The following is a 71,537-nucleotide window of genomic DNA, read 5'->3' as shown; positions in this document are numbered from 1 at the left end:
TTTAGAGAAGAATGAAGAAATTCTTGCAATACCGTAACCAGAAACGCCATCAGGTGATCTAGCAGCTTTAAGTTTTTGGTGAACAGGTAAAGAAAAAAGACTTCTGCTAGCTTTCTCAATGTTATTGAGAAGGCTAGCAGGAATACCATGATTAATAACTTGAAAAGCACCCCAAGTTTTGCATGCATGGCCTATGTATTTAAGGGCATTGGGGTCTAAAAGATCGATAACCGGAACCGATTCTGGGCCGCCACCACCACCACCACCGGAGCAAGGGCGGTGTTGGGGGTGGTCATCAAGTTGACTCCATTTGTAAGAGTCGGGTAGTTCTTGAAGAGAAGTAAAGTCAAGAAGTTTGTGGTGGAGATGGACAGGGTGGGCTCTAAAGGCATCTGTCAATCTTGAAGGCATATAGTGTTTTAAAGTAAAGAAGAATAAGAGAGTGGAGAGATTTTTGTATTAGAAAAGAAAGAGAGAGAAACAAGTGTTAAGAAGAAAAGAGAGTTTGGGATTGAATGTTTAGAAGTCAGTAGTTGTAGCAGTGTAAGGAATATGTTTGGCAAATAGAGAAAGTACCCTTCAATGGAGAAAACATAGGATGGCAATATAGGGAGAGAGGTGGATTTTTGAGACGAGAGATATGATAGTTTGGAGTTGGCATATATATAGGGAGAAATGGGGCCAATCCAAATGTTTTATTGATATATTTACATACTATATTATTATTTTATTATTCATTTAAGGAAAGTGTCGAGGAGGATATACAAAAGCGGTAGAATTATTTAGTAAACAAAATATTAAAAGAATACTCTACTTTGTATACTCTAGACTCATCTTAGAATCTCTAAAAAAAAAAGTAAAAAATATTACTAAACTATCATGTGTTTCAATATATTTTCAGAATTGATAATTTACTTTTTATAAATATGATTGTTATTAAATAATGATTAAGTTGTATGATATTATCAATGGGTACTGTTATGTTATGACAATTGAAAAAATAATAGCTATTGCGTGCTGCGTCAGAATCTCTCAACGATATTGTGCAATTTAGTTGTTATTTACTAATAACGAAATTCACAAAATATCAAAGAAACCACGTACTTTAAAAATAAAAATACATTAAATCATAAAATAATTTAATTAAATTTTCTAAAAAAAATATGTAGAAAAATATTCGAGTTTTTAATTTATATATTTACTAGTTTGATAATTTTAAATGTTAATAGTTTAATAATATTGGCTATGTATATATACCGTTGTAAGCAGAGTTTCTACAAGAATTTTTTTTAAAGGGTAATTTAAAAATTAGCAATAAAATTCTCTTTAAATCTCAATCAAAATTTTGTGTTACCATCTCAAATTTTCAAATTATTATTTGTTTAATTAATTGGCTCAGTTGGACTTCAAAATTCGAAATTTGACAACTTAAAAACAACTCACTACTACTAAATTAAGATGTCCTAGTTTCTCGTACGGTAGATATCATATTCAATGGCCAATTAAGTTAGTGGATTTCATATAAAAATAGTAAGCGAAAATGTTAATGGCAGAATCTGCAAATGAATATATAAATATGATCATGTATGCATATATACTTGATAGAAAACAATAAATAGTCATTAAATTTTACGTTTAATTTATTTTGGTCATAAAATTTTAATTATTTTAATTATTTTATTTCAATTATTTAATTTTTATTTTTATTCAATTTAATCACCTTTTCAATAAAAAATTGACATGTTTCTTTTTTAATTATTCTTTTCTTATTAGTTATTTTTATCACATGTTAATATTCCATTTGTAAAGTGACTAAATTAAAATATAATTAAAATTAGATGACTAAAGCAAGATAGATTAAAATTTTTATGATCAAAATAAAACTAAATATAAAATTAAATCATTATTTATATTATTTTCTAAAAGAAAAGCTAACCCATGTTGTTAAAGAGAAGAGAATCTGGAAATAATATAATAGGAAGGAAGATGTGAATATTTGATGATGTATACAAAAACTAACAAATGGTTAAGTGTATACAACTAAATGGTGATCATTAGAAAAGTTATTACATTTCTTATTAGGCTTAATACATAATTTTACTCTTGTATTTTTTTACGTTTGACTTCTGATACTCTTATATTTTTATTTTAACTGATTTTACCTTCTGATTAGGATTTCATAAGCGTGTATAAAACAAACACAATGATATGAATAAAATTTGCTAAGCTTGACAAATAACGCACATATATTAATAAAAAAATGGTAAAAAAACTCAATCCCTAAATCAGTGAATTGAATTTTAAATTAAAATTACAAATCAAACTAAAAATTCTCAGTTCATCATTTTATCGATTGATTACGGAGATTAAAGCGATTGAATTTCTATGGCGAAAATTCAGTGAAAAATCAAAGTTTTGAAATTCCTACTAGAAAGCTAGTAAAGTGTACGGATGGTAAGTGCGATTCGGTGAAGAATCTAAAGCTTCAAAAAAGTAAGTTAAGCTTTATAAATCATTTTCATTGCTTATTTTGATATTTACGGATGTAATGTAGAGTTTTTAAAGGTAATAGATTATTAAAGTGAGTTTTTCACTTTTTTGTAAATACATATAGTGGTTTTTTGGTGAATAAAAATTTATTTATTTATTTATTTAATAAATTAGTGAAAAATCTTTTAAGTATTTATATTAGCTAAGATAAATCAACTCATATATTGGACATTGTTTATAATTATGTTTTTTTCTTTTTACACTGACACCAAATAAATGAAATAGTATGACTTAGTTAAGGTTCGGGGCGAAATTAATTAAAAATAAAAATAAAAATAAAAATATGCTATTGATTAAAATAAAAAATTAGAGGTGTCAAAAGTCAAATGTGAAAAGTATAAAGGTAAAATCATAATTTAAGATTATCGTATTATACCACATACAAATTAAGAAAGATGATGATAATGATAACGATGATGACGGTGAATAAGATGCCAGGGTGGGGTGACAGTAGTGTGTGGGAGAGAGTAGTGTTTAGGGTTTTTTTCTATACTTTAAAAAAAAAAAAAGAAAAAAAAAAAAAGAAAAGAAAAGTTAATTGAAGTTGTTTGAGTGGTGTTGGGTGTAGTGTTGATGGAAGGAGACAAGAAATGAAAGGAAAGACTAGTTGTTTTTTTGCATCGGACAATAGAAAGAACAAACTTTGAAAGGACCATCTTGTCCTCTACAAACAATATAAACCGAAAGAAAGATAATCTAAAGGCCTTCCCTCTCTCTCTCTCTCTCTCTCTTTCTGACTTCAAACAAAAATAAAAATGCCTTTCCTTCCATCAAAGGGGATCTAAGAAGAGAGCTCTTTCTCTCCATGTGCCTTTGTCTTGTCCTCGAGTTGAAAAAACATCCACATCAACAACCCCCCCAATCTTTAGCCTAATCCCTCCTCCCACTACAAGACAATTGCAACCTTCATTGATATTTATTTTAAAATTTTTCTTTATATGTAACCAAATTAACCTTTCCACTTGGCTCTTTGATATTGCTGATAATTCTCTCCATTCCGTGGTGCCTGTGGCTCAACAACTTGTTTAAGGGTCCTTTCATAGTCAAAATAAACAACAAATTAGATTAGTAGATGTCTTTGGGAACATATGGAAGGGTATAATTGTCCATCAGAAACCAAAACTATAAGTGGGATAGAGGCCTCTTTTGCCTATGCCTTTCACTTTGTATATATAAATTTGGTCCTTTCCAAGTAAAGTAGTAAAGTCTCTTTTGGTATTTTGCGGTTAGATTTGCTTTCTCTTGTCCTACTTCACCTGTAAGTGGGCTCCCGGTATCCATCACCTCCTTAACACTTCACTATTTTCTAAGGTGTCCCCTAAATTGCTCGATGGTTTTTGTTTTTCTCTTTTCATTTCTTTTCCTTATGCTTGAGGAAATTTCTTGTCTCTTCAGTTTGTTCCGACATAAGATATGTTTATGAGTTTACTCTTATTTGACCCTCTACAAATTTATGAAGCAATATTGTGCTACATTCAAATTTGGCTTGATCAAACTTTGAGAATCTTAAATTTAATATGAGTTCCTTCTCAACTTAATTATTACGGTCTAATAATTTAACCAAATTAAACTTATCATTAAAAATATATAGTCCTTTTATATATGATTTTTCAACAAATTCGATTTTGTAATGAGTCTAAATCACTTGCATATCCATTAGATGTATTATATTTAAAGTAAATAAATAATTTTTGTGACCATTAATAGTTCTTAAAAGCATTATATTGCATTAAATGATGACTAAGAATATTTAAAAGTTTTATAATTTATATTTAATATAGCCACTTAAAATCAAGTTTAAATAAGAATTTTTCGTAATTATTCATCAATAGTAGTTTGGTTAAATACTTTATCCAAAAGCCACGACTAGAATTTTTAAAATTGCATCTATCAAAAGGGTTTACCATTTACAGTACTACAAACGAAGAAGATATAAATTAGTAGCATCATCTAGTGAGCAATTAAGGACACTAGTAGTCGACATTGATTTTACAATCTCTTCCCCTACTAGCAAAACCACAGAGAGGAATCACTAAAATTTCATTTTTGTTTCGTCCCTTTTGGGTTTGCAAATTATTTTTATGTGGTTGCTGGGGTCGCACAACAGAAAAGAAACAAAGGATTATGAGCCATCCCCTCATGTAATGACCAGGACATATGGGACATAAGCTTGTGAGCAAACCACACCTCAGACATAATGCATAATACTAGTCCTATCCTACATGCATATGCAGTTCACGTGGCTTCTATATGGTGGTCGGGTAATTTCTTCTTAGGGTCCCAACAATTTTGATTGTTGTTTATGGTTAAGTTTTGTTTAGTTGCTTTCTACTTATCTCTCACCCCTCTGCTGCTAAAATAGAAAAAAGAAAAAGAAAAATCAAGTATTTTTTTGCATAATAATTCATCTCTTTATTCTAACTTCTTGACATGTAGGTCCATTTTCAGATATCTCTCATGTGTATGCATGTGTCATATAAGTCATTTCTTGTTTTTTCTTTAATTTGTATTTTTACTACTCGAATCTCTACTTACAAAACACGTAGTATGCAATACTAAAATCGTATATTCTTTATTAATTAAAATGTTACTCACTATGAAAAGCTTACTATCTTTATCATATAGCACACGCTCATTGTACAATGAATCAAAAGAAAAATTATTCTTAATTTCTTTTCTATAAACTAATAATTGGAAATAATTGTAATATATATATATATATATATATAAAGAATAAATCATAAAACAATTTAACAGAAGAACAATCCCTATATCAATTTAAAACAAACATATATATATATATATACACTAGTTGAATCTAAACTCACTCGGTAAATCAAAACTTTCACTTATAAATGAACTAGTATTATTAGTATATATAATATATTTATTATAATTTATATTAATTTTTATTAGAATTTATGAATTTAGAATTCTATTATATATTAAAAATTCTAATTGAATTCTAATTTAGAATAATAATATTCCATGTTTGGTCTTATAATTGAGGTTAGATAGATGCTTTTTAAGAAATATCTTTTATTAAAGGTATAAGAAAATCAGCTGAATTAATTCATTCTTTTTATAAATGAATAATTGATGGAATCACCAATGGAGTTGGTGTTACCGGTTTCTTTATAGGAGAGAATATAAAATACGCAAGAAACGGTCGCATCTCTTCTTATCTCTTATTATATTTATTTTATGTATTAATTTTTTATTAATTTATTTTTTTACAATTTATAAAGAAATTTAATTTTATTACACATTTTAAAAATTTATTTTAAATTTTATTAATTTATTAATTTTAATATTTAATTTTAATATAATATTTAATTGAATATAATATTTTAATATTAAATTATATTAAAATAAAAATTAAATTTTATAATTATAATTTTTTAGAATTATTTAATTTAGTAATTACGAATTATTATTTTTAAAATTATTTAATTTAGAATCTAAAATTATCTAATATTTAATTTGGAATTATTTAATATATAATATAATTCTAATTTTAATTATTAAAAATAATTTTTATTTTTTATTATCTATTATATATATATATATATATATAATATTACTTATGCTAAATGCGAATATCCACTCTTAATTAAAGTTGTTCTTTTTTTTTATGTGTATCTAGAATTAATCTAGAGCATATTGGGCAGGATTTTTACGAATGATAAAACATTACCTCAAGAGTTTTAAAGCAGTCATATAATAAAATTTAAATTGAAAATCTTAATTTAAGCCCTTAGTTAAGCTTGAAGAGACTTATACTTTTATTTTCTTTTTAACCAATAAGAAAAAGTAATTTTCTAAAACACCCTAGTCAATATTTTTATCATTTGAATTCTAATTTATTTATACAAATCTTATAATAAAAATTCCGTGGACGAGTTCTAAAAATATTTGTGCTTCTATACCACGCCAAGAGCTAGCAATCTTAATTATATAATGCATGAAATTAGGAAAGAATTTAGATAAACTCAACTTAACAATCACATTTTCAATTTCAAAAACAATTGTCATGCATCAACAACAGGGACCCCTTTCTTTTAAAATAAAAAGCATCTTTAACTTAGAAAGTTTGAATTCAAGCCCTTAGTTAAGCTAGAAGAGACTTGCATTTTTATATTCTTTTTGACCAGCAAGAAAGAGTAATTTTTTAAAACATCCTAGTCAATATTTTATTGATTAAATTTTAATTTATTTGTATAAATCTTATAATAAAAATTTCGTGGACGAATTCTATGAATATTTGAACTCCTATGCGATGAGAATGAGAAGAGCTAAAAATCTTAATTATAATGCATAGAATTAGGAAAGAGTTTAGATGAACTCAACTCAACTATCACATTTTCGATTTCAGAAACAATCATCATGCATCAACAATAGGAGTGCATTCTTTTTTCGAACAAAAAGCAGTTGAATACTAAAATTTGAATTCAAACTCTTAATTAATCTAAAAAAGACTTGTACTCCTATTTATTTTAACCAGCAAGAAAAAGTAATTTTTCAAAACATTCTAATTAATATTTTTATTGATTAAATTTTAATTTATTTATACAAATCGTATAATAAAGATTTCATGTATGAATTCTAAGAATATTTGTATTCCTATACGATGCGAAGAACTAGCAATCTTAATTATATAATGCATAGAATTAGAAAAGAATTTAGATGAGCTCAACTCAACAATTACATTTTCGATTTCTGAAACAATCATCATGCATAGGGACGCCTTTTCTTAAATAAAAAGAAACAAAAGAAAAAGGAAGCAATTTCCATGAGGATACTAGCTTAATGAAATTACAAAAGTCTAATACTCTCATCAAATGCTCTCCCTTGAATGTGGCAAACTCATATCTGAATTTGGATGGTCTCTTTTCTTTTTTTTTTTCGTTTGTTTATACTTAGAGCTAATGGTTCTTATAAAGAACGGCAGATAAAAGCAAGATGCTTTTGGTTTCAACCTTATTGGATAACATCATTTTCAATCAGAAGCTGCCCATGTTATATATTCTTAGGCTAAATCGATACCGACGGTTTTGTTTTGTATTTTCCAACTTTTGCTATGTCTGTATTGGCAAATATTAATTATTAGAAGGTAGGATTTCAAAATCTTCGGGATAAGGAATATTACTTGCTGCACTAACCCCATGAACATGTAAATTAAGCAATGAGACAAATCCATGGATTGAAACACAATGCATAACATGCATGTATGGTCAAATATTTATTTATTTTGGCTCAGATCGTTTATAGACAAATTATTATTTAAAAAGTTGAAGTATACTTCAATACATTTTGTATCTTATCATACATATATAATCTGAATTGAGTTACTAAGTAATTAGTTGAAAACGACTTGTAACTAAAGAAAGTGACCCTTAAACAGCTGACAAGAGTTTGTTTGTATTTTTCCACGTACCATGCATGAATTTGAAGCTGAAAATGCCTAACCTGTAATCAATATTGAACACAAAGAGAAAAAAAAAAAAAAAAAAGGAAAAGATTCAATCGAACACAGATGACATCTGAAAAGACAAGAGTAACAAAGTATTATGTATATGCATTATAAGCAATCAGGTTATAGACATGTTGCAGAATAGATGCAGTGAATAAAATGATATTATAACATAATATATTTAATTAAATGATTAACTTTTCTTTTCAAAGAAATTAAAGTAAAATTAACTCAAAGTATACATTGAAACCAGTAAAGTGAATTGCACCGACCAATGCCTATTAAATTTGGCATTGACTTGTGTGTCAAACAAGTATTTCATTCAAAAGTTCAAGTTATTAGGTAAGACTGCAAGAACAATTTTATATCTCTAACAGACTTTTGTATGAGAATATTAATTGTGCTTGAAGTATGAAAATTATAAATTTATTTTACCTTAAAATATTAAACTGAAAAAACATATACATTTTATCTTGTAATGAAATATTTAATTAATTATATACGAGTGTTCAAGGAATAAATTTTATATTTTTTGACGACAGAGACATTGATACCATGTCAAATAACTATTTCATCTAAAAATATACACCGTTAGATGAAATCTCAATAAAATTATATAAAATTATATAAAATTCATCCAAAATTATATAAAACCCATCTAATTGTTGAGTGTTACACCAAGCTAAAACCTGTTAATTTCTAAATACAGTTATTGAAAATTATTTCAAACATCGCCTGTAAATTTTATATAGCTAAAAGTGTATATTTCAATTTAAATATCTCAAAAACTATATATTTCAACTTGAATTGTTTTAAAATTTGCATTTTTCTTTGTTTGTAAACCAAGAAAAGGAAAAAAAAAAAAAAGAAGAAAAAAAAGGAAGAGATTGTATTCAAACAGCTAACGTGATAAGGATAAATTTCAAATATATATGTGTGTATGTACATCAAGCCAAAAGCTTAATGCAGAGTTCCAGTAATCTTAGGGTTCTGTGGAGTTTGGTTACAATATATATGAGTTTGAGATGATAATAATAATGCAATTGAGAGGCATTGAAGAAGACAATGTAATACCATGTCCTGCCACAATGTAAGATCAAACAATTGTAAAAAACCAATCAATCGGGAAGAAAGATGGAAGAACCCATGAATGCAGTCCAGAATGTTGACTAAATAAGACTTGAGTAGTCAGCTTTTGTTTCTATATAAGAGGTTGAGATTGGTCATTTGATCGATCGTGTACTATTATCTTTTTGTCATGCTCTAGTTTGTATAGTATTTGTATGCTCTGATGTCAGCTCATAGCTACAAGACAAGTATTTCTGAGAACGACAAGAGAAGGGAAAGAGAAACAGACTAGAAATTTTTGAGGCATAAACAGACTATAGTTTAGTGTTTAGTGATGTATTTTTTTTAGTATTCGCAAGTGCACGAACCGTTCCTATAGTAAAGGTAAGTTCATCGTGAAGTTGTTCTCTCAAGGAACTATGAGGCCACTTATTATAAAAACTAATTATCAACACAAAACAACAAAAGTAAATCTAAACATTCTAAATCAGTATGTTAAGAGAGTAATATTCATAAAGTAAAGTAATTAAACAATAAATAAATATACAATACAAATGCAAATGCTTATGATCTAAAACTATATGCTAAAAACTGTATTTAATCTAGTTATTTACTTAGTAATCTCTTTGTTTTACTTTAAGCCTAGATTTAATGAATAAGATAGTGATGTGTCTTTTTTTCTAAGTCACTCAAACTAATGATGCAACCTAGGTTTCTTATACCAACATTGATTAAAGTAAAGATGATGTTTCTAATACTTTTAACCTAAAGATTTTTATAACAATTACTATTGCTAAATTAATATGATGGTTAACTAACAATAATAACTGAAATTAATAAATATATGAAGGTAAAGAAATCATTCATTAAATAAATAAATAACAAGATTCATATAAAAGTAAAAAGATTAAACTAAACACTTATGAAAACTAGCCTAATATATTTAACTCAATGATCCTAGTATTAAATAGAAAGATATAAAAAAGTAAAAATTCCCTCTAGATCAAGAATTTCTTCAAGTAGAAAGAAGATTGGTCATCACTTTCCACTTCTTGAAAGCTCCTTAGATCCTAAAAATAATAATGAAAACTAAAACTAAATGTTTATGAAGAACATTAGAGAATTATGGAGAGAATAATGGTGGCAGGTGTAGAGAGCATGTAGGAGAAAACTCTCATCTCCTTCCTTCTTTTCTAATTAGGTTTTTTGTAGAGATATATAGAGCAGAGTCATCCTCTATATAAATCTCTCTATAGATGTATACCTAATATAATTCTATCTAATGGATAAGACTTTAAGTATCTTAATCTCTACCAAATACTGTCCCATAAATAACTCTTAATATAAATCCTAATAATTATATAAAATGACTAAAATGTCCCTTATGCCTTATAATTAGCAGCCCATGCTTCTTAATCTTGGGCCTTGATACGAACATTAAGTTCATTTTAGCTCCATATTTTTCTATTTTTGCTAATATTTCTGAAAATAGACAATTAAGCTTAAGTGAGGTAAAATCACATATTTTCATAATTTTATATATAGAAATATATTATCAAAGCTTTAAAATACCCTTAAATATCTATATATAATTTGGACCGATCATTTAGATTATTGATAAAATGTCCCTTAGGCCTTATAATTAGAAGTCAATGCTTCTTAATCTTGGGCCTTGACACGAACCTGTCCCATTAAGCTCCTTTTAGCTCCATATTTTCTTCTTTTTGCTAATATTTCTAAAAATAGACAATTAAACTTAAGTGAGGTAAAATCACATATTTTCACTATTTTATATATAATACAATTTTTAGAATTAAAATTATTTTTTAATTAAAAAAATCTAATAGATTAGTTAACAAATTAATTATACAAAAATTAACTCTGCACTACACCTGTGTGTCAAAATCATTAACACATATCAGAAGTATTGTATAGCTCAATTTATATATATATATATATATATATGAGATTTTGTGAAATAGACTTATACTGAGCCCTGTTATTTTATTTGCGTGATTATTAAATTGTGTGGCTCACTCTAACATACATTATATTAATTTTTATATGTCCCAACAATCTTTACCTTATTATTATTAGACATAATTATCAATTAAATTCTAAATTTTATACCTTTTTTATAATTTATCTAATTATTTTAAAATTTGAAAATAAATATCATACTTCTAATTTACGTCTAAAAACAAAAAGTTTTTTTAATGTTGTTGCTCTTTTTCTCTGGTGTGCTCACCCACATTAGGAGGAGCTAACCTGCTATTGCTCTCTTTGTTTTTATTCATTTCTCATAAAAGGGAAAGAACTAAAGAAAATCTCAATAATTTTCAAATGATTGAAGAATATTAATGAATAATTACTGCAATATCGGACACACAAATATCTATTGTTGAAAAGAAACAAATTTTCTACATTTTGTTTATAGTATCCTGCCAATGCAACATGATACACAAAGTATATTCATAATAGTGCAATAATTGATGTTTGATGTTAAATTTGCATTACTATAAGACAAGAGAGAGCGGAGATGGTGCCCAGAGGTGTACTGGCAGGCAATGCCACTCCTGTGTACATGATTAAGTCAGCTCCTTGGATAATGAAAGTAGAGAGAATTAAAGAAGAGAAGCTGGACAAATTAACCATGTCTGTAATAATGAAATATGTTGGAACGTTGCTCTATTTCAGTTTTGTTAGAGCGGTGAATGATTCTACTTGGCTACAACTATTAAATCAGGATTTTGAGATTCTAGCGATAGAGAAGGAGAAGCGTATATAGGAGTGATGTGGTATGCAATAAGGAGAGGAAGTAACTTCCTGAAGAAAGCCAACACTGGAGGAAGGCTAATTTTATGTCTATTAGTAGGATTGAATTCTCCCCTAGAACAAAAGCCTACCTCCATTTCTTTCAAATACAATTAGGAATGAGCAAGAACCTTTCGTCAATAGTGATTGTTGGAATGGACGTAATACATGCATGTCATTTCACTAATATTTGGATGTGTATTTGATAACCAAATATTTTTTGAAGGTGTAACAATTTATTGGTTTAAATTCTGCCACTCTATTCTTTTGAAAAAGAAAAAAAAAAACTGAAAACAATATATGTTTGTTTCATTACCCCAAGGAGTCTCTCTGGAGTAACCTCATGTTCCATGGATTAAAGATAGGCAACACTATGCCCCCACTTGTTATTTTAAATATAAACCCACGAAGGCAGAAGCTGAAGATTGAGAAAATTGTATGAAAAGATGGGCAAACTTTTAGAGACATGCCAAATTCTTAACTGCCCAATCACATGATCTTTTAGCAATGTTCAAGCGAAACTCCAAGAAACATATATTATTTAAATAAGATGGATAGAGAATAGCGTATTTCGACAACAATCACTCAGTTGGACTGTCACTTCCTTATCCACGAAAAATTATTAGGTAAAGACTTACCATTGAAATAATTGCATTTTTTTATCAGACATTGTAATTGAATTGGTTGGTTTATTTATTACCATTAACTACCAAATGATTAAAAACCAACCAATGCAATTACAATATCTAATAAGAATGCCATGTGTCACTATATAATTGGTTTAGTCTATAGATAATATGGTAAACTGAGTCCATCTAATAATCTCTCATTATCCACCAATATTTTATTGTATAATTTACAGTATTTTGACACATCAAACTTCATCAGTTTTCACCACTTTCAACAGCAAATAAAAAAACTAATTATTAATTAAAAGTTCTGATTCTTCACAATTTTAATAAATTTATTCTATTATTTTAAGACTTTTTAAAAATAAAACCAATGTTTTTAGTTTTTTAACAAAACTACTTGTGAGCTAATCTTGTTTCGAAAAAAAGACGTAAGAATAACTATGTGGCAGCTACTGTATAGAAAATAAATGAGTTAGTAAAAGAATTGCTGGCTCATCTAATAAATTAATAATAAATATTAAATAATTTAATTAGGAATAAAAGAAATCCCTAAATTTTTCAAAGTTGTCCTCTCTTATTTCCTTCTTCCTCTCATGAAATTAGGGTTCGGGGTTCTAAAAGAAATTTGTGTTTTAGGGTTCATAACATGAAGTAAATAAAATGAATGGATTCAAAATCGAAAGTAAAAGAATTTTAATGTCAAATCATAGTGTTACTTTATTGCATAGAGCTAACATATATTCCTTGTATCAATATCTTCATTTTTTTTTTCTTATTCATGAATGGGAGGCGGACTACATATACAAGAGGATAATCATCCTCTCTTATACTAGCAAAAATTCGCTTAATATAAAGGAGATGAATCAAATTAAAAATATTTTACTCTAAAAAATAAACATTTTTACCACTTAAGCTAATATTTAAGTATTTAACATCATTAGTTCTAGAAACAATTAATCTTAATTGGTTCTTATGAGAATGTTTGGTTCTTATGAGGATATTTGATTTAAAGGTTTTATACGTAGTTATTTCTCATTGAACAATTATATCAAATTATTTGGTAAGACTTAAAAATTAGCAGTTGATAGTTGATTTAGTCTCAATTTGTTGTTGATTGTATTAACTCTATTTTAGAATTTTTAGTTAATTTGATTATTTATTTATTTAGATAATATTATCCTAAGTAAAATTTATTAATAATAGCTTATTTTGAATTCATGATAAATAATTATTATTTTAAAATTATACTTAATAGTTAAATACTTATTATTTTTATAATTATGAAATTTGAAATTAGAAATAAAATTTAGATTTTAATCGCTATTTTTAAAATAATGTTTAATAGCAAATATAATTGAGCTAGACAAAATTAATTGTAGTATTTTAATTATTATAAATTATTTTTATTAATTTATATTATTAAAAATAATATATAATAAAATAAATTATATTTAAAAATAAATTATATTTCAATAATTATTTAATATCAAATAATTTAATTTATCAATAATCAGTGATATGACAATATTGCTCAATAAAAAGAAAAACAAGCCCTCGTTGAAACTTGCAAAGTGTAAGGCGTAATTTGGCAGGCTATTTGTAATTTTCAACAAAGAAGCTGAAATTGTGCTGCAATGGACTTTTCCAAGAGTCCTAAAAGCTGAGACGGTTGCATTCATTTCAAAGAATGTTCAGTTTGGTCACGATAATAAATGATATTGTCGAACAGAAAGAATATAAAATAGGATAATTTAAGGGACCTCTTTTTTCATGAGAATTTGTACCATAAACTCTAGAAGCAAAGGAAAATGCATGAATGTCGTAAGGTGGCAGCAATTTAGCAAATCAGACATTATCTTCTATTATGCTCTGTTTGCTCTTTATCAATCATCTCGCTCCACTCCAAATACAAAGTTTGCTTGCATGGCTGGACTCGGTGAGGATTGGACATTACTTCCTCACTAATTAATATTGCACCTTTTTGAGACTGAATTCACCTGCAAAAACAATCTATTGCCCGTATTGCACCTTCTTCAGCCTGAATGTCAAGTGCAAAACAAGCTATTGTCTATAATTTCGGCTAGCCTCTAAAACTTTATTTTAATATTTTAATTCGCTAATTATTTACTTATACATTACGGAATGATTATTATAATAATTTAATTTTTTAATATTTTTTAATAATTTAATTAATAGTAATAAATTAAATATTTTTAAAATTAATATTTTAAAATTAATTGGTTCAATAATATAAAAAAATATTTATTAGTTTATCTTTAGTCTTATCTAAATTAATGCTATAAAATATAATTGATATTACCATTTTTAAAATTAAATATTATCATTTACTAGTTAATATGATATTAAAAATATTAGTTTTTAAAATTAAATATATTGTCTAATTAAAAATTAATTTTTGACTAAAATGAGATTAAATTAAAATATTATTTTTTAAAATTAAAATTATTATTTAATTAGAAATATAATTTATTAATCAATAAATTAATAATATGTCAAAATTAAATTCTTATGTGTTAAAACATAATAATATTATACATATATATACTATAAAAATTCTTCCTATCATTTTTTATCAGAAATAATACTGAAATAATAAAAGAGTATATCATATATAAAAAAATTTAATTCATAATTTTAACAGATATATATTATTAAATATATTAAAAGTAAATAAGTTAAAATATATAAATTTTTTATTTATTCACTAATAAACTAAAAATTATAAAAGAAAAGCCCTAACTTTCCTTCATCTTCTCAGTAACCAATCATTAATCACATATGAAAAATTAAATGTTTTCTCACTCAACGTCTTTTTTCTTTATTTTCCCACTAATCGATCATGAAACCGAGTCCCTTTCAACTAAAACCACATCACCGTAGGATCGCTCCAGTTGAACATAAAGAGCTTCAAAGAGTAAGGCAATACAGCATAAAAAGCATAATGGATTCAAGAGGTCCGTAAGCAACGCTGGTCTCTTTTATTTTTTATTTTCTAATTTTCAAAAAGGATAAAATTGGAATAAGTACAAAGTAAATACAGTATGGTTTCACTATCTGACAATTTTTAATAGGTATTTTTATTTCAAATAAAAATAAATATATGGTTAAAAATTGTGACAAAAAAAAATTTCACTATTAAAAAGTAGTGACTCGTAAAACTTCAACCATTATTATTATATTGTCCGTATTTAATTATATGAGTTTAGATTCTGACAACTCAAAACATCGTTATTTAATCATTAAATCAATCTCATTAGACCAGTAACTTTTTAAACTGTTATTTAATAATTAAACAATAAAATTAAGAGTTGTTAAATTTTAATGATGGCTGTTCGGAGTAAAAATGATTAAATAATTATGAATCAAAACTTTTTAAAAATGAAATATTTTTTTTTTGTCGTGATTTATAACACATAACTCTCTTTGTCTAAAAGAACACATAGTAAAACAATGAAACACATGGTACTTTTTTGTACTTATCACTATAAAATTTGACTTTGTAAGTTAATCATTTGACACAAGAGGTTATGTAGTTTTTTTGTGACATTTTAATATTTTAAAAATTACAATGCTAACAATTTGTATTCAAATTCATTAGTACGGTTAATATTGGTTCTTAAATTTTAAATGAAATTCGATCATTGTGAAAAATGATCTTATTGGATAGATGGTAAAATATAGAATATTTTAGTCTTATCAGATCATTCAAAATTTATTAAAATTGACTAGAACTAAAGAAATATCAAATTGTGAAACTATGTTCTTTCTATTTAAATTTTCTCTTGAAACTCAATGAAATTTGACATGGCTGGCTTTGGACAAAAATTAAGTTAATAAGAGTTAAATAATAATGAAATTATAAGCAATTGAAAAAAAAAAACTATAACTATTGAATTAATAGTATAAACGAATTTGAAAGTAAATTATTAATAATTTAACTCTCAAAATACTAAAATATCAAAAAATAAATTATAAAATTCTTCGTATTAAAAAATATTAAATTATGGATTAAATTTTATATTTTCTTATGGTTTGATTTGGAAGCTTAAAATTAAGAGGATTATTTGCATTATATTTTATTTCAGTTTAGTTATAATAATCAATTCGATTATACATACAATTAGAAATAATTCAGTTCTAAAATTATTTATCATATACATGGAACCAAACAAATAGTAGTATTACTATTTTTCAATTTTTTAGTGATTCCATTGTATACAAGTTGTTGAATTCAGAATGCCATTTTGTGAATTGAGAATAAATAGTAATTCCCCAAGTTCATAATATCTGTTGTTTAAAGTTTTCTACAAGATTTAATCTTATCAATAGCCTCGATTACAATAACAGACATTTTAATATGATTAAAATATTCATCTATTAAAATAGGCAGAATCACCATAAATTTTATTTGTTATTTTATTACCTTCCTTTCGTTCTTCTACTACATTAATAGGTTGACTCATAATTTTCAAAAAGAATTCATTTATAAAAGATAAAATTAGAAAAAATAACAATAATAATTTATTAAAAATTTAAAACAACGTATAATTTAAAATATTTTTTTTTTCAAATATTTTTAGATTAATCACTTATTCTGGATATCATAATAAAATATTTTGAAAAAAAAAATCTTGTGGTTATGTACTTTTTCATTTAAGGTTATGTGATTGTTTTTTTCTTTTTTTGGGTTATTTTTGAGTCTGTGGTTTTATTTATTCTCACTTCAATACCTCCTAACTGATATTGTTATTTTTTTTTATGTTATGATATTAATAAATACTAATTTTTAATAGTAGAGTTATTTTTAAATGATAAACTATCAAACCTACTAATGCAATATTCTTAAAAATATAATAAATATATATAGTTTTGATGTGTTTTATTAATTAACTATATCAAAACAGTACATACATTACTTTATACTACTTGTAATAAAGACAATTTAAAATCAAAGTAAAAACTATAACCTACTCGTACTAATAAAATGATACGACTATAAAAAGGTTTTATGGTAGCTATAAGTATGATTCGGTATTGCGTGCTCCTGCATGTATGTACTTCGAATGATTTGAGCGGTTGGAACCTCTTCTACGAATCTAGACCGTTTATTTGAGTAACCAGTTACTTGTAGTTCCAGTTGCTTTAATGAGAGAGGGAAACTGGAAACCTGAGCATAAAGGTAACGTGGGAACCAGCAAGCGTGGGATTAAATCTCCTTTTTATTAAGGGAAAGGTGCATTTTTGCCCCTAACGTTTAGTTCAAGAAGTACATTTGCCCTTAAACTATTTTTAGGTGTAATTACACACCGAATGAGTAAAAAAAACTGCCATGCATGCCCCTCAATGTAACAGAGATATAAATAGCGTTAGTTAGAATTATTCCGGCAATTTTTGTTGATTTATTTTAGAAGTGGAATCTAACACAAGGGCCACATCAGCACATACTTCTCCTTTTCCATCTTTTTTTTTCTTTTTTCTTTTATGTATTTTACTCACCACCAACAATTGCCATATCTCCATCACCAAACAAAAAACTACTAAAAGCTCGGTAACCACAATACATCTTAGATCCTTACATCCCATCAAGAAATACATGTTGGACAATGCAATGTAAATATAAAACTGAATCAAAGACAAAGATTTCCAAATGCAACATAATCAGATTACCTCTAAAAGCAACCCTTATAAGCAGAAGCCTACTTTTGTCATGTTAATGTACTCTCAAAGTCGCAACCATGATCAAGCCCATGTGACTCCCCCCACCCCATATACTCCCTTTACTCAGACAGGCACCCCTCTAATAGACTTTCATAGTCTCAACAGCACACAGCCTAAGTTGCTATCCTCGTACTCCTTCAGCTTTTTTTTAAGCCTCTCTCTCTCTCTCTCTATATATATATATATATATATATATATATATATATATATATATATATACTGGGTTGTAATTTAGAAATTAAGAATATGAGTCTTTCTGTGTAGGAAGAGAAAGTTCATGAGCTTGTTTTGGAGGGTTAGAGCTGAGATTAGAAGACAAATGAAGAGCCTATTCAAGGAGAAAAAAGGTTTAGCTTCCAATATGATCCCTTCAGTTATGCTCTTAACTTCGATAATGGCAACTTTAGCTTTCTCTGTTGATATCGGACTAAAAATGGATTTTCATCTTTTAAGTTTTAGCAAACAATAAATCTAGAGAGGTAGTAGAGGAATCAAATATTGTATGTGTATGGTATGTAATGTTGCGGAGAAGTAGAAAAAGCATGGGTTTTAGTTAGCTGCTCTTTTTTTTTTTTTTTTAAATGTGTTAATGGATATGGTGGTTGGTGGTGGTGGTGATATGGTGGCTGTTGGTGGTGGTAGTGGTGAGTAAAATACATAAAAGAAAAGAAAAAGATGGGAAGGGAGAAGTATGTGATGATGTGTCCCTTGTGGCAGGTTCCACTTGAAAATAAGTCAACAAAAATTGTCATATCAATTTTAGCTAACGTTATTTATATTTCTGTTACATTGAGAGGCCTGAATGACAATTTTATGCTAACTTTGTGTATAATTACGTGTAAAAATAGTTTAATGATAAATGTGCTCGTCGCGCTAAACATTAGGGGCGAAAATGTACATTTTTCCTTTTAGAGGCTGATTTGAGGTATGGACTAAAAAAAGGCTGATTTAAGCTGGGCTTTCTATTCTGTAGATTGGCCTAGCTTATGGGCCTTTTGTACATTTACCAAAAGAATACCAAATGGCTTGTCCATTTTGCAACTTGTTTTAATTCTTCAAGAGGTGATTACAATTTGTTGTAGTTTTGACCCATTTCAATTAAAATGCCTCTCCCATTTCAGTCCATATATTTTTTATATTTTTAATTTATAATATAATTTCTCGAATATAATATCTCTCATGAATATTTTTTTAATAAAATTATTAGCTTATTATATTCATTAAATTTTATTGTTTAGTTGAATTTCTAGAAATTATAGAAATAATTGAAACAAAGTATATTGATAATTATCAAATAAATATGTCTAAAAATATAGATTCTTAAGTAATTATTAAAAATACTAGTAATTACTAAAATTCTTAAAATCATTACTAAAAATTTATCTTAAATATAATAAATTTAAATATGTAATTATTTCAGTAATTACTTCTAACATTCATATTTTTTAATATATTAATATAATAATAAATTATTTGTATTATTTTAGTTAATTTTATAAATTCGAGATTCAATTAAATTTATAGAATTTATGAAGCTAATATAATTAGCTAAGTATTTTATTGAATCAAGTTAATTATAGTTATTAAAATTTAAAGAATTTACATAATAAATTAGTAATACAAGTAGTAAAATATAGAAAGGAAAAGAAAAAGAAATAATCTTTTAACCAAAAGAATAATGAAGGTGAGGGGAAGGGGTAGATGACCCGTTTGATTTTGGGAAATGATTTTTCTGCGCAGGATCCACCTTAGATGGCTTCTGAGCCGGAAATTTAGTAAACGATTTACTGCTGTAATATGGCAAATCTCAAAAAGAAAAACGATAATTACTTTTTTATTTTTTATTCAGTTAATTAATAGCATTTTAGTTTTATAGTTTAACTTAATAATAAAACTGATAAAAAGGTTAATAAAATAGAGAATTATTATGTTATTGTAAACTAGAAAGGGAATTAATACAATATTGTAAAAAGCAGGATTTAAATAACTTAAATTCAAGTTCCACAAGTTATCCATGTAGAATTTAAAGAAGGAAAAAATAACGACTTTTTTGGGCAATAGGAGCTCTAACATATAGATTACGAGTTTCACACAAATATATATTAACGAGATAACATATAAATGCACTAAAAGCCATTCAAGAAGTGATTATTTTCTATTTAGGAAGTCTGAAGTTCGAATTTTCACCTGTTATAATCACTTATATATAAGGTCTATCTATGAGCTATTAGAAATTTAGTATAAATACTTATTTTTCAAATCTAGATATTGAGAGAATTACAGAAAATCCGATGATGAAAGTTGCTGTTTCTCTCAAGTCTCACGAAATTGAAGAAAGTCAAAATCCAATTAGGGTTATGAGAAATTAAGCTAAAATATTACTTTTTAAAATTAAATGGACTAAATTGATAAAAAAAATTAAATTTTAAAATTAAAATAAAAAAATTTACCAAGTATAGAGACTAAATCGTAAGAATCCCAAAAGTTAGCCAACTTAGAGCCATCAGACTCTACGTACAACTGATTGGTTGTATACAGAACCGACTAGTTCTACACAGTAACAATTGGTCCAAAACTCGGATGTTCACGTCGTTTTTCAGTGTTTTTGATTTTAAATGTTGATATTATTAAAATATACTTTCTAGAAGGTTTTTATAGATAATTATTTAATTTTTAATTACTTTTTATATTTAAATAGATATTTATCGATAATTATCTTATTTATTTAAAAATCTATATTTATCAATCAATAAAGAATTTTGATAAATTTTTTAAATTATCAATAATTTTTTAAAATTATTGATAATTATAGGAATGATTATTTTAGCCTGTAGAGTTTCCTCCACTTCCTCTATAAATAGAAAAGGAAACCCTGGGCTAGAAAAACGATTGATAAGATTCTTTGGCAAAGTACTCAAATTTTAAAAAAGCAAATACAAACCCTAAAACACTTTGGATTTTCGCCCCATCTTTAAATCAACCTCATCCTCTACTTAATACGGTGACAACCTGAGGATTCTTAAAAAAAAACTCAAACATATCATCATCCTTCCTTTTCTATGTCTTTGTGCTTTAGTAACATGCTTAAGATTTTGATTTTGATGTCTATTATATGTTTCACATGATTATATTTAATTTTGCTATGATGTTTTATTAAATTGATATTAATTTCCCTATATATACATGCTAGGATTTTGAGTATGATAACTTTTATGAGTTTGGATGATTGAATCTAAGTTTTGCCATATTTCTTATTAGAATTACATGATTAAGCTTTAAACTAAGGGTGAGCATGGTTCAAAGGAATCCAGATATCTGAAAATCTCCAAAAAATCGTATTAAATATCAAGAATTTTAAAATTAGATCTCCAGAATCGTGCCGTAGCATAAAATTTTTTGTCATGAACCGTACTAATTTTTCGGGACGGTTCAGTATGAAGATTCAAGTTTAGTGGGACGGTTCGGTTCGATACGGAACAATATGGGACTATGAAGACTCAAAAAATTTCTATTTTTAAATAATTAAAAATATTTTTTAACTTAAATTAGTTGGACTAAAGTTAATTTAAGACTATACAAAAAAAAAATCACTACAATTATATTATGCTTATATTCAACAACTATATAATAGAGAAGTTTATTTTTAATCCACCAAGCTAATAAAAGAATTATATATTACATAAAAGTATACTTAATAGTCTCAATCTACCAAGTTGAATATTTATAATATTTTATTGTCCAACTGATAAATGCATTTCATATGTCCCCTCCAATGCAATATAGTGTTATTTTATTAAGACACATTTAATAAGAATTATTTTATAAACATGATTAATATCATATTAGCATTATATCATCATAAGTTAATAAATTAATTTGTTTGATATTAGAATAATTTCTTATTATTAAGATTTTAAAAAATTAGGTTCTATATTTTTAATTAAATGAATGATAACAACGTGGACTTGTAACTTTGCTAAAAGATCGAAATAAATTTAGTGAATAATTAATATTATAATAAAATATAAAACTTAGTGCTTCTATTTTATATTTGAGCCAATAAGCTTAAATTTTATTAGAATAGAATTATTAGATTTGTATTTATTTTATACTTGATTTTAAGTTTGAGTTTAAGATTTGAACTTATCTATTACAAAAATAATCATATATATATATAAGTATATAAAATTTTAAATCAGTTCTAGTTTTGGTTCTTCGGTTCAGGACTATACGGACGGTTCGGTATGATTCTCGGTGTGAAGAACTAATGAGATCCAGAACCGTACCAAAAAAAACCTTTTGGTACGGTCCAGTTTGGAGAAAGTCAAATGGTTTTACAGATATATTCAGTTCTGGATACTTTCAGTTCAGTTTTTCAGTATGGTTCGGGATATTCGAGTCTCGTGATCAGCCCTACTTTAAACTGTCAATTTCTTAATATTTTAGATAAAGTTGTTATATTTAGTTGAATGTTTATTTGAATATGCTTATGAGTTAATTATTTATCTATTTAAAATCTATTAATGTTTTTTTGACCTATAAGTTAGTTTATTTATTTGTTTTATTGCTTTTCACATATATAGTAACCGTTATTTTGTATTTTTATGCATATACATTGGTTATTGGGAGTTTTAGTACTATTGCTTGTTCGAATCGGCCTAGTACCTATCCTAGAGCTATATCCTAGAGCTAATCGGCTGTACGTAGAGCCGATTGGCTCTATGATACAGTCATTCGATTGTTCGTCCTTAAGTCGCCCGATTTTGATAGTTTTATTCAAATCTTCGTCCAACGATCAAATTTTGCTAGTTTCTCCTATTTATTCATTTATTATTAGTTTTTTTTGCTTTCTTTATTCTTAAGAATGTAATTTTTTATTTTTCTTGCCTTTTTTATTTATTTATAATATGTAAATAGTGGATAAATACTTGCTTGTTTGATTGTTAACTAAAAAATAACTCATATAGACTTAGGACTTTAAAAATTGAATTTTGGCAAGTTAATCAATAAAGTGAGGATTAGGTCAAGCTTAATAAAATGAGCTAGAATTAGGTGGACCTAACATATTATATTATTTATGTACAGGAAATATTACGTTGTATTTATAGGAAGACTATTAACTAGTAAAATTAAAGGTAGGAATACACAATTAAGGAAGTTGGTTTTCGAATTCATTTCTGAATGTGACGATGGTTTATTAAGAAATCTAGTTATGTCAGATAAGAAGTAAAAGTGTCATAGTGACTTACTCAGGTGACGACTCCCTTTTTCTGTATTAGTCTCTATAACTAGTTAATGTATTCTCGATTAGATTGAAAAATCTTACAGTATCATAATCGCTGAAGATACTTGGATGTGCGTCCAAAACTGCCACCCAGACCCGGCATAAGATAAAATTTATTTAAGTTCATTGAGTAAAATTTATTTAATAAACGAGTTGCACTTAGACTGAGAAAAAATTGGCTTGTTAGGCTCGTAAATAATTTTTTTTTATAGACTTGTGAACTAGTTCATAAATTAAAAGTTTGATTTTCTAATAAAAAATTACATGTTTTTCTTACTTATAATAATTATAGAAATACCTCCTTAATTTTTATACTAAAGTAAAAGTATAAAATATAGTTTAATTTTAATTTATAATTGTCAAACTCATTTAAACTTAAACTTATGATAGATAAAAAAAATAGTGAAATCGACTAAATAATAAACGAGCCAAGTTCAAACTAGTCAAAAATTGACTCGACTTAATTTAGCAGTACTCTTATTCATTAGTGAATATAAAGATATGACTACTCTCTCAACTGTATAACCCACCATCCATTGGATCTCATGAATAATAAACAAAAGTATTAAATTAAATCTTTTATTGGATTATAAGTACCAAAAATTCAGCCACATACAATATAAGTACTTGTGCGTCATTTTATTTCCCATATAATTTTTGCTAAAGAAGGAAGGTACTTGATTTAAAACCTAAATGAACAAATAAAAATTTAAGGCAATTAGCCTGCAACTTTTGCTACTTTAAAATAAAATTTCAAAGAAGAGCAATGATTAATGAGAATCCTTTTGGTACTTACTAGTATTTACTAATAATACATGTGTAATGTCAATCTCAACAAGCTGCGTATACACGATCTGTGACAAAAAGAAAAGGTGAAATTATTGTATACTTCTCTATTTTAAATGGGAAAGTAGCGAACTGTCTTGATTACTTCTGTGTTGATGTTCCAATTTTAAAAGCTCAGATGCTAGAGTCTCTTTGAGTAATCGTCCATGGGTGAAACTGAAACTGTGTATTCGACCCGTAAATGTCTCTAAACCAGTGTTGTGGAAGTTGCTGCTAGCAATATCATGGCTAGTGCACCAAGATTCCTCCAAGAAAGTAACACTTTTGATGGGCCTATAAATCAGTCAAAATTGTTAAGTAAGTTGAAACATAATACTGTAGATCAACAAGGAAAAATTGCACTTGGAACATGATAAGGGTGTAGCACAAATGTGGAATGTGCTTGAAGATTTCACATGCATGGTGTTCCTCAAAGTGCATAAATCAGTCATGATCGTTTTTTCTTGTACTGCGCAAAATCCTGAAGAGGGATAGCTGTCATGAGACATGATGACACCTTGAGCCATGTTCATATTAGAATGTCTATCAAATGGTGAGTGTTGTCAAGTCATCACTCTATGAGCCCATGAGGTTCTCAAATTGTGTTATCAATGAATGGTTGCATGTACGTCTACTCTTTCATGCAATCTCCTAATGTATGCATGAGAATATAACTATGACCACTCTTTAGGTTTATTTGGCATCTTCAACCATGTCCCCGAAATGAAATAAATAACCATGTGACTCTTGTTTTATGTTTTAGTATGAAAAAGAGTCGAGAATTTAGAATGCAAAAGGCACATTGTTAGTTATCTATGTTAGAGGCTAATCATTGTTTTCATGTTAAAGTGAGCAAATAATATACCATTTCCAGCCGAGTCAGAAGTACTCGGTGGTGGTGGTGGTTGTGATCCATTATTCGAACCTGAATTAGGAGACGGTGGTTCCGATGGGCCTGGTGGAAGTAAGCCAAGACCATCGCAATCGGTTCCTAAGTAGCCTGGTAGAAAAACAAATTGGTCAAAATAATAAAATTGCTTGAATTTAAGTATCTATACTTGGTTTTATAGCTGGGAGTGTCTTACATTCTTGAAAACAGGGTAATTTTGTATCATTTATTAAATTTGCTGAGCCTTGATTGCACCGGCATATATGTCCTGTTCCATTAGGCATGCAGGTTCCATCGGCACACCAAATTAAGTTGCAGGCTGTAAGAATTTGAAACTCATTAGGAGGTAGGCATGCCTATCTTAACAAAACATGCACAGAGCCAATGGGGAAATATGCGGATGGTAGAGAGACTTACGGTTTGTCAAATTTAGTTGTGGCGGAGGAAGAGCAGTGGAAGGAGGAGGCGGTGGAGGTGGTGGTGGAGATCCATTACCACATTGTAAATCAGTTGTGCCTGCATGTATGTACATGAATATACAAGTACAGCAAATATCATTGCTCTTTCCTATGCATCAAAGGACCTAGAAGAAAGTCAAATTTGGGTGGTTTATACCATGTGGACTGAGAACTAATTTGTAGTTAGTATGGGAACTAGTCTCATGATAGGTCAAAAAATTAGGCACCTCCGAAAAATATAAAACATAACAGAATTTATTTATTCTACTGATGAAAAAAAAAAATCAATCAATCAAATAGCGTGTAGACAAGATGTTAAAAGTATCGATTTCTTGAGATCAGAATTTATTATATTATCATATGTACACTAGAGTTACAAAACAAAATGCACCTGTTCGGGTGAAACAGAAGGAAAGAAGAAAGAGGAACTTACAATTGGGAAGTAAACAAGAGGGAAAGGTCAAAGGACCAATCTGTATCTTCTTCCAACCAGAATTGCACTCACATTCAAAATCCAAAAATGAAGCATTAATATTCTTACATGTTCCTTGCCCACAGAAAATCGATGCACATATACCATCTGTAAATACCCAATATATATACATAATTACAACAATCAAACCACATATTCTATAATAACCGACATCTCAATACCAAAAATCCAGAACCCAAAAAATTTATCAATATAATGAGACACAAAATTCACTTGATTATCTGCAATAACAGAAGATTAAAGTTAATCCGATCTATGCAAGAACTAACCTTGTGAACTTGCTGTTGGACTGCACAAGAAGAGGGTGAAGAGAAGAATATGTAAAGAAAAGAGAGTGAAGTTCAAAGTGTATCTCTCCATGGATTTATGGCTAAGGAGACAAAAGGTAGGTAATGACAGTTAATAAAGCACTTGGAAGAAGGAAGGGTCCAATGAGATAGTGATGAAAACTCACATAAAAATAGACCCCCCCCAAAAAATAGTTAACAACTTCTGTTATTTTTTAACAAGTGCAAGTGATAAATATGTAGGTATATATTTGATGGGGCGAGACGTGCAATGGAGGAAAGGGATAGATATATGGAGTTGGACATCAACTTTTCTTACATATTGATTCTACTAGAAAAAGAACAGGTAATGGGAAGAGACCAATATTGTAAAAGTTTGAGAATATCGCAGGCTGCTTTCTTTGATTCAATTGCCTAAATGACCCGTTCTATTTGTCACATTTCCTCTTCACGTTCCACACGGGTTCAATTAAGACTACTATGTAAATAATAAAAAACAATATTGTGGGATATAAAAAAATAAATAAATAAAACCTTCTAGAAAGTAACACAAAGACTGGTAACTGGAAAAAGATGCAAAGGAACAAGTCGCATTAGGAGACAATGTTTGAATTTTCATAACAACTTGAGGGAACATATTTTTCAAGCTGAACTCATTGTGCCCATCGCCTCTGCAGGCAAGCCTGTAGATGGCTCACAATCAGAGAATATGTAACTACTAAATATTTAGTGTAACATTTGGCATAATGACAAAGTAGGCAACATCTCCACTGAGGAAACAAAGATTCATATTTTTCTTTTCTCATTACCTTCCATTACACAAGAAATATAATATGCATTCTCTGGGGCTATTTGGCGTGATTCGTCTTTGACTCAAATAACATACAGTAATCTAATAAGAAGTTACAAGGTTTTGTTAAATAAATCGAATAACATTGCATGAGAGAGGGTAAAGATACAATCAAACAAAACAAAAACACAACAAATGGGGACCTTTCCAAAGCATTGGATTACAATCAATCAATCAAATCACCACTGAAAATACAAACACAACGCCAGGTCAATATTTATGCAGATCCAAAATCTTGGAACCACTTCTCATGCTTCTCAATATCAGCTTGGGAAACGCTTCGCTGGACCTTCTGCAAGGCCTCTTCAAAATCACACATTGCAACAGGATCCTTAGAAATCTCATCTTTAGGCATGTTTTTTATCTCATCCCTTGTCTTTCCAGCGATCTTGCGCCTCATGCCATTTAAGGAAGCATCCCGACAAACATTTGTAAGATCATCTCCACTATACCCCTCTGTCCGACGAGCCACTTCATCAATATTCACATCAGCAGCCACCTATATAACAGCATGTTTTTAATACATAAGTCCACATAAGTAAAGTAGACAAAAATAATTTATGCGGTTGCTTCAGAGCAAAATACATCTTTGAGACTATATCATTACAAAAATATTTGTAACAAAAGAAAAATTGGTCAGAAGTAATTGCAACAAAACTGTACATCTAAAGGTAAACTCATACTTGCATCAGTCGCCACTCAATACTCTTTTTCTACATTGTTGTGCCACCACTGAGCTACCTAGTTTGGAGATAAACGTCTCCATGAAAAATTTCTAAATGACATGAAAACTTATAATAGTCTATTAATTTGTCCACCTAGCTATAATCTTCGGATTTAGAAATGACAAACATAATACTAAGCATGAGTCTTGACATAATCTCCAGAAAGATGGCAAGAAAGCACACCACAAGGAGGCCAAGTATTAGATCAAAAACTAATGGAAGGCAAAGCAGAAACAGAACTCAGCAAAAGTGGGAAGCCATAAATTTCCTTAACTTGTAGAACGCGAAATTAACCAATAATTTTAATGAAGTACCATCAACATAAGTAGCAGATATTAGCCTGATTGAATTTACCTCGACAGTTTTCAAATTGATCCTAATAAGCTCCTTACGACTTTCAAAATTGGGAAGTGGAATATAGATACGCTTTTCCAATCTCCTCCTGCATTGCATCAGTATCAAATTATGTAAAGTACACATTATAACATGCCAAATAACAGCATCGTGCTCAACAAAAACAGCATGAAAAACCTCAGCGCTTCATCTATGTCCCATGGGAAGTTGGTAGCTGCCAACACCATCACTATTTTTCGACTGCCATCTTCATTTGTGGACGTGTTGTTTACTCCGTCTACCTGAACCAGAAGTTCAGACTTGACCCTTCTAGATGATTCATGTTCTCCTGAAGCCCTGAGGTTTTCAATCATGGAAAAAGAAATTAAGCACAATCAGTTCACATTTCAACGGAAAGCAAGAAACTTCACACTTTGGAATTTATGCGCGCATGAGATAAGGAATGAATAAAAGAATTTGCTAGGGAATTCATTTAAAGCATCATTACACCCAAACTGAATTAGCAAGCAATTTCTTGCATATTGCATAAAACATTACAAATGAATTTTAGTGCAAAGATGAAATTCTAAGATACTATAAAATGTTTGGATCAAACACATGAATGAAATATTTTCCCTGGCAAACAGCTGTGGATAGAACTAGAAGGTTCCAAACCTCTATATACTGTAAAGTACAAAAGCTTACCCTCTGGCATTGCACAGAGAATCAATCTCATCAATGAATATTGTACTTGGCGCATAAGCTCGTGCAAGATCAAACAAACACCGGACCATGCGCTCACTCTCGCCACGCCATTTTGAAGCCAATGTAGCAGAGGAAACATTAAAAAATGTTGTTCCACACTCAGTAGCAACAGCTTTAGCAAGCAGCGTCTTCCCAGTACCAGGAGGTCCAAACATAAGGACACCTTTCCATGGTCTCCTAATTCCCTGCCAAGAAAAACATTAATGATCTTTGCCAATTCAAAGATGTGAAAATGACAAAATAATAACGCAGCATCTTATTCAACTCCAAAGGCCGTGGAAAAGCAACGATTAAGAGACTTAATTTAAAAAAAATAAAATAAAAAACTAAGTACTCCCACAAGATGAGAAATGTGAACTATAATAATCAACTTTAACCATTCCAGTATACCTGGAAATATTCAGGCATCCATAATGGAAGGACAACTGCTTCTTCTAGAAGCCTTTTTGCCTCACTAAGTCCTGCAACATCGTCCCATCTAACTCCAGGAGTAGTTTCCAAGACATCTCGTTCAAGCATAGCAGCCAAGTCAGGATCAGGTCCTTCATATTGTCCCTTCTTTGACTTCCCATCTTCACCATCACCATTCTAACAAAAATTCATTTGCAAAATAAGTTCATATTACAAAGGCACACATAGATGTCAAAATAATAATAGAAATTAACTTACAGCTGAATCTCCTTTTCCAGATTTTCCAGCACCAGTGCCTTTCTTTCCATTAGTTGATGCTCGAACACCTGAATTCACCCTACTTGAACCACCGCCAGTCTTTGGAACACGGCCAGTTGTACCTGCTCTAGTAGCACCACCGCCACCTCGACTGCCCCAACTCCCTTCCTGTGGTGATTTCCTCATGCCTACTTGACCTGCTCTAGCAGAAGGTCTCCTACTTGAAGTATCACGGCTTGGGGGCCTCCACACATCAGGATCATCCATAGGAGCACCAGATGAAGTAGGGTACTCATCTAATGGTTGGAAAACAAAGGATGATTTAGCATTTATGGGTGGCGACGCAGCACGTCTCCCTGTAGGAGTTTCCTTAAATGCCCTTCTCTCTGCATCTAATTGCTTTACAACTTCTGTCTCCTCTGATATGGCTTTCTTTACATTCATCCATTTTGTGCGAATTAAAGGGTCATCAAGTGTGTTTAGGTGCCTAAAAAATGATATAATAATGGCAACCTTTATCAAGATGGATTAAAGAAACTAGTGAGTAAGAAACTCATGCTCGAATTTATTATAAGATACCATGAAAGCATCTAAGAACCATAACTCCAATGTCATTAAAATATCATCTCTTTCATTATGTCATTGTCAAAAATAATTATCAAGAACTACTGTGACTTCCTTGGAAATGGAAATGGAAATGGAGATGCAAATGGATATCTAAGTCCAAGGAACCATATGCCGAAGTTTCTTTTTTGAGATAACTAAGTGAAATTTGGCCATATTCAAGGAAATTATACATAAAAATATATGTTAATTACACTAAACCTCAATCATTTAAGTATAAAAGTATCATTTAAAAGCAAGTTGGATTCTTTCTGTACCAAAAATAAAAATTTGGAAACCTCCATTCCCAATTACAAAGGGTACCAAATGTGGCCTATTCATGCATTTGAAACCAACAAATTGCAAAGAAAAAGAAATCGACAAAAACCTAATGAACAGACATACACAATAGATGCCAACTATAAACTAACCAAATCTCTAGCGATAATGAGTGGAGGAAATCACACATGGAGCCACACTGTACAGAACACAAACACTTAAATTATAGTACAAGTACAAAATTAAGCTCCCTCCTATATGTAAATTTAGATTAAAAATAATAATAATAAATCCAACACTAAATTAATAAATCTTTCAGTGCAATAAATAGCTCAAAATTTATTAATGCAAATAGAAAGAAAGGAAATTACTTGTTGATTTGAGCAATGGCGCCATCGAAGAAGATAATAGAAGTATCGTAAAGACCTTCAAGAGCGTACTCTCTTGCTAATTTCAAGTGATCTTGTAATCCTGATAGTGACATTTTTCTTTGATTTGGAATCCCCCCTTCTCAAATTTCGGAATCTAGGGTTTCATATCTCTCTCTCTGCCTCTCCCCAGAAAACAAAAAACAAAAAGAAAAAAGAATGAATAGACTGGTCCCGTCTCCGTAGCTAAGCTAACGTATCGGGGAGGCAGTGAAGCTTCCGACGGCGACGTTTCAACAATTGAGTGACGGGCAAAAGACTCGAGAGTAAAGATGTGGAATTAATTAGCGAGGGCAACAGATGTTTAGACTGTGTTTGTTCTTCTTTTTCCCAGTGAAGTGTATAGTAGTAGTGTTTTGGGCCCTCCATATAAATGGGTTTTTGATTTGCAGTGTTAATATGTATATATATTTGTAAAGGAGAGGGTTTGGTTGGCCGTTAGAAGAACTGGGGTGGGGCCTAAATTGGTTGCTCACATGACATTGTATGTTGTTTGTTTTGTTAGGTTTGAGTTTGATCTACCATTTTCTTAACACAATTTCATTGTTTTTCTTTTTGCCTTTCTTTTCCTTTTTCACCTTTACACTTTCTTCTTTTCTTTATCTTTTTCTGTTACCCATTCTCATGTTTGAATTTTAACTTGAAAATGTAACGTTAACTTAAAACTCAACCATACTGCTGCTGATGGTTGTGACTTTTCTTCTTATTTTAGTTTTTGAAATGCTCAACAGAAATGGTGAAAAACCTCAAATTAATAAGTCCCACGAATTTTAAATGTTAATTATTTTTATATATGTCACTCATTCATCTGATATTAGAGGGTAATATATCATAAAGAACTAAGAAAATTTCAAAAAGAAAAAAAATAATTAGAGTTTTGCTAGAATTTTATTATAATATTGTTGAATTATAAATAATCAATAAATATTAGTTTAACTAATTTATTGCTTTTATATGTTTTTTTACTAATTTAAATTATTGAAGAAAAAATTTAAAATCTTTAATATTATATTTTATATATATAAATAAATAAATTATATAGGTAAGTTCTGTGGTTGTCGAAAATTTAATATGAAATTGAAAGAGAACACAAAATAAATAAAAAGGTGAAATTACTATTTTCTAAAGCTTTGAGAATTTCCAAATGGGGGTATAAGCAAATTTTACTATCTGAGGAGTAAATTAAGAGGCTAAAATATGAAATTGCAGAGTCTCCAAATTAGAGGTGGCAAATGGATGGATATGGGTGAGTGTGGATTGAATATAAAAAGTATAGGTCTTAAATAATTCATTTATATATACATGAAACATTAAAAGTTTATATGGATATCCAAACTTATATAACCCATATAAACTCTCGCCCACCCATTTATCCAGTTAGTGTTAATTTAATTATTTTTAATAAAAAATTATTTTAAATATATTACTATTATGGATCTTAATTTTTTTATTATTATTAATACTCAAATTTGATAAATTATTTTAATTCTATTATTATAATTATTATAAATAAATTTAATAGTCATAATTCTTTTTTCTTTTTTTCTCTCAATTTTATTAGTATCACTATTTCTCTGGTGAAGTTTTTTTTGTAGTTTTTTTATTGTATTATCAATTTAATATTTTTTTTGTTACTGCATTAAATTTATCAAAAAGAAAGTAAACAGGACCTAGAAGAAATTTTTGATGATAATTTTTTTTTTATCTTTTCTTAATTTTTATATTTTTTTAATTATTTTTTATTGTGATATAATTATGTGTCAAGATATATCCGTTTATTTCTATGAAAGATAAATATGATAAATTCCATTAAAAAAAAACTTCATATAACAAATCTCTTTTACTTTTATATTTTTTTATTTATTATTAAACTAAATTCTAATCAATTTAATTAAACTATTTAGCTATTCATCTCCTCTATAAATTATAGTATATTACTTTCTCCATTCTAAAATAAATATTATTTTAAAAAAATCATTTTAATTTAAGTGTTATTTTAAGCAACTAATGGAGTATTAATTACTTCTTCTCTAATTTTATCGTTATTCATTACGAGAGAAAATATTAATGAAGTAGGAAAAAAATTCACTAAAGTGAAAAAGAATTTTATAAAGATTTTATATATTTTAATAAATTGATATTTTACTCATATAATTTTTTATTATTATAATTGAGATAATTTAATATTGTATATTTCTTCATCCTTGTGTACGAGCTTTAAGGGGACTTATTTAGGGACGTAAATGTTGTGAAATTTAAATTTTATATATATTTTATTTATTAAAATTTTTTATAATTTACTTTCTATTAATCAGAGTGACTACTGTTCGATATCGATCGGTTTGATTGTTTCGATTTTTTTCGATTCAAAAGCTACTATAACTACAATGTTTTCATTAAAAGTTATGTAAGAAGTAAAAGATCGTTCATTAAAAAATTATCAACAATAGAATGAAATCTTAGTAAGAATAAAAGTAGAAAAATAGAGAAAAAGAAGAAGTGGCAAACATCAATGAGTTTTGTCTTATTAATACTAAAATTAATTTCAAAACTATAAGATTTTAAATTTAAGAAATATTTTATATAAGAAAAACGCATTTAATTGCTAATAATATATAATATTTTTTGGAATAATGATGTATATAAATTTATAAATTAACACAGTTTTAAAAGCAATTAGATTGAAGGATGAAGATCACTTATTAATCAATTAAACTCTCCCTAAATTTATTAATCAATAAGAAAAATGATTCTATTGAAAAGAATAAATAAATAATAAAAATTTAATAATGAATTTTGAAAGTGATAAAAAGGAATAACTATGATGGTCCAAACATTCGTTGATTCATTCAATCTTTTTTTTTTGGAAATATGTGTCACGATTGTTTTACAATTTGATGTTTTAATTTGAAAAGATATTTATTTACAATTTTAATTTAATAAATAAATAATAATAAAGCGTCAAAGACAAATATAGTGGTTAAAGCATATTACCGTGACAATTTTAGAGCTTCAAAATCTTAAGTGTATTTTTTAATTAACTAAAAATATAGACTATCTGAAAAAAAAAATGTAATTATATTTGATAATATGGATTGTAATTTTTAAAATTTAAAAAATGAGTAAAGAAGAAAATAGCATAAGAAAAAATACCAAAAAAAATATGTTTTTTATTTTTCAATAAATGATTATGTCATGTCATGTAATTTTCTAAAAAAATACTATTCTTTTTCAAATTTATTTGTATTGTAACGAAAAAAGATATTTTTACAAATAAAAATTGTATTTTATAAATTCATTTAATTTGAAGATAAAGATGCTATTGAAACCCTAAAAAAAAAATTTGTAAATAATCCAAAAGCATAATGAGATGATTTATTAGTGGATATCCATATTCAATCTAACCCAATTCATATAGACAATGATCATTTTCTTATTACGCTTTTATAACCCATTTATTTTCTATATATTACCAGTATAATAATGATAGTAGATTAGGCTGGTGAATTTGACACCTCTACTCCAAATACACCTATAACCTGTATATACAGCCAGCCATAGTGCATGTAGTTAACGTATATTCGCAGTAAATAGCTTAAAAATGTACATTTTCTGAACTATTGTTTTTCTTCATACAACTAACAGGGCGAATGCCCTTGCATCAACCCAATGTTGATTCTACTTCTGGACAATTCACCAGGTGGATACCCTCCAATTATTCAAATGCACCAGTTGTTAACTATAATATGGTGAATGGATTTCCTATTTCCAACACCAAAACCAAATGGGTTGTACAAAGAGTTACTCGACCATTCCATTAGTTAACAATGGTGAATGGATTCCCTATTTCCAACACCAAAACCAAATGGGTTGTACAAAGAGTTACTCGACCATTCCATTGCTCACTAATTCTTCTAATCCTTTCTTCAGCCTCTCTGCAGCAGATCTGCAATCAGGCTCTATTAAGCCCCCAAATGAAATCCTGACATGTCCGGGGCATCCTGAAGCACCTCCTGGAATCACAACCACCCCATGCCTTGTAGCAAGCCAGCGAACAACTTTAAAATCATCAACGTACTTGTCAGGAAGCTTTGCCCATAGGTAAATTGCACCTTCTCCACCTCTCACAGCATCTTCACCTAAAGGAGAGAGTGCTTCCAGAAGGATTTCTCTGTTCTTGACGAGATCTTTTACTCGTGCAGTGACCCACTCAGGTCCCACTTCTAAGGAATAGAGGGCAAGGTGCTGAGAAAGTATCGAAGCACAGATTGGTATATTGTCCTGAATTTTGAGGAGTTGAGTTGCAAAGCCCTCCACGCCTGATGGATATGCTATCTGCAGGCATGCAGGCTAATATTAAACATTATACTATTTAAACTGCAACATGCAGATTAACTGTGACATTCTTATCAACCCATTATATCATTCTAAAATGTGTATTAATTTTAGATAAAAATTATCCCCCGTTTCACCCCGAGCAGTAAGCAGTGTACTTACATATCCAACTCGCCATCCCATCATTCCATAGGCTTTTGAGAAGGAGAATATGTTGACAATGTGATCCCCTTCTATACAGGAATGTTTTAGACCATCATACATAAAATACCTACATAGAAAATAGTTATCATCCATGAATTAACACCATAAGCTTCTTCACCTAGGCAACAATTATTGTACATTATGTGAATAGAATTACAGATGACAAGGACCTTTAAAAAGATAGCAGAATATTGCACCAAGCAATCACACTTCAGTGACAAAGTCATCAATTTCGCAGAGGTTTTTAATGGCCCTCTTTCTATATGATGACTATGACACTATGCGAATTAACTGTTTTCTTCCTTTTCTTTTACCTAATTCAACATTTTCAGGGATATCACACAGCCATATGCAATGCAATTTATATGTGCTCCTAATAGGCATATAGACCAAGTCCTAATCACAACCCAAGAACATGCTGGAGTGAAGGACCTCATTGCATCTATTATCTTGTTTCTTTAGTAGTAGGAAACTTAATAAGTAAACAATAATTTGTATGGCTGTTTAAGAGTTATCAATTTTTCCTCTTTATTAGGATGCAGCTTCCAAGGCCCTTATAGTTTTGGGTTAAATCGAAGTATTTTGGCTATGAGAACCTAGTGTTGTACTATATCACATTTTCTTTACATAGGTATCTTCAATTAATTAACGAACACAATGTTCTACTCTTGATCACTCATCACCCCAAATGCAAAATACATGAACAAACACTTTCCAAGAAATTGTTTAGAAAGTGTAATCAGAGATTTCAAAGAATATGGCAGTGCAGAATTTGAACAGAGTTTCTAGATGAACAAACAGCCTTGTTTATATCAGTCGATCTTTTTCTAAAGAATTTTGTAGCTCAAGGAGATTTCAACAACTTCAACTTCTCCTCTCCCCTGACATTCATTAAGATATCTCTAAATGTAGCAGTAAGATATCATATGAAAACAACTGTTATATCAAATACATCTATGATTCAGGTAGAAGACATACTCGTATGTATTATCCACAATAAGCCAGGATCCAGCTTTTCTGCATAGATCTGAAATCCTCTGTTTAAGACAAAGAAAAGTCCTATTAGATTATTTAAAAGGAAACAAGCAAGAATATTGAAATGTGTTATGCATATGCAAGGACTTTTAGTGTGTCAAATGTGTGTGCCTGCGTGAGAGAGAGAGAGAGAGAGAGAGAGAGAGAGAGAGAGAGAGAGATAGACAGACAGACGACATGCACAAACAAAAAGGAAGCAAAAGAGAAGCGAGGAAGAAAAACCTTAAGAAGAGGTTCAGGTATATATGTCCCGGATGGGTTACCAGGGTTAACAACAGTAACCACCTTTGGAATTGGTCTAGTTTCTGATAGTGTCCTTTCTAACCAGTCTGAAACTCAGAGCAACATTTACTATTAGTCCTGCAAAAACATAGCTGCAGAAGAAACTGTACCTTATACAACTTTTATTGAATGCACATCAACCTCCAATATTCTTGTTCAAAGAATGCATACTTTGTAACTTCTTTATATGGTGGTTGACTTAAACAACAGGAGTATCCCATATCTATCCCATAGATCACCATCCCTACCCCATCCAATGGTTTGAACCCAAGACCTCAAATTCAAAATCCCAATACCTTCAGGCATGTGTGGTTAAATTATAAATGAAACAACCGTACACCTGTTGACTAGGACTTGCATTATTTCATTGTAACAATCTAAATAAGTATGAAATGGGGAAATTTAGCCAAACATTGCCAGAATTTTAGTAGTTAAGCCCGCTTAAGTTTCTTTCCTCGAGTAAAATAAATTGTGGGCACAATGCAAGTACACTCAGCTTTCTCAAATATCCACAAAACTCCACCTTACACCATTGGTTTCTGGTCAACAGAGGCCAATTTTATGATTTCTTCGCAAAGTGTGCAATGGATGGGACCACATTGCCAATAACTGTATTCCAAATGGTACGGTGGCATAACTGTGTATATTACTGATGGACCTCTAAGATAAATACTCGATATTGGAAAGAGTTCTATCCCACAATCAAAACAGAGACTAAGAAACCGGATTGGACCATTACCAACAAGTGACAGGCATATTCTGACTTGAAAAATCCAGCCGTACCTTTCAGATAAGTTCTTTATATTGCTACAAGACAAGGTGCAAATGCATCTATGAATAGTTTATCAAGGATCACCTGCATCTGGATGAAGCGTCTTCGGATTTCCAGGACCCACTAAAATATTAGTGATACCTGTCATCTGGAAGGACATGTATGCATTGAAATAGTATGGAGCAAACATAACAACAGAATCCCCAGGATCACACAATGCCAGAACAATATTCACAAATGCCTGCGATTAAGCAAAGCAAATATAAATTTAGAGTGTGGCAGACATATTAGAATAAGGCATTTGGACATGTAAGAAACAATAATTATTTTACACAAGCCAGTGATGTAATTCTATGAAACTTACTGATTGTTGCTTAAGGGATCCAAAGTATTAAGGCCATCTTTAAACTAAATACCTGTTGGTTTCTCTTATAACATCTATGCAAATGAGCAGCATACATTCTAGAAGCATAGTTCATCACCTGATTTGCACCTGCAGTGACCATAACTGAAGAATTGACCAATTTATTTTCCTTCCGCAACTGGGAAAGAAAAAAAAAATTAGTTAAACACAATGCACATGACTTTCTGGTTGCAGTGAATATGATCAGGAATACTATTTCCAGATCAAGAAGACAATTTGACTGGGAGATATGGTCGGTAACGTATTTGAATTTGAAGTGCTCATAAAGTAGACAAAATATCATCTTTGATACGTGTAACAGTAGTATAACTAATAGCTCCAACAATGAACTAATTATGAAATTATCTCAGCCAGTCAAGTTTCCAAGTGTTAAAGCTCATTAAATAGCAATTATCAGAAGCAGGCATCAATTGGATAAGTATTTAATATCATATACCTTCAGCATTAATGCCTCCCTCAACTCAGGAATACCTTCATCAGCACCGTAACGACTAATTCGAGGCTCCCATACAAGCTCTTTCACCTTTTCTAATGCCTTTTTAGGTGGTAGCCAGTGAACAACCCCCTATAGTAATAGGCAGAGAAATATGAGAGTCAATCAGCCCATAAAAGATTTTACATGCCAAAAGAAAACAGAGGACAAAAATCAAGACCAAGTAAAACTACCATATTCCAGTTGGCAAACAGAGTTAGACTCATATCAAAACCATATACTCATTTGTATATTGTTTATGCAGATTTCTAAGCATACAAGAACTTCTCTTAAGCTCCATTATCAGTTCTCTTTTTAAGCAAATCCAAGAAAGAGAATGTAAAAAAGAAAGTTATGACGTTTCTTTTAGCACACTTTTCTCAACACAATTATAGAATAATAATTATTGTGGATACATTCTCAAAAAAAACTTTCTGGGTTATCTACAATCCTTCTCGTTTCTGAAATTCAGAAATTCCCTTTCAAAATCTGCACCAAACACGCCCTTAGGAACTATTGTCAGTTTTTTATACTCATGGTCACAATACTCAAGACACCAAAAGAATAAAACAATCAAGCATTGGAAAATAAAGCAAACACCTCCCACTTCTCAGTTCTCATCATTCAATACCTTTGCATAAACACAGCATTGGAAAGAAGTCAAAAACCAAACCTGGGCTAAAGATATGGCATTTTTCGCGCCTCTGATCAATTCCTGTATCTGAAAATCAGAGACAAATAGTTTTACCATCAAAGCCATCCACTTTTTTATATATAAATCATGAAAATACTCCAGTCAAAATGTACCATTGTGATATTCATATAGCTTATGCATATTCATTATCTCTCGATTTCATTCCATGCCAAGAAACCCAAATGCACCACAAACAACATAAATAATCCCCAGCGGTCTTGTCAAAAGCATCGATACGATTTTAAAACATTTTGACAATAAACTACATAAAAACATATGCAGCATGAATATGTGACTATATATATGCATTTGACAACAAAAAAAAGAAACCCAAAAACCCAAAGTGGAGTTATAAAAATCAATACCTGAACCATGACTGGCATCTCAGTCTCCAAAGCCCTTTTGGCAAGCATTCCATAGGAACCCATCTCACTCTTTTTTTTCTTCAAACAAAAGAAAAGAAAAGAAAATATTAACACAATAATCTATCTCTCACAAATCCCAAAGATAAGCTCCAATCTAGCACAATTCTCCTTGACCCACCCACTAGAAAGCAAAGGCCTTTAAAGACAACCCTTAAATTTGAAAACTTTATTGCATATAGAGATGAAAAAGAGCAATTGCTTTTCGCTTTTCTAAGATTGTACACCAAGATGAGTTAGGCACGTCTCAACAACTCCACCAGAAAAACTACTAGTTTGTACAAATCCAATTCAGCAAATATAAGATTAGTTTAGTTAGCACGCCTTATATCTTCGTCTCCTTCTTCTTGTATAGTACTCAAAGAGAGAGAAACTTTATAGTCAAATTGTAACTTTATTTTGTCTTTTTTTAGTTTTTTAATCTGTGTAATTGAGTTCTTTACTTTGCCGTTTGTCTCTTTTCATTGCTAAAGTTGACCATAAAAAGTAAATACTTAAAAGATAAACAATGAAAATACAGAACCCTTGTAACCCAAAGAGAAAAGGTACAGAACCCAAAATCAAAAAGATTTTCTCTTTATGGCATAAAAAAGAAAAACAACAATAACAACCAACTATATGAATAAAACTTTCTTTTCCTTTTTTCAGCTAATAGAGAGACACTATAAGGTACCCAGATGGGGAAGTTACAAAAACGTGAAGTATTAATCAATTAGCGGATTATTTCTAGGAATTTGAGAAATGGGTTTTAAATATAATTAAACTAAGAATCTTCTCTAATCGCGCTTAAATTTTCACTCTTTTTTCCCATTTAATTATTATATATATTATATATTAAAAAACAGAGTGGCAAAAACGGAGGATCTACAACGTTTTTGCGTAACAAAACTTCCTTTTAGGTTTCCCTGGAAAATTCAAATCTTCAGTATATAAAATAATACCCTTTAAAATATTGAAGTATAGCAATCTCAGGTACTAGAGATTGAGCAAATTCCTTTTACAAAAGAATTTAAAAAAAAAATTGAATACAATCTTTCTTTGGGATTCCAATTCCTGGGAGTTGGAAAGCTGAGAAATGTAAAGAAAAAACAAAAGATGGAAATAAGACAAAATTTGGAGAAAGGTTGGAAAGGCTGAGTAGCAAACCAAAAAAAAAACAAAGGATGGATAGAATTTAGAAGGTGGATTTATGTGGAGGAGAGAAGTGGCAAGGTTTTATCGTTTGTGGGTGGCATTCTAGGGAAAAGAAAAGAAAAACGGTCGTTTTGATTTCAGAGCCAAACAAAACGACATTGAAACTGCTAGGATTTTGTGCAACAATAAAAGATGCTTTCTTTCTAGCCATGTCAAATGAGAGAGCGCGTGAAGACAAAAATATTAGAAAGCTTTTGTTAATAATTTTATATGAAAATTATAAGGTATTCTTCTTGAAATATTGGTTAAATAGGTACCTAAATTTTGAAGACAGCCTAAATACCTTTTTAACTTTTTAAAATTATTTTAACTCAAATCTTACGTTTTTTTAGTTTAACTTAATTACATTTTCAGTATTAAGAAAATGAATTTTAAATTTAAATTTAATTTAATAAAAAGATAGTTATTAATAATAACGTTATAAAATTATGAATCATTAATAAAAATTAATTATTTTAATTTTAATTTTAATTTAATAATTTTTTTACTTTTAAAGAAAATTGATTATCATTTTTGCATTCATGATAAACTGAATTAAAATATTAAAAGTTTCAAGACTAAAAAGACATGTTTGACTCGCCTAAAAAATTTAGAAATTTATTTAAACTTATTTATTTCTTTTTTCATTGATCTCTTGTTTCAATAGAATATAAAAGCATATCTAATAGTAGTTTTTATTTTTATCTTTTTAATAGAAATATAAATGTTCATCAATTATTATTTTTATTTTTAAAAAAAATATAAATATTCATTCATGAAAATTAAATTGTACATCTTCAAAATATATATATACACATTACATGTAATAACTACAAGAAATTAAAAAAAAATAATAACTTATTAGATTTCCTTAAACCTATTGATGAAGACTAAGGTTGATAAATACACCGCAATCTATTTATTTTTTAATGAGCCAGATTGTAGAAAACATACCAACAAATATTTTTTTTAAATTCTGTGTTAGAAGATTGAAAATGTCCCACACTTATAATGAGACTAAAAACACTTCCATAAATGCCTATCCAAATTAACATAAAAAAATAAACTCTAAACATAAGGATTTAACAAAAAAAACAAAAGCTAAACATTAACAACAAGACATATCTAAGGATCTATTTTTAATAGACAAAAACAAATAATAAAGAAAGAAAAGGAAACAAATAAACACAAAGGATGGCTACCATCAATATTCACTGATGGCAGCCAAAGACATTAAGAAAAAAATACAAATTTAGTAAGATGTAATTGAACATAAACAATTATAATATAAAAAAAAAAAACATGAAAAAGAAGAATACGGTCTTTCTTTTATTTCTATAACTGATATAGAGAGTTTTTTGGTGAATGCTATAGAGAGTTATAACTATAAAAGAACTCTTACCTTAAATTATTAGTTTTTAATGATAGTTTTTATTTTAAATAGTATGATTTATATAATAAAAATTCTAGTAATATTATTTAGTGTAAAGTTTTTCATAAAATATTATTTATTTAATTTTTATTTGATATTAAAATTAACTTATATTATTCTGATTTAATAAAATTTTATTTTTTATACAGTTGATATCATTCAAGAACTAAATTGAGTTTTATTATGAATTTAATATTTTAATTGGGAGAAATCAGCCACCTTTAGCAATTTTTGAATAAATTGGCTAAAAGATTAAAGTTTAAATTAATTGCCTATTGACTCCTACGTTGAGAGATAAATTTATGCTTTTAGCCTAAGAATTGGAATCACTCAATTGTTTAGAGTTATTCTTTTGTGTTTTAATATTATTATTATTATTTTTTATGCTTTCTATTTGTATCTAACATTTAAAATAAGATAAAACATCCATCTAAAGAGCCCTTTCAGTTTCTTTCTTTTTTAATCAGATATTAGACTTATATCAAAATATACATTAGCTTTTAATGTAAAATAAAACAACCATTTAAAAAGAGTCCCTTCAAATTTTTTTTATATAAAAAAACATAAACTATTTCTTTATATTTTAATATTTTTTTTCTTTTTTTTCTTTTTTTTATGCTTTCTATTTGTATATAACATTTAATGTAAAGTAGAATATTCATCTTCTAAAGTAAAAAAGCCTTTTAAGTTTCTTTTTTTTTTAAATAAGATATTAGACTTAAATCAACACATGCATTAGCTTTGAATGTAAAGTAAAACAATTATCTCAAAAGAGTTCTTTCAGTTTTTTTTCTTAAATAAGAAATTAGATTTAGATCAATACATGCATCACCATACAGATATTTAAAAAAAAAAACTAAATAAATAAATCATAAGAGTTGAAACGTCTTTGATGAAACTTACTGAGAGGATTATTTTCAACATCTAAGCTCCTCCATCGTTCCTTTCTTTTTTGTTCTCTTTATTTTACTGCTTGAAGAAGAAGAAGAAGCAACAAGGAAAAAATAAAATTTCAGTTTTCTTTGTTCTTTGACGCGATGTTTGGTAACTCAAAAATAAGCTTCATAAAGACGAATTTGTATTGAATGTTTAAGTTTCTTCTCATTTTCTTTCAGAGTTCTAATATATGCATATGTTGTTCTATGTTCTTCTCTTTCTTTCCCTCTATTTTTGGCTTTCATTTATTTATTAATATTATAATTATATCTCAAATCAGATTTTTTAACAAGTGAAAGAATACATCCATCTATATATGAAAATAATATCTTAACATATATTTTCTTTTTCCTATTTGGCATTTTATACGGTTTTTAATACTATTCTCCAAATTGTTAGAGTCTCACTTTCTGTACCATTAAATTATTATTTTAAGAATTTGATAATAATTGTTAATTTTCTTTCTCCATAAATCACTAATGTTACTCTTTTTCTTTTTGTTATCAAATTTGACTTTTTTACTACCTTTTCCAGTTTCTTTTATTTCTTTGTTCCTCTTTTTGTATTTTGTTGATATGGAATTATTTCTTCAACTATTACCTATTTGATTAGTCTTTTACTTTTTTTTTTTTTATCTCTTTTCCTAAAAGATTGGAACTTGAAGAGATATGTTAATATTTTAATTTTTATTTTAAAAATTTTATATTTTTTAAGAACTTAATAAAATAATTAAATCAAGCTAAAATGACATATGACTCTTTGTTTTTAATTAAAGGGTCAGATTTTGATGCTTACACTCTCGCTCAACTCTCTAACAATCTGGACAATGCTCTTCAATGGAAAGAAACTTACTTTTGAGACTTTTTGTTTCTCTTATAAACAATGTACTAGACTTTTCTTCTTCATTATCTTTCCTAAAGGAGGAAAATGAATACAATGCAGCTGGTAAAGAAGATGCTTCAATGCCAGAGACACATATTTGAGGCTCTTCACTTGAAAAGTACTTTTATCAAGAATCGATATAGGCATATAATTAGTATAAGAAAAAAGAAAAGAAAAGTGCATACTCAATTGTTATTCCAATGTCAATTAAACTCATGCTTGTTTTTTTTTTATAAACGTTTGTGTTGTTAGATTTGAGTATTTCCTGCTACTTAATTATTAGCTTTGTATAATTTGGCGAGAGAAAATTTTCTGTAGCAACATCTTAATTAGTTTTTAAGAAAGTTGTTGATTATATTTCAAAGGAATTACATAATTAAGCACTAATTATATATGCAGAATTCCTAGATAATATTATCTTAACATAGAAATTGATCTAAATAATTATTTTTAATCACCAAAATGATTTTTACTTCAATAGCTTGATTTGTTACTTATGAGACTTTAGCTGCTCTATATACTCTTGATATATAAGGAAGTACGATTTCTCAATTCGGGTATATTGAAATAATATCTAATAAGGAGGATATGATATGTACTCATAGTCAGACAATTTTAAATTTTGTTGGAGTGTTCTCTTCACTTAGATTTCTTTTATATTTCTTAGTTTCAAACATGATTATAATTTTTATCATTGATCTTCTAATGTTGGTGAGGTTGTTTGTTTTTCCATTAGTTACTTTTGATTGTCTAATATGTTTTAATTATTCCAATCTAATCTTATTAGATATAAAAATATCATCATTGATGTAAAATCTAGTGTGGGCGAAGCAAATTTAGGTTTATCTATTGCATCATACATCTTGATACATATGATCTTTTATTTTTAATGGTGATATATTTTTTCTTATTCATTCTTTGTCTCTCTTTCTATTTTATCTCACACTTTTTTTTACTTTTTTTTAATTAAGAATTTTTTTTTATTAAAAATAATTACATTCAAAAGTGATGATAATATTTTAATATCATTTTAAAATTATTATATTTATATTTATAATAATGTAATTTCATTATTGTTAAAATAACCCATTTGTGGCCGCCATTAATCTAGTTAAGTAATGGAATGGAAAGGAGAAGAAAATTTTAAAAAATTAGAAAATAATAAATAGACTTTTATCTATCACTTTGCATTAGCTCCTTTCCTTCTAAACGAACAATATTTTGCTATTTCAACACTTCTCCTACCCTTCTATTAATGAGCCTTTTCTTTCCTTTTCTTTTTACCTTTCTCTTCGTTTTTAGTTGCCCTTCACCTCACCTAGTTACCACACACAAAAATAAGTCACCCTTTCTACTATGTCAAGATGTAGTTTTATTAACCTCTAAATTCTTTTAACAACAAATAGTCTTACCAATTGAGTAAAAATAATTAAATGGGTACTAATTAACATTTGTTACACATTGTTGGGTTAGAAAATTGTAATTACTTATATTTAGTAGTTACCAATTTTTGTCATAAAGTTAAACTCAGAGGTACATTATTCTTCGTGTTATAACAGTGGCCTCATAGTAAGATTGCTTTTAACTTTATTCTATTAGCAATTCTTTTAGATGGTTCATTCTTCGCTTTCTTTCTTCTACGAAAACCTTTCTTTACAAGGAATGAATGCTTTTAACTTTCTAGACATAGTCTACTGTTAGATTAAGAAATAATTGAATGGCATCTTTTACATATTCTATTCGCTTTGATATTTCGCGTAAGGAATATAAGAACTTTCAAATCATAAAATCTTAAGCTGTGTATAATAGAAAGTAATGAAACATGTATTATTATATTATATAATTTGTTATTTTATATGATAGTATAAGAATATTTAATGTAATATAATAATAAATATCATTAGTGGCTTTGATTTCTAAGCAATCAAATTAGAATTTGTAGGAAACTGAACCTTTTGAATAAACATGACAGTCTGAAGTCCCATCTCTTTGAGTGGATGTCAATCTAACACTAGCCAAATAAAGAAGAAAGAATTTTATAATCCTAGTCCTTGCATGGGTGCATCATGAATTCTGGAATCCTAGTGGAATTGGCAGTTCACATTTAAAATATCGATCTCCAAGAACATCAAAAGAGATTCTAACAGAAATCTCTCTTAAATCTTATATTCTATTCTTCTTTTTTTTTTTTTCAATTATTTTGCTATCAATTACTAAGTGTTCGAGTTTAACGAACCTCATCATCGGAGGGGGCCAAATCTGAAAACCAGATTGCGGGCCAAAGGCTTTTCTTTTTCTCTTTTGTATAAGTTGGTTTCAACAGCCTTAAAATTGGTAAGAGTTGTATAGTGTGTGATTGTGATTTTAAATAGTCACTAAACCTTTACTTTAGAAAATCCCTATTTTTATAAAATATTTGTATAAGAAAACAATAATCCTGTATAAGAGCTGATTTTACAAATTTGATTGTGAATTCCATAAATGTTTTCTGTATCAAATTTTCATCTTTGAATGAAAGAAAACTGTTTATTTAATCAATTGAACTTTAATTAAAGTTTAGATGGATGGAAGTGATAGACACTAAAAGAGAAAAATTATAGAAATTTTTCAGAAATATCTTAATTTCAATCATTTTTTAAATATGGTGTTTTATTTTTCAGTTGTTGTTTTACTAACAAACAATTAAAAAAAAAAACTAAAAACAATCAAAGCCGTATTTATATAAAAGAAAAAGATTAGAAGACTATATCTTTTATATTTTCATACAGTAAACATTAAATAAATATAGTACAGTATTTTTTATATAAAAAAAATATAGGTATTCTTATTATTCTTTTCAAAGTTATATGGAATGCTTAAAAAACGTAAAGCCCTTTGCAATTAAAGAAGTTTACAGAAGCCCAATTAAAGCTCTAAAATAGTTATAGTATTCTTCAAAGTGGCTTGCAAGTGATCAATACAGAGTTTAATTCAAGATTTTGTTTAGGTTACCTCCGATTTTAATGACATAGTAAAAGCTTTCTTTTATGAAAAATATCAATGAACCAAAAGAACACAAACATATATAGTGGCATATTCATTTGAAGGCATGATCAGCATGCAGCATGCAGCATTCAGCATCAAGTAGCAGCTGAAACAAACTGGAGAAGCTCTTGACTGCATTCAAACTTGGCCATATCATTTTCAGTGAGGGTAACCCATGCCTCTATTCCATCGCCAAATCTTGTGTCTATCAAAGTAACACAGTTCCTAATAGGCATTGTTATTGTACAAACTTTTACTGGCTTTCCCAATCCAAAGTCGATCTCATAAAATGGAAATCTTGCCAAACTACTAAAGGTATAAACTTCAACTCCTTCTCCTCCTAATAAAGCTAGTTCTCTTAGTTCTCTAAGTGGTTCTATACCCTTTTCAAACCCATCTTCTCCTTGCAATTCAGTCACGTAATCATTGTCAATTCTGCGTATTGATTCTCGAATAAGACCCACTAATTCCTGTAGTTTCACGTCTTTCTTGAATTCGAGATATGGTGCTACAGCTAGCCGCCAAAGATTACCTATGGAGTGCCCTGGCAATGGTGGACGCATTCTTTCCCTTATGTTCACTAAATGCGTAGCAATAGAACATGGGATTGTATCTTGCTCTGATATTGATCTTTTCACTTCCATTGCTGATCTCCAAATAAGTGCTGTCACAGCTTCCACACGCGTAGGGTTTATCTTCTCACTAACGCCATTTGCATCAATATTGGCTTTTAGATTAGCCAACTTTTTCCAATCAAATTCGAATCTCTTAGTCATTATTTTCTCATTTCTAATAACCATATTACAATGTTTCATCATATCCATACCCTTAGGTGGGAATATCATAGCCGAATCGAGCCGAGGAGAAGAAAAAGCTTGATGATCATCATCACTACCAGTTGCAGTTGCTGATGAAGCCCAAGAACTGATAAAAGAAGCCATGGTTGCACCATCAGCAATTTTGTGAGAAACGCACACACCAATTCCAACACCACCACACTCAAAAACATTGACTTGAACACCAGTGGTTACTCTAATTTCCCCATCAACCGCGGCATCGTAAGGATCAAAAGGGAAAAGTTGACACAGCATATTAGTTTCTGGGTTCTTGACAATCTTTGAGAGCGCAACATTAACTTTAGCCTCAAGAAAGAGAGCACCTTCGTCATTACAATCAATAGAATTCAGGTTTTCTTTCAGTTTACCAGAAAAAGGGTAGAAGTGAACAAGAGTTTGAGACAGTGACTTCTTTAACTTGTCTGCTACTGCAGAGAAGCAATTTTCATTAACAAAATCAGTTGAAGAATAAAGAAGAAGGATTGGGGCATAAGATGGAGGAGCTAACTCATCCAGAAGACATATTTTAAAGTCTTTAAGATGAATAGGAGTTGGAGATGATGGCTTTATCATTTCTCTGGAGATGATCTCAACCTTCATTTGGTGCGCTTTTCAATCTAAATTGTGCTGTAATTAAAGCTTTGCTCTTGTTATTTTCAATTTTCCATGTTTCTGTATTTATAGTGTAACTTTCGATATAGAAATTGGCGTTTCTTTTAATTAGATATCAAATTTTGCACTTACTGAAGATCAAATTACATACCTATAAATGAATTACGTTAAATATTTATGAGAATTAATACTTATGGGAATGTTTCAAGTCTTCAAAGATCTTTTTATTTAAAAACTAAATAATAATAATAATAATAAAATTATATACAAGAAACAAAATAATTTTCTTCTCCCTCTAGTATTTAGGATCATTATTTAAATGAAATTATATACAAGAAAAAGAAAATAATAGATCTTCAATTAAATAATCAAATTTTAATTTCTAGTGTCTGTCTTGAGTTATCATTTCCAGATAGCAACCTCTAGTCTCTATTTATTAAACTCTAATAAATTAAAAAAAAAATAGAAGAAATAATAATGTTTTAATTTTTAGTTCTGAATATATTTTCTCTTACTATAAAAACAGTTATTTTGCAATATTTTCAATTTATTATTAGTTTAGTAATTTTCATTTTCGGGCCCTCTTATTTGTTCACAATATTCTAACTAAAAAGTTAATTCATAATTTATCAAAAAAGACAAAAATAAAATGTAATAAATTGCTATAAAAGCAAAAAAAAAAAAATTCATTAAAATGAGGAAAAAGTATTTACTAAAATAATGAATGAACATAAGGAAACAAAATCCTATACACAAGGAAGCAGTGTCCAAGGAATGCAATAACAGCAGGTTCAAACATCCCATCGAATTGTTGAACACTATTAGTAACATGTTTCCTTGACATAAGGACACTCAATATAGTGCTTCTATTTCAACTTCAAGAAATTTAAAAAAATTCTTAATTTAGTATATAGTTTAAAAGTTATAAATTTATTTATAATAAAAAATTATTATGTAATATATTTCATTTCTTGAATTGAAATATTAGCTCATTTTGTAATGTAAGTTGCCAAGTGTACCTTATAAAATACTTTTAGATTTAATGTCAGTATTTTATTTTTATACAATTAAAAAAACATGCAGTCAAGACTGAAAATCCTATCTCGAAGAATGAAAGTAAAAATTGAAAATAGATTAAAGTATATAATAATAACAATAGAAGATATATAAAAGATGATAAGGAATGAAAAAGAAATTTTAAGAAAAAAAAGCAGAAAATAAACTATTTTTCAATGTTAACAATAATCATTTAGTCTTCTTTGTTTAATTAATTCGTTTTAAATAATTAACTCACAATTTAACAAAAAAAGATGAACAGAATTTACAGGTGCTAAAACTGGTAATTTCATTAGTAAGGGACAAATTGCAGCATTTCTCAAATTCTATTCTCTCTTTTGTGTATAATCATAGAGACAAGCTACAAAATTGGGCATCAGGGGAGAAGTAACAATTACAACAAAGGGTGTGTTTCCTTACTATTCAAACCTCAAACTTCAAGCAAAATAAATATACAGAGCAAATGAATGAGTTTTCAGAAGAACCCATTTGAAGATCTACATTTTAATTATTTGTTTCTGGATCTATAGAATGTGAATGAATCCTGTCTCCTTTCTTATTTTCATTCATCCTCTAATTCTTATGACCATAAATAACACCATTGTAGTAATACAAAGAAAATATATTAAAAAAAAAACTGCATTTTATCATTCACATACTTTACTTGTATTAAAATTTTTCTATTTATATTTAAATAGTATCAATTTTTTAATTTATTTTCTTTTAATAATACACTTATTACTTATGTTACAATGGATGGTATCCAATGGAGACTCACATAAAGTTAAATTTCTATACTAGTTAAGAATTCATCAATACTCGATAGCCCCCACCTAGACCGCTATCATACTCAATAAGCGAACCACCATTCCACATGGAAATAACTAACATTTTTTTTATAAATACATACCTACAACACAAATGAAAGACAAAAATTAATTCAAACTTTAAACATTATTCCTAAAGTTCCTAGTTAACACAAATTATATTGTTGTTATTCTACATTCTTAGTGATGTCAGTACTCATTGGAATTTCGGTGATTTTTTACTAATGTGACAATCGAAAGTTCATTTAAGCATATGACCCTAATTAACACATCAATAAATAACCACCCGATATTCTAATAGGTACCATTAATTGAATCACAAATAATGAATATGGTACTAAAAAAAAAATAATAATAAAACTTTGATACCCATTGTATATAGGTTTAATTGCCAAAAAAATCCTAAACTTTGCACTTGTTATCAAATCTAGCACATAGTATTTAAATTTTCAATTTTAACATCATACTTTAACATGATTTTAACTTTAGCATTTAATAAAATTATCTGTCAAATCTGCTAGCTTGATGCGAATTTCGAGAACAACAAAAAGAACCGAGTCAATATTAGAGTTGTTAATTCGTTCCATTATTAAAATATTATCATTTAAGTACATAAATTAATGTTTTTTCTTTTATTAATTTTGGAGTTTCATTAATCTTATGTGCTTAAACGATAATATTTTAATAGTGATGGTGCTGACTCAATTCCTCATTTTTATTATTGTTGCCGGAGTGCACGCTATGTTAATAAATTTTGTTGATAATTTTACCGGAGGTTAAAATCAAAATCAATGTTAAAGTTTGATACTAAAATTGAAAATTTGAACAGTTCATGCTAGATTTGATAATAAGTGCAAAGTATAGAATTTTTTGGCAATTAAGCCTTGTATGTATTCATTAAAAGTTTCATAATATATTTATATATTAGGCTTAAATTGGCAAAATAATCATAAATTTTAAAAATTTTATCAAATCTAGCATATAGTTTTTAAAATTTCAATTTCAGCATCATACTTTAATATTGATTTCAATTTTAGCTTTTGGTGATTATTAACCAAATTTTTTGACGTGGCATAAACTCTAGCGGCAACAAAAATACTGAGGAACTAAGTTAGCATTCCTATTACCCGTTTAAGCACATTAGAAAAATAAAGTTTCAAAGTGAAGAAAATAAAATAAATTAATTTTATGTGTTTAAATGATAATATTTTAATAACGAGATGTGTAAATAATTTTAATATTGACTTGACTCGTTTTTATTATCGTTGGAATTCATGCCATATTAGCAAACTTGGTTGAAAATTACACTGAAAATTAGAATTGAAATCAATATCAAACTATAATGCTGAAATTTAAAATTTAAAATTATGTATTATATTTATTAACAAGTCCAAAATTCAGGGTATTTTTGGCAATTAAGTCTTTATATTATTGACATTAATCAATTAAAGATTCAGATTCAGGTTATTATTATTATTATAAAATAAGTATGGATCGAGTGTTTTTATTGGAAATGTATTATTTCTATTTATATTTTATAATTTCAAAGTATGATTTTAATTTCTTACACAAGAATTTATTCGATAATAGACTATGAGTCGGATTTAATTTTATTAGAGATTTTATATTATTAAGGAATAATATATTAGTCTAACCAACTAAGTGATTAGTTCTAGTCATTTTGGTATTGGTCAGATCTAAGCTCAAAACCTATTTGTTTGACTTTAATATCCTCTCATTTATTTAACTTTAATTTAATTAAATCAATTCAATTTATAATATGGTATTAGTACAGGTTTAATTTTTCGGCTTTCCATCTCGATGTTCAGTTCCAGTGGCATGGTATGCCTTTCAATTCAATCTTAAATTTTTAGAAGAAGAATTTCAATTTTAAGTAACAACTGGACGTCAAATTAAATCCCAGTTACAAATGTTAGATATTATTATTAAAAAAATAAGAGATACCAACAATTTAGAAGGATGAAAATCTAACTAACCAAATGACTAGTTGTAGTTATTTTAATATTTATTACGTCTAAGTTCAAAATCTATTTATTTAGCTTTAGTATTCTCTCATTTATTTATTTTTAATTTAATCACACAAATTCAAATTATAATAAATTTATTAATGTGTCATATGGCAAATCTGCACATCACATTTATGCATCAAGTACTATACTGTTATATTTTCAGAATCCTTAGGTCACATTTTGTTTTTTCAATTGAATGTAAGGAATAAAATTCTGCTGGAGCGGGTCTTGGCTATGGACCAAGGGACATGATGAGATGGATTCCACCATGCAAATGGACCCATCTCATGTCTCTTACTCCATTTAGAAAATAAATAAAAATATGAGACTTATAACTGTAATATAGAACCATAATACAGACTTATATAACTGTAATTGCCAATAAATTTGCTAAATCTCATTATATCATTCACTTTTTTGAATTCTACAAAGCATGGCAGATTTTCCTTGCAATTATTCTGCTAACTAATATTAACCCAATATTTGAGAATTTAATAGAGAGAGGTAAAGAAAATAAGCTTCAAAAATATTTCTCTTTTTCTTTTCACCCTTTTATTTATTTTCACTCTTATTTAAAGGAGTAAAAAATAAATAATAAATTTCATCTTTTATTTTTATTTTTTATTATTATGTTAATATATAAAAAAAAATATAAACAGAAACGTAATTTTCTTTTATTATCTTTTTTCTCTTATTTTTTTTATTTTAAATAAAAGGTAAATTGAACCAATATAGAATTCTTAAATCCGGTTGATTTATAAAATGTATGTATGGTTTGGACCAAATGGTTCTAAAAAAATTTAGGATTTAAGTAAGATTTATGAATTTAGAATTTATAAATTTATAAAGTTTTAACATTTAAATTAAAAAATAAAATACAAATTTTCATTTAGAATAATTTTGGAATAATAAAATTTATTTGAAATAATATTGAAATATTATAAAAAAAATTTATTCGTTTAAAAATGATTAGATTTTTAAAACTTTTCATCTTCTATAAATTTTCTAGAAATATATAAATTTATATTATTTTTTATTTGTTGAAAGATAAATTTAAATTAAATTTATAAAATTCTGAATTTAAAGATTTTCAATTAAACAACCATATAGGAAAAGGGAAGAAGAAGAAGAAGAAGAAGAAGAAGAAGGATTTGAAAGAGAGCAGGCAACCAAAGGACACGTAAATAAGAAATGAAGTAAGGGAGACACCCACCCACCGACTGACCTTCTTGTGCGGGAGAAATTAGCCTGAAACTAATGAAAACAAGGGTGTGAGTGGGTGGGTACTCTAATCTTTTTGAAATTCTGTTTCCGCAGGCACTAATGGCAAAATTACTACATAATTAAACAAACAAGGTTAAGGAAAGGTTGAGGTTATGTCACCCATCATGTGGGGTCCAGGTCACCTTCCCAGTAGTAGGAGATAATACTAAGATGTAATAATAAAGGCTGCAACATCACGTGTGTTTTTTTTTTAAATTGTAATAAATTCCCGTTACCATTTCAAAACCTTCACTTGTTACTTTCCTCCCTTTTGGCTTTGCTTTTTTCAAAATTTCAAATAATTTCTCCAACTTAATAATCTATCTATTCCCTCTCTTAACTTGGAGTGCAAATGAGCCAACTCAATTCAATTCAAATATGTAAAATTATTTAAATTTATCTCATTAATTAAAATTATCGGAAATTTGGTGTACTCTTAATGTACACTTTATTTTTATATTGTGTGCCATGTGTTTGAGTTGAAATTAGTTTTTATTTATTTCAGATTTTTAAGGAAGTCTTTCAATATTATTTTTATTTGAGGTGAATTAAAAAAGATAGCTTCTTGATAAAAATATAATTTTAACAGATCCGTAATTCAAGTGGATCCTGTCACTCAACGTTTAACATTTTCTTATACATCTCATTTCATATATTAAGATCCTCTCACTAATTTCTGGAGTTTCCTTCAACAATGAGTATATAAAGTTATTATTATTATTTGAAAGCTTGAAATTTCTATTATAATAATAATAATACTAAAAAGAATATCAAAATTAACAAGAACACTTTGAAAATAAAATTCTTTTACAAAAAGATACTTGCTTTACTTCTTACTCATGAAACAGAATAATAATAATAATAATTTACAATAATTTAACATGAAAAATCAGTTGGAATATGGATATATCTGTCCACATTGACTTTTTTATTTTTTATTTTTCTACCACTCCATCATTAGCTTTAACCAATTACTGTGAAGTTTGAAATCATATCAAAGACAAACGCTCTACTCATTATTCATGAACAAAATAAAACAATAATAATAAATGTAAAATCTTTCAGATAAATAAGGCAATGTAGATTAGTAAATATATTTATTTATATTACCATGGCTTTTATATTTTTACTTTAATTTGCAGGTCACATTATATTTTTAATCGTGTGATCGTCTGAAATTTAAAATTATATAATTTTTTTTCTATAAATACTTATTATATTTATCTTTTATAAAATAAAAGAAAATAAATATAACAAATTTAAATAAACAAGACAAAACACATCTCTGTTTACAATCAATTTGTCACCTACTTATTAGCTTTAACCAATCATTTTACAATTTGAGATTATATGAATTTGCCTTATAAAAATACTTACTCTCTTTTAACACCCATAAATAATATACATTTGGGAGTCAGAAAGCATATAAATAGTTTTATATACTGAATGTGCTAATGTTTATATATATCTATTTTATTTTTAACAAAAAACTTTAAAATTATATAAAATATGCTGTAAAAAAATACTGGTGCTGCCTGTTATAATTCATAAAGAAAAGGTCAAAAATACAAACATTTGGGATCTGGAAAAAATATGGGAAACATATCCATTTTCTTTTTGTACACTATCCTTAAACAAATCCAACCTGAAAATCTAATTATGAACTCTAAAATGACTAAAATACCCGCTAATCCTCAAACCAAAACGAACAAGTCAAGCAGTCAAACCCGCAGTATCCAGTAATAACCAGAAAATAACAGGGGCAAGAAAGTAAGTTCAGAACAAAAGCCAAAAATGATCTAGATCTCCCTCGTCATCCAGTGATGTATACTAAGCGTGAGATAATATTTAATTACACTCAATTAATTCAAATTAACTCCTACTAATGAACTGTCTTTCACCCTCTTTTAGGCCTAGTCAAACGGTCAATGTTCTTTTTATCTTTTTAATACAAATTTCTATTAAAAAAAAACATTAAGATTGTCTTTTAATTTTTAATTTATTTAATTATTTCCATGGTTGTTTTTTTAAACCTCTGCACTATCCCGCTCACTCTCTCTTTCATTCTCTTCCTAAGCTCTCTTCACTCTTTGCTTTTATTTGGAGCTTAGAAGACAAACACAGGTTCTTTTTGAATCTAAATATCATAATGTTGTTAATTATATGGATCAACATTTTTCATGCTCAAGATTATGTATGTTTTTCTTTTCTTTGTTTTTTTTTTTCCCTGGTTCTTTAACTTTGGTGTTTTATAAGTTATTTGCTTATTTTTTGATTTTAGTTTGATGGGTTAATTTTACTCTTGGAAATTTTGAAGTTTTGTATATGGGTTTTCCATAAAGTTTTGGTTTAAGATATGTTTCCGTTTGGTTGCTCGGAAAATGTGGGATGTGAACGAAAGCTGCATTTTGCTTTTTCTTGTCAAAATTATAAATTATTTGAACCCAGAAAAAGAAAGAAGGAGATTTTCCTTGCTTATTATTGTTCTTTTTCCAGCCTTTGTTTATTTTTGGAAACAGTCGTCCTATATAAAGGTAACATGGATACAAAAAAAAAAAAAAAAAGAAAAAGAAAAAATTGGTACGAAGAATTCTATGTTTGGAAATATAAATTCGAAAATTTTCTTGAATGAGGTTACAACAGGGAAATCTTGAAGTCTTGGAACCAAATTTCATTTTGTTAAAATCTCAAGCTTCGGATATCAATTTGTTTCTTTTTTTTGCTTATGGAAATTGGGTTGTTTCATTTTCTTGATTTTCATCTTCATGAAAAGATTATTTCCCAATGTTTCAGGGTTTATAAGTGAATTTTTCTGATTCTACATCTCATTGCTCGACATTTTCAAATTTTCTGATGCGGTAATGCTTGTTTCAAAGAGAAAATTCTCTCGCGAAGAATGTACTTTTGGGTAACAATGGTGATTTTAAAATGAACTGTAGATGCATGGATGACCTTGACATTGGAGTGATTTGATGATCTTTCCAAGAAAATTTATCCATGGAAATGTGAATCTTTTTTCAAATTGATCTGTAAAGATCCAAAGATTTGATGATATTTCGAGTATGATATACTTCTCGGGCAAAAGATAAAAGAACAGAATATATATTGATGATTTGAAATGAGAAGTTACTACATTTATAAACGCACAAACATAGCAGGTTTTGTCTACTCTTAGACAGGGTTGGTTTGACGTAGAAAATTCCTGCTAGGGCACTTCATATATTTTTGAAGATGAACATGTACTTAGATTTTAGTATCTTATTGCTTGCTCTGATATAATCATATTATTGCAGGTTGCTCTCCTAATCTGACTGTAATGCTTTAGTATTGTTCTCGTCTAAGGCTTGTAAAAATGAAGAAGGAAAATATGATTCCTGTTAATATGGGAGATCATAATGCTCGGATAACACGTGCACGGGCAGCTGCCTTGCGTGCATCTAGCAAGGTGCTGCCTTTGAGGGAAACCAGACAACAAGGGCAGAAGCGGATTTTGCGAGCAAATTCTAAAAGAGCAGCCTTGGATGAGAACAACACCAGTGCTATTGATAATGCAAAGAGGAGAGCAGTGCTTCGGGATGTCACAAATGTTTGCTGTGAGAGTTCTTATAGGAGTTGCTTCAGTGCAGCTAAAATTCAGGTTGATGAGTTATACTTCTTTTCTCTTGATAATATCTATTTTCGTTAAGTAACTTCAATTGTGAATGCTTAAAAGAAAATAGAATTTATATGTAAGCCTCTTATATGGTTGATTTTCCTTACATATTTGAAATGCCTATAGATGCTCCACTATTATTATACACTCTAAACAAAGATGGAGTGAGGCAAAAAATGAAATTGAACTTTTAAAGTACTTTGTACTATGATAATATGATATGTATGATTATACATAATTTGGATCTTAATTTCCCTATGAATCTCCAATTTATTCCCATAGTTCTTGTTACTTCTTCTTCCATTCTCAGCATCCATGAATCTGACTGTTTATCCTTTCAATTACTGATTTACCAGGCTAAGAACGGAAAGCAGGCTAAAAAGGGCCAGCTCAATGTTTCCAAAGTGATTCCTTCGCGTGCTGCAGAACCCCCACGTCTCCAAGCTGACTCAAAGATAAAAGTTTTGCAAGATTCTATAAAAACAGAACCTAAATCAGAAGTTATATCTTCAACTACTTTGGAGAAAGATGAGCATTGTCAGCTAAATAAAGTAAGGGAGTTCGGCACAAGTAACCATTGGGTTCCAAAACCATGTTCCAGAGTGCCATCACAACTCTGCAGTCCTGCAAATCAATGTATGCCATCTTTTTGCATTTCAACACTTCAAAAGATGACAACCTTAATAACTTGGTTGAATGCCAACGTTTTAGAAACAAACAAGTGCATTTTTTGGTGTGAGGTTTATGATCCTAGTTCAAGATGTATTAACATTTGTCGTTTACATGTTTTGTTTATTTCCTTTACACCTGCTTTTTATGTTAATTAGATTTCAATGAAGTGAAATTCATGATAGTAGTGAAATAGCTGTTTTGTGAGACTATCCAGTTCAGGAGCAGTTATTCAGTAAATAGCTCAAATTGTTAAATGGCTAGTAGGGAGTACTAAATCTTAACTTTCATGAGGAATCTTAAGATATTAAAACAACCACTTTATTGGGGAGAAGAATTCAAGTATCAACAAAGACATGAGATCAACACCCTTATATGCCAATCTGTGAATTAACATTTTTAACTCCTTAAACTTCAAGGTTTTATTTCCAATTAGTCAACCTAGCAATCTTCATGAAAGTTGCACCCTGAAGCCTCAATGCCTATTATGCAAAATGGAATTGAGAAACATGAGACTTAACTTCTTAAGGCTATATGATAATGCAGTTTGCAAACCCAGGTCTTTGGCTATAGCATGTGTCTATGAAACAAAGAGGTGTAAAATGCATTTGGGTTACTGAGGATTAGTAAAGGTTTCTTCAAGTGTGAATGAATGATGGTGTTGTGGGCCACAAATGTTTAAGATGATTATTTTCCTTTTTCTTTTTGTCTTTGTATAGTTGCATGCAGCAAGTAATGATTTTTCTGTCTAAAATGTCTGTAGTGGAGAAACAAAGCCTCATTGGTGGTGGGATGATATCTAGTAATCCAGATGTTAAAGACATTGATTGTGATCACAAGGATCCTCAACTCTGCAGCTCCTATGCTTCGGACATCTATAGCAATTTACGTGTTGCTGAGGTTTGTGCCATTTCCACCACTCTTTGTGCAGGAAAAGAAATTCATGTTTTTTGTTCTTCATATCCCAGAACATTTTTCTGATATAATCATTTATATGTGAATGCAACAGAAAGACAGATAAAGTATTAATCAGGGGAAAGAATGATGAAAGTCTCGAAAGATATTGATAGTTTCTTCTGTTTCATTTCTCTTTTTATACAGCTTGTCCGCAGGACACAGTCTACTTACATGGAAACAATCCAGCGAGATATCACTCAAAGCATGAGAGGGATTCTGATTGATTGGCTTGTGGAGGTCTGTATGTCTTCACCCTAGATTACACTGTTGTTTCTCTATGCTGTCATACTCAAGTGGATTAGTCCTGGTTGCCTTTAAATGATTTGGTTGTCAAAAAAGACTATTCTCTTCAGCAAGAGAGTCAGATTCCACATGAAATCTGAATTCTAATAGAAATTGATATTATTATAACATAATTGAAGTCTTAAAATTCCACATGAAATCTGACTTCCAAAGGAAGTAATTGATACATCAATCCATTTACTGGTTTCAGGTATCAGAGGAATATAAGTTGGTGGCAGATACACTTTATCTCACAGTGTATCTCATAGATTGGTTTCTCTCTCAAAATTACATTGAAAGACAGAGACTTCAACTACTTGGTATTACTTGCATGCTGATTGCCTCGTAAGTTTTCAGATCAATAATAACATTTACTACATTTCTGATGGTGCACCATCCTAAATTATTATCTGATATTCATTCTTTTGTAGTATTCTTGTGTGCTATGTAGATAGTTAAACGAAAAATAAACATGCATTAATATGCTTGGCTGGGACTCGGTGGAATATCAAACTCAGTATAGATATGACTCTCTGCTAGCAATAATTTGAGACAATCTGAGAGGCAATTTACTAATTCAAGCATAAAAAAACCATCTTAATCCAGTTGATTGATTGATATACATTTCCATGTTAAAGATTTGTAGGCTGACTTAAAAGCAAGAAATGATTCTATCGGACAGGAGAGTTCTAAAAAAGTTTAGACTAGAAAAGGAACTCGAAAGTTTATATTATGTCTTCCCTCATATAGACTGATATACATTTGCAAAATAATGGTCCCATTGGTAGGTGCTTAGGTTAAAGCTGTGCTCAAATGCGTTCGTTCGCACATAGCAAATTAGGTTCTTGCCTTTTCTCATATGATGTTAAATTAATTTCCCTCTGTTTGAAGCAAATATGAAGAAATTTGTGCACCACGTGTGGAGGAATTCTGCTTCATTACTGACAACACGTACACACAAGGGGAGGTATGAACAGTTTCTCGGTTCACTGGCATGCTTGTTTCTTGAATTAAAAGTTCTATCCCATTAAGTTTTACATCTTTGCTCTCTTCATACCTATACCTCATCAATGCATTATTTATTAGATTACTAGAAGTGCCTATAAAGAACTAATTAATATTAGTGAACAGTGATCATGTAATATATTTTAAAGTTAAGAAGCTGTTATATAGTTTCTTCAATGTGCATGCTTTATTGCTGGATAACAGTGAGCCATTATAAACAAAAGAAATATAAAGCTAGAAAAAGCAAATAATAGGGTAAGAGCCCTACTGATTCGATATGTACTTGGTCCTCAAGATTCCATATACTAAGAAAAAATCAGTTTGGAGGATGAAAATAGTTACTTTGCTATCTACTTACCTTGATGACAATTTCTGAATGTTAGTAGTCATTTCCATATATGTTGCAATAGTTGTGATTTTTCATTCTGGACGACAATAAATTTGCAGGTGTTAAAGATGGAGAGTCTTGCGTTGAAATATTTCGGCTTTCAATTATTTGCTCCCACTGCCAAAACTTTTCTCAGGTATTACATTATCATTTCACACCTTTATTGTTAAAGATCCAGAAGTCCTGTAAATACTCAGAGGATCTTATGCAAATTTTTGGTTTTCAGGAGATTTCTACGTGCAGCACAGGCTTCTTACAAGGTAATGTGGTTTGAGTACTTCGTGTCATGTCTACACAGTTTTCTGCCAGTCCTTAATCTTGGAGAAGATTTCATATTCATATATTGATGCTAATGTGCAGAGCCCCAGTTATGAACTGGAGTACTTGGCCGATTATCTGGCGGAGCTGACATTGGTTGACTACAGTTTCTTGAACTTCCTCCCCTCAGTCATTGCTGCTTCTGCTGTATTTCTTGCTAGATGGACATTGGATCAGACAAGTCATCCTTGGGTATAAATTCTCCTTCCCATCATCTGTCCATCTACACTGTTTTAGACTCTTGTTTGGAGCCTAATTTTCAGTTTTCTTTCTATCAGAATCCAACATTAGAACACTACACTTCTTATAAAGCATTGGACATTAAAACCACAGTTGTTGCTTTACAAGACCTACAATTAAACACCAACGTGTGTCCTCTGAATGCTATACGCATGAAGTATAGGCAGCAAAAGGTATCAAACAAATATTGCTGAAGTTATTTCTTTATTTGCAATTTATTAGTTGAGCATCAAATGTTGCTCTTAATATATTGTTCAAAAGAAATATCAACTTTCATGGTAATTACATGTGGTTTGGTGTACGATTTCCTTCAGCTGCATAATCAGGCTGTTTTTCTAAATTGCAGTACAAATCAGTAGCTGCTTTGTCTTCTCCAAGACTGCTAGAAACATTATTTTGAAAACAAGTCCACTGGTCTACATTACTCAAGTGGTTGCTAACACAAACACTTCTCAAATGAAGTTTCCTCTGGAGGCTCTGGACGTTGTCAACTCCTTCTTGAGGTTGTACCTGATATCGAGTCATAACCCTCTTTCGTCATTTATATACATTTCTGATCTTCAATTTCCACATAATTTTTTATAGGTTTCAGTACTACTGACCTATGTCATTTTAAGGCCTATATCTGAGAGCAGGTCTGCCATGCCACTAAGCTAAGCTAGGTTTATTGTAACTATCTTTTTCAATATTCTTATCACGTCAACAACCAAAAAGTTTTTGTTAGATTGTAAAGTTAAGAAGACAGAATGTAACCCGTTGGGCGTTTGGCAGCATTGGATCAGTTGTGTCTCTTCTTTGTAACTTTTGCACAGCTGGAGATTATTTTGTTATTTTACTTATTGAACTTTTCTGCTTCTTGGATTTAATTTTATGGGTTACAGTTGCAGAAGGTGCTACCTTGCACACATCTGATAAAAAGAAAAAAAAAATGTTCAATGAGCAAAATCAGGAAACTAAGCTCATAACAGCATACCAGCAAGATATTCATATTCCTGCCAATCACCATAGGATGATAGATATTTTGACTGATTATGATGAAACAGGAGCAGAAAGTGGCTGGAAACAGCAAACAAAGAATCATACAAGTGACCTTTAATCATGAAAATGGAGTTAAACGGATCTTTTTTTTGCTTGTTTGAACCAGTAAAATTACAGAACTTTGACATTTGATTCTGATTTTTGTAAATTATAGAGCCTGATTCGATAACTGCGATATTGTGTCCTTTTTGCAAACTAATGAAGCCTCAGACTGTTCATTGTTTTATTTATCCATCTTTTATGTTTCTTTTTGTATCTTCGCATTTATTCATCGTAAATATTTTTCTTGAACCAATTGATTAGTATCAAATGAGCAAAATAATTATACTTAAAACTAAACCAAGTGTAGAAGTAACAATTATATGTTTGGAAATTACTTGATGATTACAAAAAACGTATAAACTCTGGTATGAAGTTCTCTAGCAAGTGTCTTCACAAACGGGAAACGTTTCTATTATTCTTAAAAGACAGAGGGCAGATTATCATCTGCTGTTTCCTCGACAAATTGTTTGGAAATAATTGAAAGAAGTGAAGCTTAAATAATGAAGTGTCTAGTTCATTGCAAGATTTAACAGGTCCATTTGAGCTACCAAAATAAAGAGAAAACTAAATTTGAACCTTTTAGAGTAAAACTGTAAAAATGCATCTCAATTAAGTTATCTGTTGAATAAGTAGGCTAGTAGTAGGACTCTGCTGACTAGTTACTGATTTCATGCAGGTGAGTAGAGTTTGATTTCAAGTCCTGGAATCATTAAGTCCAGCTATCACTTTTTAGTAATGGGGCTGCACCTTTCACTACAACTAAGCCACCACTGATATCTGTTTGTGTCAATGTTTTTCTGAATAGTCCTTTTAGTTTTTATCTGAGTTGCAAAAATCCACAAGCAGATAGAGGAGAAACTACATAGAATACATTGGTCTCTAACAATACGAAGCCGTAATCACTTGGAAAGTTAAGAATTGGGTGTTAGCATTGTTATATTTAGAGCTGCACTAACACTGTTGTGCAAAGAACACACGATTACATGCTTCTGAATTGCATAAAGCAGTCCTGAAAATTCAAGAGACTGACAGAGACTAGCCAGCATATATAATTAGATGAAATAGAAAATAGTAACATAAAATTATAAATTATGGATCATCATCTTTGAGTTGTCTTCTGTAGTTATTCTCACTTCTGTACTTTATCACAAGCCAATGGTGAATCTGCCTTCTCCTCTTGTTCATTATTAGCCTAGTAAATTAGCATTAAACCAAATTAATGCTTAAGATCAAACTAAATGTAAATTTAGAATAAACGCATACACAAAAAATTTATCGCAATACAAGTCAAATGTTACCCCCTCAACAAGTAGACTTACCTGATTCTGCTCACTAGTTACTGCTCAACAATCGATTTGCAATCCTTCGTAAAAATGATAATCATTGATTTTGAAAACTTTCCTCCAGTCTTTCGCAAGCAAGTGAAAGGCAGGAGTTTCGCGTCTGCGCTTCAGTGTAACACAACGACTACAAGGATTCGAAGTCCTTGATCCCCCACAGTTTGCTGCAGCCCACTAGCTATGATATACTTTTCCAGGAACAGATTGCCATTCTGCACCATGACCAATCCTTTTATTACGTCGATGTCCGCTAAATTTTTTCTGAATAGGTACTGGATGTTTCCAACTTGATATTCATGAATTTGTTTTGGTTTTGGATCAGCCGTTGTTGTTATTCTGCTAATGGGTTTGATTGAATATGAATTGATATATATATGCAGTCTTCATAGGATATGAATGAACATACATGGTCATATGATTTATGCTCCCCCATTTTCCCATGATAATTTATTCTTTAGCAGATCATGCAGAAACTTCATCAGTTATGAACTCTATGAACAGATCATCATGCAGGAAATAACCCTTTCTTTCCTTTTTTTTTTTTTTTGAAAGAACTTGGAATATATGTAACATATCTAGATTGATTTCTAAGATTTGTTATGTTGGTTGAGTCAGGTTTAGGCCATAATTTGAAAGCCTTATTTTACCAGAGTGTTAAACTGATGGGGAATGAGTTCAGAAAGAGAACACATGATGAAATACATTCAAGCTTAGCTCTTCCGCGAGCTAGCTGGATCCATGAACATGTAAACGTAGCAGTTTTATCTTACCTTGATAATTACAATTGATTTTTGCATGTTAGAAGTCCTGACAGGACTCAGGTTCATTAACCTGACTTGCTGAATTGGTTTTAGATCAAGCAAATAACAATTAGTTAGCAGACAAGAAAGAGAGGGAAAGTTATAAGAGAATTAACAGAGCAGAGAAAAGGAAAGAAAGAGAGAAGGAAGTAATTATATTGAGAATTCTGGAAGTCCATTGCTGATTCATATGCTTAGCAGAAAACAGAATCAGTTGCTGAGACATACATAACTAATGTTAACAGATATGCAAACTAATTTCGGACCATGATATTGATGTAGCTAACTATCAACTAATTAATCCACTGCACCTTGAGAGTCATGACAAACCTTATTAACACTTGGAATTTAAGTTCAGTAGCATATATAAATGCAAGAAAACAAATTATTATTGATGGCCTCCTAAAGTTCTGTTCTTCGTTTCTTCATTGCATCATCGTTAATCTTTCTCCTTCTTCTTCTCCTCCTCCTCCTCATCATCATCATAATCTTCATGGTTTGATGAATGAACCTCATTATCAGTCGCTACATTAACCTGGAAAATTAGCATCAAATAGCTGCTAGTTATACAGATAATGGTTAAGTAAGTTTATAAAACAAAATGTGAGCTTCAAATGAAAATGTTGAAGCTGTACCGCAACAATTAATCGCAAGTTACCTGTTGAATAACTAGGTTTACAGAAATTATAATTTAAAGAAATTATAATTTCTTTCCATTCTATTCTATGATAATTTTCAAAATGTATTTTATATTGATAATATTTAAAAGTTTTAAACGATTTGGAATTCACCATTGGGCATGGTCGTAGATCTGCAATTCTTATAATTATACTAATAATTCTGTAGTTGAACAAGAAAAATATATCTTCACGTAGGTTTAATATTTGAACACCTTTGTTATGACAAGTTATCTGTTGCTGTCTTGCACATTAATATTAATAAATCGAAATTAAAATTCAGAATCCTTATTTTATTTAATAGATTAAATCTATGGACCGCACTAATTATATGAGTAGATTTATTATATATTTTAAGCTGCAGTCTAGCATATGACTATATGAAATGAATTTAATACCATAAACTACATAAAAAGATTGACCATCCATCCATTTGAGGTGTCTTCTGAATTTATTGTGGCTTCTTTTATAGTTGATCTGCCTTTTCCTCTTTCTCTTTCTCTTCATTATCAGCCTAGTAAACTAGCACCAAACTAATTAGCTAATAGCTAGACAGTAATTAATGCTTAAGATAAAAGTAGGTGTAAACCTAGAATAAATATATAAAAAAGTATATAATAATTCAAATATTACCTCTTGAATAAGTAAGCTTAGATGATTCTGCTCACTAATTACTGCCCGACAATCAATCCGCTGTCGTGTACCTATGACATTACCCAGCAAACTCCACAAGGATCTAAGAAAGAATAGAATATTTAGATGAAAAATAAAGAAAGAACAAGGGAGAAGGAAAAAGAGAGAGAAAGAGAAAGAATTAGATGAGAGTAGAGAATTTGTATTGATCATTTACTAATCATTGCATTCTTCTCCTATTGGCTATATATATAGCTGCTGCCATAATAGGATAAAATAGTATAACAACTAGAAATGAAGAAAATGTCAAATAGAAATGACAATACAGCTAGCAATTCTCTAACTAACAATAGAATCTTCTCATTGTGAAGGATAGTGGCAGCAATTTTTTCTAGCTAGCTAGATCCATGAATATTATAAATGTATAATGTATAAATCTGAAGTTCTGAACATGGATATATAAAACCCTAATATACCTGACTTGGTGAAGATTGATTGAAGATAACAATTGAGTGGCAGATAAAAATAAGACAGGGACAATAAGAGCAATTGCATGCAGGTAAATTAGCATACGAAAAATCAATTAGCAACATAATTATTATCTTTGATCCAATTTTCAGCCTGTATTGCATTTGCAGGCAAGAGAGTAATTGAAAGGGTCCCCGTTCCATCAACACAATGATTGTGTACTTAATATTGTATATTTTTCTGAGGTGAAGTTTGTTTGTGCCTTTTGAATTCGTTAATAGCTTCTTTCCACTTTTTCTTTTCTGTGATCCCAATTGCTAAGTACGTGAACATACCCTACTGCAAGATTAGATTTATTATTTGGGATTCACGATTTGATTGCTTGTAAATGTAATTCAGAATGTTTGAGAATGTCTCATTAATTTCCAAGAAGTAATCAACTTTTAGTTAAGCTTGTCTGAATATTTGCATAAGCACAGGATTAATTTGAGAATATTCTTTCTATCTTAAGGCATGCAACTCAAACACAATATTATGGTTCTTTTATACCCTTTAAAAGTTACCAAATGATTATATTAAGGTGTGTGTATGTAGTGCAAGAGTTCAAAAGTCCCACAATCATTGATTTCACCATCTGTTTGGGCTTATTTTCTAGGAATGAAACTGCATATATAATCTCACTAAGACCTAATTAATGTACCATTAATATCACTTTAATTTAATGTTCCTGAAAAGGTAAGGCATTCAATTTTACCAGCTGGGCATCCTTCACTTGGGTCAGGCTGTGGATCTGCCATTCTTGTAATTGTTATACTAATTGTGGGGTTGAACATGAAACAGTAAATCTTCATTTTTATAGAATTTTAATGTACCATTTGTTTTCTTAATAAATTAGCCGTGCATGACCTACAACAACTTACCAGCAATGATGGGTGTAATAATGTATTACTGTAATGACAAATGAAATAATTAATTTCATAAATACTTGATTACTCATTATAACATGAATACTATTCATGTAATTATTACACCAATTATTTTCCAAAACTTTACATTGCTAACTATCTTTTTAAATTTACTAGTTTAATAATCCTCCAATTCTAAACAGTTCACTGTAGCATGTTAACCCAAGAATGTTGATTATTTAATTAATTTGTCTACTGTTTAATTATTTTAAATTAATCTAGCCTTTCCTACATTTGTTCAATCCAGGAAATCATAAGCTAAGCCAATAATAAAATAATATATAATAAGTTATTAAATTAACATAATTATCACCCATTAATTTACATAAGAAATAGTAACATCACATGTATTGACCTGATTATTCATGGATCCAAGTACAATTCCAGTCACCACACTAAATCCCAGCCAACAAATTAAATGGATGCATGGCCAATTGCATTCATATATATAACACAAACCATCCTGTCTAATTGAGTGAGATCTTCTCTAGGTACTTAAAGATTGTGATGTTAGACTATATATGACACACATCACAAATTAAACACACACAACATTCACCTTTCAAATTAAATCTTTTGAATTCTGTGATATATGCACGGTGCATACAGCAAATCTCGTAGTTATTAATTTTATGATATATATCTTACTAGTTTAATAATCTGTATTAATTCCGTTAAATATTGTGATATGAGACTGTCGAGCTAGGTGTGAAAATAGTTTCTGATATCGAATTCTGAAAACCAGCGAGAGGTTTTTAGCTACATAGGTACCTGTGCAGATGAAGCGTCGGTCGGTTTTAAAAACGGCGGCATATCATATTAAATATTCTATTCTAAAAAAATAATTCACTTTTAATTTACATATCGATTAAAAAAGTTAATTCTTTTACTAGTTGATATTAAAATTCTTTTAATTTTTTATTAAAATGCTTTGTTTAGATATTTTAATTGTCGACCATTTATTTTAATTTTTGTTGAATTCATCAACTCTTGTAATGTGGTTATATAATATTTGTAATATTGAATATTTAAATAAAAAAATCTAATGTTAATATTAAAATTAAATATACATTCAAAATTTAAAAATTTTAGATAATAATATTAATGTTAATAAATGAATGATATTTTTAGCTATTAGTTATTTAATTAATAATGAAAAGATAGATTATAATTTAAGAAGGACGCTAGAAAAAAAGAGGTAGCGTATACAACTTGGATTTGTTCTCTCTTTTTTCTATCTCTCGTACCAATCCTCCAACTCTTGTCCGAAATCAACTTAGATGCTGGAATCGTTGATTTGAAGCATAACTTGTTATAATGTTTCTTGGACAATTAAATTTAACAATGGATTATCAGAGTCGTAAAAAACCTGACGTTCTCTTGTCATTTTCTTATTGAGCAGAAAGAAATCAAAACTTGATCAGACAGAAACCAAACAACTTAGATTTTCTGAGAGTGTTCCTGAAGCTGATAGATATTCTATCAAATTGTGTTGAGAAGAATTCTATTTCCCCTCCCTCCCAATGAAATCAAAACAACAAATATATATGACCACCCTTCTACCATATTACACCGTATACATATCAAATAGTATACCTATACACAGTACAATATGTATCTCGTAACACTCCCTCTCAAGTTGGAGCGTGCAAATCTCGGACGCCCAACTTAGCCAACAAAAATTCAAACTGTGACTTTCCCAAGGCTTTCATGAATATGTCCGCTAACTGAACCTTCGTAGAAACATATGATGGATCAATCAAGCCCTCTAAAATTGCATCTTTAACAAAGTGGCAATAGGCTTCTATGTGTTTAGTGCGCTCATGAAAAATTGGATTGTGAGCAATATACAAAGCCGACTGACTGTCACAATAGAGTCTCATTCCCTTCTTATGCTGCACTCCTAAATCTCCTAGCAGTTGCTTTAACCATTTTAATTCACACGTAATAGACGCTATTGAACGATACTCTGCCTCTGCCGATGATCGAGACACATTATGCTGCTTTTTGGTTTTCCAGGAGATTGGTGAATGACCGAGCAACACAAACCATCCACTCAGCGATTTGCGGGATACCGGGCAACTAGCCCAATCAGAGTCACACCATCCTTCCAAACTCAGCTCACTATCTGCCCTTAGTAACACACCTTGCCCCGGGTTCTTCTTCAAATAACGGACAACTCTCAAAGCAGCTTCCCAATGTTCTTCCCGTGGATCCTGCAAAAACTGAGACAGAATGTATACAGAGTACGCTAAATCCGGCCTAGTCACGCCGAGATAAATAAGTCGACCCACCAACCGCCTGTATCGCTCTGCATTTCCGAGCAGTTTCCCACTGGCTAAAGACAATCTGTGATTAAATTCTATAGGAAATTCTGCTGGTTTTGACCCCAACAGACCCGACTCAGATATAATATCCAATGCATACTTCCGTTGACACATGAAAATACCTTCCTTATTCCTTGCTATCTCCAACCCCAGAAAATATCTCAAAGGTCCCAAATCCTTCATTTTAAAGCACTTTCCAAGATAATCCTTGAATACTGCTAATGCCACTTTATTATTATCATCCATATACACAAGAACATTGATCTGGATTTTACCCTTAGTCATCGTAAACAAAGAGTAATCTGAATAAGACTGTTTAAAGCCATAACTCTTTAGAGCCAATGCTAGTTTAGCAAACCAACATCTAGGCACCTATTTTAATCCATACAACGACTTCTTCATTCTACACACTACGTTCTTGTTGTCACTTTTTTCAAATCCCGAAGGTATCCTCATGTAAACTTCCTCTTTCAGATCACCGTGTAGAAAGGCGTTGTGAACATCCATCTGATGTACTTCCCAATTCTTGATTGCTGCAACTGCTAGAAATGTCCGTACAGTCACCATTTTGGCCACAGGGGCAAAAGTCTCGGTATAGTCAATACCCTCTACCTGATGGTTTCCGAAAACCACAAGCCTTGCCTTTAATCTTACTAAATTTTCGTCTGCATCTCGTTTCTCCGTATATATCCATTGACTACCTAGAGCTTTCTTCCCAGGAGGTAACTCTTGCAGCACCCATGTTTCTTGATCTTCTAATGCTCTAATTTCCTCTGCCATAGCTTGTCTCCAACCTTCATGTTTCACTACTTCTCTAAATGTTTTAGGTGGTGTGCCTACACTCACAGCTGCTACAAATTTTTTGTAATTATTTGAAAACCGTTCACAAGATACATAATGAGAAATAGGATAAGGAGTACCTGAGGTAGTCGACGAAGGGAGCGATCGTTCAGACGAACTTTTCTTTTTCACAATTATATGTGTAACGAAACCTTGGTAGCGAGAATTTGGAATCTTAACTCGCTTCCCTTTTCCCATGTCCGTCTCTATACTAAATTCAACTGTACATACCGCCACCGCCTCAAGACCAGTACTGTCACTGCCAGAATCCGGTAGTACACTAACCTCATCTGCATTCCCTCCTGTTACACCACCTTCTGCTGTTCCCATCTCCGCACTGCTGCCAGCAGGGTCATCATGAACTGCCCTACCAATACTCACGTTATCCTCACAGTCCATTGCTTCATCAAGCTTATCACATTGCAGGCTCGCATCACTTCCTACAGTATGAGAATCCTGGTCTACATTGCTCCCAACCAAAGGAAAGACATGTTCATAGAAATCAACATCACGTGAAATAAGTAACTCTTTTTTTTTCTAAATCATACAATAACCATCCTTTTTAGCAAATGGATAACCTAGAAAGATGCATCTACGACTCCTACTCTCAAATTTGTCCCCTTTCGATTTTTGGTTATGAGCATAACACAAGCATCCCATCACTCGCATTGCACTTAAATCGGGCTTCTTTCCAAACAAACATTCATAAGGAGTTTTAAAATCCAATACACTGGAAGGCGTACGATTAATTAAATGACATGTTGCCATCACACATTCCTCCCAAAATTTCATCGGCAAGTGTCCCTGGAAACGTAAAGCACGTGCTACACTCAAGATATGTTTATGTTTACGTTATACCCGGCCATTCTGTTGTGGGGTACCCACACATGACGTCTCAAAAATCATGCCATTCTTCACAAAGTAATTTTTTCAGACAGTTAAACTCGGTTCCATTATCACTACGAACTCGTTTGATTTTTAGATCAAACTGTCGTTCTACCAAGCCCACAAAATTCATAAA

At 29.6% G+C, this 71,537-nt stretch overlaps 7 protein-coding genes across 16 annotated transcripts in view; 1 reads left to right on the top strand and 6 right to left on the bottom strand.

Moving 5' to 3' along the window:
• Positions 1-650, bottom strand: part of LOC8271352 (gibberellin 3-beta-dioxygenase 1) — a 1,875-nt gene extending 1,225 nt beyond the window's left edge. For both annotated transcript variants that reach the window (XM_048377582.1, XM_048377583.1), the window contains exon 1: positions 1-650. This exon is cut by the window's left edge. In XM_048377582.1, the coding sequence (XP_048233539.1) occupies positions 1-411 (411 nt within the window). In that variant the 5' untranslated portion in view covers positions 412-650.
• Positions 651-24,330: 23,680 nt separating this feature from the next.
• LOC8271351 lies at positions 24,331-26,899 on the bottom strand. Of its 2 annotated transcripts, none has more exons than XM_025157059.2 (6): positions 26,495-26,899; positions 26,166-26,312; positions 25,692-25,790; positions 25,471-25,593; positions 25,251-25,385; positions 24,331-24,679 (listed from the first exon to the last, which is right to left on the bottom strand). In XM_025157059.2, the coding sequence occupies exons 1-6, from the start codon at positions 26,583-26,585 to the stop codon at positions 24,594-24,596; spliced, it is 681 nt and encodes a 226-aa protein (XP_025012827.1). In that variant the 5' UTR covers positions 26,586-26,899; the 3' UTR covers positions 24,331-24,593. The 2 variants fall into 2 exon arrangements, with proteins under 2 accessions (XP_025012827.1, XP_025012828.1); XM_025157060.2 differs by having other exon boundaries at positions 25,311-25,385; positions 26,495-26,894.
• A 384-nt stretch (positions 26,900-27,283) lies between these two features.
• On the bottom strand, positions 27,284-31,627 carry LOC8271350 (katanin p60 ATPase-containing subunit A1). The gene is made up of 7 exons (XM_002517491.4): positions 31,108-31,627; positions 29,855-30,341; positions 29,576-29,773; positions 29,126-29,370; positions 28,619-28,777; positions 28,442-28,529; positions 27,284-27,861 (listed from the first exon to the last, which is right to left on the bottom strand). The coding sequence occupies exons 1-7, from the start codon at positions 31,218-31,220 to the stop codon at positions 27,580-27,582; spliced, it is 1,572 nt and encodes a 523-aa protein (XP_002517537.1). The 5' UTR covers positions 31,221-31,627; the 3' UTR covers positions 27,284-27,579.
• A 3,095-nt stretch (positions 31,628-34,722) lies between these two features.
• On the bottom strand, positions 34,723-40,968 carry LOC8271349 (aromatic aminotransferase ISS1). Of its 3 annotated transcripts, none has more exons than XM_048377877.1 (10): positions 40,746-40,968; positions 39,748-39,825; positions 39,362-39,409; positions 38,653-38,781; positions 38,209-38,334; positions 37,877-38,033; positions 36,961-37,067; positions 36,682-36,740; positions 35,662-35,770; positions 34,723-35,499 (listed from the first exon to the last, which is right to left on the bottom strand). In XM_048377877.1, the coding sequence occupies exons 2-10, from the start codon at positions 39,808-39,810 to the stop codon at positions 35,047-35,049; spliced, it is 1,251 nt and encodes a 416-aa protein (XP_048233834.1). In that variant the 5' UTR covers positions 39,811-39,825; positions 40,746-40,968; the 3' UTR covers positions 34,723-35,046. The 3 variants fall into 3 exon arrangements, with proteins under 3 accessions (XP_048233834.1, XP_048233833.1, XP_002517536.1); XM_048377876.1 differs by lacking the exon at positions 40,746-40,968 and adding an exon at positions 39,926-40,728; XM_002517490.4 differs by lacking the exon at positions 40,746-40,968 and having other exon boundaries at positions 38,275-38,334; positions 39,748-40,724.
• A 5,989-nt stretch (positions 40,969-46,957) lies between these two features.
• Positions 46,958-48,687, bottom strand: LOC8271348 (stemmadenine O-acetyltransferase). Its single transcript, XM_002517489.2, has one exon. It carries the CDS (start codon positions 48,685-48,687, stop codon positions 47,347-47,349), a length of 1,341 nt encoding a protein of 446 aa, XP_002517535.2. The 3' UTR covers positions 46,958-47,346.
• A 7,171-nt stretch (positions 48,688-55,858) lies between these two features.
• Positions 55,859-62,252, top strand: LOC8271347 (cyclin-A2-4). 4 transcript variants are annotated; one of them, XR_001535101.2, is made up of 13 exons: positions 55,859-55,999; positions 57,169-57,512; positions 57,884-58,163; positions 58,960-59,096; positions 59,298-59,390; positions 59,647-59,780; positions 60,327-60,402; positions 60,888-60,964; positions 61,055-61,088; positions 61,189-61,338; positions 61,425-61,559; positions 61,733-61,889; positions 61,972-62,252. XR_001535101.2 is itself a non-coding variant. In XM_015718293.2 (12 exons), the coding sequence occupies exons 2-12, from the start codon at positions 57,228-57,230 to the stop codon at positions 61,784-61,786; spliced, it is 1,455 nt and encodes a 484-aa protein (XP_015573779.1). In that variant the 5' UTR covers positions 55,859-55,999; positions 57,169-57,227; the 3' UTR covers positions 61,787-62,252. The 4 variants fall into 4 exon arrangements, 3 of the variants coding, with proteins under 3 accessions (XP_015573779.1, XP_015573777.1, XP_015573778.1); XM_015718293.2 differs by having other exon boundaries at positions 61,733-62,252; XM_015718291.3 differs by having other exon boundaries at positions 55,920-56,069; positions 61,733-62,252.
• Positions 62,253-63,399: 1,147 nt separating this feature from the next.
• Positions 63,400-66,341, bottom strand: LOC8271346. Of its 3 annotated transcripts, none has more exons than XR_001535106.3 (4): positions 65,917-66,341; positions 65,682-65,805; positions 63,786-65,141; positions 63,400-63,658 (listed from the first exon to the last, which is right to left on the bottom strand). XR_001535106.3 is itself a non-coding variant. In XM_025157062.2 (2 exons), exons 1-2 carry the CDS (start codon positions 66,127-66,129, stop codon positions 65,046-65,048), a joined length of 309 nt encoding a protein of 102 aa, XP_025012830.1. In that variant the 5' UTR covers positions 66,130-66,249; the 3' UTR covers positions 64,741-65,045. The 3 variants fall into 3 exon arrangements, 1 of the variants encoding a protein (XP_025012830.1); XR_001535105.3 differs by having other exon boundaries at positions 63,402-63,658; positions 65,682-65,797; positions 65,917-66,338; XM_025157062.2 differs by lacking the exons at positions 63,400-63,658; positions 65,682-65,805 and having other exon boundaries at positions 64,741-65,141; positions 65,917-66,249.
• Between the last annotated feature and the right edge of the window lie 5,196 nt (positions 66,342-71,537).

Source organism: Ricinus communis, chromosome 8 (genome assembly GCF_019578655.1).
Source record: "Ricinus communis isolate WT05 ecotype wild-type chromosome 8, ASM1957865v1, whole genome shotgun sequence".
In the NCBI taxonomy this organism is placed as follows: Eukaryota; Viridiplantae; Streptophyta; class Magnoliopsida; order Malpighiales; family Euphorbiaceae; genus Ricinus; species Ricinus communis.
Note: the sequence above shows the minus strand (reverse complement) of the source record. Positions and strands in the feature narration are given on the sequence as shown.

What these genes read in the sequence shown, in the direction of transcription:
- LOC8271349 (XM_048377877.1), bottom strand. Translation starts at nt 39,810, where the DNA reads ATGGGTTCCTATGGAATGCTTGCCAAAAGGGCTTTGGAGACTGAGATG. An exon ending in ATGCCATATCTTTAGCCCAG is followed by an intron (nt 38,782 to 39,361) that starts GTTTGGTTTTTG and finishes CTATTACTATAG; the next exon opens with GGGGTTGTTCACTGGCTACC. An exon ending in GGGAGGCATTAATGCTGAAG is followed by an intron (nt 38,335 to 38,652) that starts GTATATGATATT and finishes TTTCTTTCCCAG; the next exon opens with TTGCGGAAGGAAAATAAATT.
- LOC8271347 (XM_015718293.2), top strand. Translation starts at nt 57,228, where the DNA reads ATGAAGAAGGAAAATATGATTCCTGTTAATATGGGAGATCATAATGCT. An exon ending in CTGCAGTCCTGCAAATCAAT is followed by an intron (nt 58,164 to 58,959) that starts GTATGCCATCTT and finishes AAATGTCTGTAG; the next exon opens with TGGAGAAACAAAGCCTCATT. An exon ending in TGATTGATTGGCTTGTGGAG is followed by an intron (nt 59,391 to 59,646) that starts GTCTGTATGTCT and finishes TACTGGTTTCAG; the next exon opens with GTATCAGAGGAATATAAGTT.
- LOC8271348 (XM_002517489.2), bottom strand. Translation starts at nt 48,687, where the DNA reads ATGAAGGTTGAGATCATCTCCAGAGAAATGATAAAGCCATCATCTCCA.
- LOC8271346 (XM_025157062.2), bottom strand. Translation starts at nt 66,129, where the DNA reads ATGATCAATACAAATTCTCTACTCTCATCTAATTCTTTCTCTTTCTCT. An exon ending in TAAGCTTACTTATTCAAGAG is followed by an intron (nt 65,142 to 65,916) that starts GTAATATTTGAA and finishes CTAATTTTCCAG; the next exon opens with GTTAATGTAGCGACTGATAA.
- LOC8271351 (XM_025157059.2), bottom strand. Translation starts at nt 26,585, where the DNA reads ATGGAGAGATACACTTTGAACTTCACTCTCTTTTCTTTACATATTCTT. An exon ending in TCCAACAGCAAGTTCACAAG is followed by an intron (nt 26,313 to 26,494) that starts GTTAGTTCTTGC and finishes GGGTATTTACAG; the next exon opens with ATGGTATATGTGCATCGATT. An exon ending in ATTACCCTGTTTTCAAGAAT is followed by an intron (nt 25,386 to 25,470) that starts GTAAGACACTCC and finishes TTTTTCTACCAG; the next exon opens with GCTACTTAGGAACCGATTGC.
- LOC8271350 (XM_002517491.4), bottom strand. Translation starts at nt 31,220, where the DNA reads ATGTCACTATCAGGATTACAAGATCACTTGAAATTAGCAAGAGAGTAC. An exon ending in CTGGAAAAGGAGATTCAGCT is followed by an intron (nt 29,774 to 29,854) that starts GTAAGTTAATTT and finishes AATTTTTGTTAG; the next exon opens with AATGGTGATGGTGAAGATGG. An exon ending in TCAATTTGAAAACTGTCGAG is followed by an intron (nt 27,862 to 28,441) that starts GTAAATTCAATC and finishes GCTGTTATATAG; the next exon opens with GTGGCTGCTGATGTGAATAT.